Raw genomic sequence first — 50978 nt, forward strand, 5'->3', positions numbered from 1 at the left:
CTAACGTTTGACCACACGTTCTATTAAAAAAAATTATGCAAATATAAAAAACAAAAAGTTGTGTTTAAAGTACTTTGGATAATAAAGTAAGTCGCAAATAAAATAAATAATAATTCTAAATTTTTTTAATAAGACGAATGGTCAAACAGTACAAACAAAATGTCAAAATCCCTTATATCAGTGGACGGAGGGAGTAGTACTAACACTTGGACCGATAATACTTGTCATTTTAGAAAAAATGTGAGGTCAATGTTTAGAATATTTTTATAAATTATTTTAAAAATATTTATCTTTTTAAATATGGTGAGTACATATATAAATTAGTCTTAAAAAGTATTTTATTAAAATTATATATTCGTTAATATTTTTATACATATTGTAATGAAAAAATGGGTTGTTTTTAAGACCGTGTTCTTATCTAAAACGATAAGTATTATTAACCCATAGTAGTATGTACTTCTACCAAACGAGTCAAGCATCCTCGCAACGCATTCAAAAATTCAGCAACAGCGAACACTCGCGACAAGTTAGTTGGTAGGTGCCTTTGCTACTTATTTTCTGATGAACGGACGAATGGACGAAAGAATGGTTTCGGATAATAATTAGAGAGTATGAAGAAAGGACTAACTACTGTAAAGCATAAAAATGAGCTTAAAACAATATTCTAAAATCTTCATATGTACAAAGTAATTTTCGGGGATAGAAGTTCCGTTTTGGAGCTTGGAAAACATGCTCGTTAATCCATTCATCGGTGATGTTTGTTTATGATTAAGATAAAGATAAAGTCACCGTACACAAAATGATAAAGCCATTAAAATATAATTAATTATTACAAACTTAAATTTTTTATTTATGTAATATTCTAAAGCAATCTTATTGTAGAAAGTTTTTTTTACGAAACAAACTACTTATTAATTTGAAAAACCTGCTAATGGTAATAAAAAAAATGTATCTTATAATCGAAAAGAACAGGCTGGCGATATTCTTTTCTAATCGAGACACATATTTTTCCTCCATTTCTATTAGCACACATTTTAAACAACGATATATTTCGTGAAAAAAATATCTATATAGAAGTTGCTTTACAAATATCAAATAAACTTATTTTTTAATTTTGTAGTTATTAAAAATCAATTAATCATAAAAATCAATTAATCACTCACTAATAGTTTTTTTTTTCATATTATGTACACTAACGTCATTTTCATCGGTGTCAAACACCACCGTATATTATGTATATTATTCTGAATGGAACAACTTCATGTGAATTTAACGACAATCTTGTAAGAAATTGTACAAACCAAAAAAAAACCTGCATTCAAGGCATCGGTTGTTCCAAGACGCAGTGTGTATATGACAAGTGGGACCATATATTAATAGTATAGTAAGCAATTATTGTATGAATTAGCTATAGATGAATTGGAGCTACTAGTGGGCTAATAGTATAGCCCACTACTAGCTCCAAATCATCTATAGCTAATGTAATAGCCAATTCATACAATAGTTGCTTACCATACAATACCTGGTCTCACCTTTCATACACACATTACGTCTTGAAGTCCGTACTACAGTACTATAGTTAGCTATAAATCTGTAGCCCGCCTCTTGTCTCTCTTTATTTATCTTTTTAAAATATGTTTATAGCTGGCTCATAGCCTGTTATTGTACGTGCTCTATGAAATTGTACAAACAAAAAAAAAAAACGGCGTTCAAAGCATCGGTCGATCGTTCGCCTCGGAGACGACGACCTGCCGGCCGCCGGCGCCCGCACCACGCACACTCAGGACACATGAGAGACCGCGTCTCCGCCCCGCCCCGCACGCTCGTGGCGCGCGCCGTCCGTCACTGCAGCCGCCCGGCCGTCGCGCGCGCCCGCGCACGGCCTCCGAGCCGCGCGGCGCCCGCCACCCCGCGCGCCTGCAGGGCGCGTTTGACCGCGCGCGCGCGACGCCGAGACCACCGAGATCACGGCGACTGCGCGCGAGTACGTACGGTGGGAAAAAAGAAACAAGAAAAAAGGGCAAAAGCGCCACACGCCGTGGCATATGCCATGGCATGGCATGCCAGCCACCACCGCTACATACGGCTACTGCGGCTGCGCGTGTTAACAGTTGGAAGAGGACGCAGCCGTGAACACACGCGCGTGTCGCATCCTCTGCACGCTTTGCCGACGGCGAGCAGGCAGGGCAGCCACAGGCGGCCCGGCCGGCCGGCCGGAGGGAATCCGATGGCCGGTGCGTGCAGCGCCAGAGGCCCAGAGCAGAGCAGAGCATCATTAAGGTCTTAATTAAACTACATCGAGGAGGAGGACCAGTTTAGTAATAGTAGTAGTAGCATATTTAGCGTTAGATCGCTTAATCAGTGTTAGATCCGAGTGCTCTTAATTACACATTTACTATACTTAACAACAAAAAGAATCATGTCTTTTTTTACTGTAACCAGGGTGCGTGTTGCGTGGCTGCACCGCATCAGCCACACCTTTTCCTCGGTGCCGGCGAACGCACACATGACTCTGCATTTGCACCATACAGTTTAGTTGTAGTTATGGTGCTAGTAATGATTTGTTAGTGATGTACTGATACGTGAAACTCTTATGAGAATAAATCTAGAACTCCTCAATTTAATTTTAAGAGTTATGGGATCTGGAGTTAAGTTGTGGAGTATCCAAAACCTAACTCAATCTTCTTAGTTCATTTTGCAAGAGCACTTTCAGTCAGCTTCTTACTCATATTTTAGTGAATGTGAAACTGTTTTGGTTGGGCTCCATCTTAAGAATAGGTGTAGCTAGAGTTGAAACTTTGCAACAAATTCTTACTATCATCTGATTTTGAGAGGCTGGTATGTGAGACACCTCACAGCTCATAGGCTCATACATGGAATACATAGAGTATGCCAATTATCCAGAGGGCAATCCCTCATCTATTCTAAATATAACAGATTTTAGTTGGACGAGACATATTCTCTACTACTATAAATTTAAACAGAACCCTATTCATTTGTACTCCCTCCGTCCTTATAAAAAAAGACAATCTAGTATTAAGATGTGATATATCGTAGTACGAAGTTACGTTTTTTTAGGGCGGAGGAAGTAATATCGCATGTGTTCCAGCTAACTAAAATCTTGTGTATCTTTGAGAAAGAGGAAGCGTATGTTATTTTAGGCAGCTTTTTTCCATTAGTACGTACAGTGATGGTGCTTACTCTACTGGTAGTAGCAGCAGCTGTAAAGCAGTGGAGTGTGCACATGGCGGGAGGTCTCTTGAGCTGGAGGGCGGTCAAATCGGGCAGGGCGAGGCACAGCGCAGAGGCGGTGCCAATCTGGGCAACAATCCGGTGGTGACGCATCGGGCCATGTGTCCATTTGTCCATTTCACCGGCCATCCTCTCTCTCTATCTGCCTCTCGTGATGAAGCGAAGGAAAAGGAGTAGGCACGGCGTGATGCAATCCGGTGAGAGCGATGATGATCTGACCGAATACATCATATGTGTCCGATCTTGAGAGGACGTGGGTCGAGCAACTTTTGCATCACCACTGCCATGCCAACGATCTTCTTGTTTCTTTCTTACTTGCACTTTATGAAAATGTGCAGCAAGGTGCAACACATTTTCGGCTCCATGTTTGGCTTTATTTAAGAAATAAGCCAAACAATATATTTAAAAATATAAATAATTTTGAATAAAACTTTTATATATAAGTTTTAAGTGATTCAAAAACAAGGCTAAAAAATTAAAGTATGATGAAAAAAAATTCCCAAAATCAACTTTAAATTTAAGATTGAAAATTTAAATTTTGGCTTATAAGTATAAGTGAAAAGATAAGATTATTTTAGCAAATAGCTATTTCGGTTAGTAAGTATAATTATAGTAGAGTAGATTATAAAACTTGCATAATTAACCAAATTACTTGTTGTGTGTTTGGATCAAAACCAATATTGGAGTATGTGACTAATCAATATCGTTGAGAAATCTTACCCTACCAACAAACTGGTATAGCGTCAGAATTTTGCTAAGCTTTAGCACTATCGATATTTTGGTAGGGTACCAATTTCAAAATTAATGGCTCAAAATCTTTTCTTGGGAGGTCGTGTGAAGTGCATGATAAGTTATAGTAGTATGATTTATGTTGTTTTTTATATCATTTTGTTGGAGTTAAGAAAACATCATGCATAACTAATGAGTACTCATTGTGTTGCATGTATCCATCAGAGCAGGTTTAATAAGGTAGATTGAGCCGGCGATATGAGCTACACGTCAGATTGGATGATGACATGGATGAGAGAAGGGAGGAAAGAGGGTGCGAGCGAACGGTAAATTAGTCGCCAGCGCACACGAGCTCCTAGGCGCCTGTGCATTGCTTTTTGTCAGTGTTGCAGCGGAGTGAGAGAGGGAAGGGTAAAGAAGAAAGAGATTGAGGTGATTAAAAAATTAATAAAGATATTACTTGTTTAACGTGTCAACAGCTTACTATTGTACTCTCTAACTATAAGATGACATGTACACATTTATAGCCTGTAGCCGGCGATACTATTAAACCTGCTCTCAGTTTATCCAAATCAAGTGCAAAATGATGGCTAACGAGAGATATCGGTGCAGCCATGCCATGCTTATACACGATGAGTGTCACACATCGATTCCTTTATAATCAAGGATGACCCTTTTTGGCAACATGGGGCTATGACTTAGAATCTATAGCTATGGAGGTAATTAAGTACAATTTTATGCGTGGGATCATGAACTTGTACCAAAACAATTACAACATGTTGCAAATAAGTAACCAATCCAGATAGAGTCATGGGCAAGCACACTGCCCATGTAGCACATGGGAGAGTAAACTATATATTACTCCCAAGTCACAGCTAATTAACTTGATTTATCATGCTTTTATTTGTGGGGAACATCAATCATTGAACTAACTCAGTTAACAATAAACGGTTTCATCACCGTATGAGTTATGATTAATCAAACAGCCACTTGCTTGATCTAATATTATCATTATTAGACACTCTGCCATTTACCCATTCCTAGCTTTTCTTTATTGCTCCAATTTTACCAAACAACCATATAGGAGAAGATATTTTTTCCAAATGGCCAGATATGGAGCTTCATCTATCACTGCCATGGGGAGCTTCCTCCACAGAGCATCAACCAGCAACTGCCTGGCCAAAGTGAGAAAAACTACACTGTTCTTCAAGGCCAAAACGTCCAGATCACATGTCACTGCATGATAGTTTGCATGCATAGATGTGGCATGTAGTAGGGGCCATCTCAGCCTTCTTGGAGGGTAGCCACAAGAGGGCAGTGGTTCTTTGCAAATTGCAACCCAAGATCCATCAATTACTATAGAACTACCAAACTAGTAGTACTGTCCCCGTTCTTTTCTGATTAAGGTACAAAGTTTACCCGGTTTCTGTTAGCATGGTTCTTGCTAAATGGTGCATTTTGTGCGAAACATTTTATATAGAAGTTGCTTTAAAATATCAAATAAATCTATTTTTCAAGTTTTATAATAATTAAAACTCAATTAATGTTGGTTAATATTCTTTTCCTGTCCTAACTTCATCTCCATCATCCTTAGTACAAATGAATACCACCTAATTAAGGTGGCCGGAAATGTGAGGAGGGAAATTTGGAGGGAGAGAAAGGCGCATTTAATTGGTGACAAGATCTCGGCATCAAAGGGTTTAGGTCCCCATTTGGAGGTGTAGGGGCTGGAATAATGACCTCCTTTCTGTGAGCTTGACACTGTGTATACATGAACGGTCCCCGGTAATCAAACAGATGAACTCTTGAATGGTCATAGCAATGATAGTATAGAGAGGCATGCTATATTTGGTCTATGGATCAGGTCATCGCATTGGCTTGATCTCTCCACCTTATACCGAAAATGTTGAATAGTGGGTGGGGGTGGGGGGGGGGGGATTTATAGTTACGAATCTAGATAAATAGAATGGAGAGATTTAAGAAAAAGAGTTTGAATATGGTCACTCTAATCTCGTTTAAACCTCTCACGCAACATACTTTAGGTATTGTTCGGTTAATCTCTTTTACAAAGAGAGAGATTGAGAGGATTTATTTCGTATATGCTATTGATCGAGTTATTGTATTAATCCTCTTCAATCCCCTCTAGTCCCTCTCTCGTAAGGATTAACCGAGCAAGTGCTGAGCGGTTTAATTGTAGAGAACTGGGAATTAATATGTGTAATTGTATCCTACCACTGTCAGAGGATACTGTGGCATGCAGTGGGGCCAACTTGGCAGATGGATCAAGAATGCATGCATGCAAAGCAATGCAACTGCCGATCCACTGATCTAGCGCCAGTGGATTTCATCGCTTAAAACTTCCAAAAAAATTTCTTTTCTCTCTCTCTCTCTCTCTCAGATCAGAAGAAGCCAGAGTGGTCAAAGATTTGGTCAAGGCATAAATCAATCATTAAAAAACCTTAGCTGCATGCATGCGTGAATGGCAGGGTTGGTTGGTTTTGTTTGTTCAGACTTCAGAGCAATACACAGATCGAACCGGACAAGTGTATGTGAGTTGTGAGTGTGAGTAGCTTTGGGTCAGGTCAACTGATCCAGCTGCAGGGTCAGCGGCTCAGCGCTGAGGCAGAGTACTTAAAGACGCTTGTTGGCTCACTGAAGGCTGAGAGAGTGAATTCATTGTGGTTCGTGGTAGTAAGTGAAATCTTGTCACCGGGTGGTCATCAGAGAGAGAAAAAAATTGACATTGCCTTCCACTGTAGGAGTACTATAGCAGTAGGAGTATTTGTTAAGACAAGGCAAAACTATAGGTGCATTCTTGTGAAAGATAATACTCCCTCCAACTCCAATTCAGAACGGGGAAATATCGAGGGAAACCAGGGAAAACTTAGATCATTACTTTCTAAAAAAAAAACTTAATCTATAAGAAGATGTCCATATTCATTGTACTAGGAGTCATATCCCTTTTAAATTGAGTTTTTTTTTGTTACGGAGGGAGTAATCTTGGTTCTCCTATGTTCTTGCAATTGCGCTCCCTAGACCACTACCATTTAGTTAGGTAGGGACAATCAACCTATAGTTACGGGAATAACGGAACGCATGGGTGTAAAAAAAAGGAAAACAAAGATTTTCTATGAAATCCTTTCTTTTCGTAGATGAGGCAGTACAGTACTCTACGAGAGGAATGCAATGGATTCATGAAAAGGTTGATAGGGATAGATACAAGTATGAAATATTCATACCAAATATTAAGTCTGAACCTAACTTTGTTTGGGTTAGAAAAAATGAGAGGCAAATTTCAAGTTAATAGTGTCAATGGTACTATTCACTCAAAATTTATCTTTTTTTACTCCTAAATAAAGTTGAGTTTGAACTGGATATTTGATGATTTATTCATACAAATTTTTAGGTTTAGTTTTCACGGTTTATTTGATGGTTTTGCCCAGTTATATCATTATTCAAAACATAAGCAATTTTATGGATTTTAACAAAAGTTAAGTTTGAGTGGAAAAAACTAATATGCCTATGGTAAGATGATGGTTAGAGTAATATGGAAGAAAATTAAATGATGATTGGTTGATAGGACACATAATTCCATAGAGATACTTGTATTTTGATATATATTTTAAATATTAGAAGTGCTTATATTTTAAAACGGAAAAATAAAGTTTACTGCTACCACTATACAACAAAGAGATATAACTGAAGACACCATGTATGCAATCTCTGACTCTCTTATTGTCATGCTTCATGAAGAGACAAAGACCAAACACTACAAAGAAACAAAGTATTAGTGATAACACAGCAGCAGTACAGTATAACAATAATCTGATCCATTCCAGATGAGATGGATATAACTACAGAGACGCTGAGAACGAAAGCTTAGAAAACGGAGACAGGTGTCGCATGCTCATTGGAAAGAAAGAGAAGAAAAAGAGAGAGAGAGTGAGAGAGAGAGAGAGAGAGAGAGAGAGAGGGACAAGGCAGTGGCGTGCTCACGTGGAGGGTGGCCAGTGTCCACGTGACAACGTGCATGCCCATGCTTTGCTTCCAAAGCAGCCAGCACACGCAGCCGAGATCGATCCGGTCGTCGTCTCGTCAACTTTTCTTCTTGCTGACTTGCTGAGTAGTACTACATCTTGTTCCAAAATACAAAAAGCAAAATAATAATAATAATAAAAAAATATACTTACTTTATCAAATCCAAATACAACTATTTCGTCATTGTATCTATTCCCAATATAATTATTATCTACTTTCACAAACTCAATGCAACCATTACTCTAAAAATTAATTTATTTTAGGACATATGAAGAAAGCTAAAAATGAGCTTAATATGGGACAGAGGAGCTAGTTGCTATCGTCGGTCTCTTTCATTCTGATCTTACAGATTAGTAGTACTTTTTTAAAAAACAATTTGAAAAACTGGATAAGTTAGAACAAATCGACTAATAACATCAAAATTTCATTTTTTTTTTGGTAAATAACTTTGTTCGAATTCTATCGGTTTCTGTTGATAATCAATCGGTTAATTACCCATTCACAGTATTGCACGTATGTATTTTTCTCCACTAAATTGGTATAGGTACGTCTGTCAAGTAAATCGATGAAAAAGCCGATACAAATGTCTCGTGTATGATTATTGCTCTGGATGTAAAAAAACAAATTATATTAGAAATATAAAATATTTTTTTGCGAGGAAGAAATATACAATATATTCAAGGACGGGTTCAGTAATAATTTAAAAGGGAGGCTCATCATCGCTTCCCCTTTCTATAGGATCCAACGATGATGGTAGGGGAGCTTGAGCCTCCGGATATTCATATTTCATCTGTCCCTGAGTATATCATAGAGATACAAAACGGATGACATTAGACCATCTTGCAAATTGCAAGGGAAGAAGCAATAATCAATCAATCAATCACACGATATGCTGCACGCCTGCACCTACATGAGATTTGGACCAAAGTTGGTTTTTGGGAGAGAAAAAAACCGCGGGAACCCACACTGCCGGCCCCACCCGACCACTCATTCAAACGCAAGAACCAATCATGGCTGGACGCATGGACCCGGTGCTCCTATCCATTCAAACGGACCAAGATCCAGACTTTTCCCGCGCCCCGTCCATTGGCGCCATAACCGTGGGCGTGGTCCACACAGAGATCTGCATATGCTTTGGCGCCATCAGCAGTATCAATGGAGAGAGAGAGAGAGATAGTGATGCACTGTTCATCACAAATTGTTAGTAGTTCGATCTTTCTATCCATTCTGCAGGATGAACACGCCATGTTGCAAATGGGCGATGATCATCTCTGATCTCTGCAGCTAGCCAACATTCGTTTCAGTGATCCCCATTCCATCCCAAGCTGTTGGCAGCCTGCCCACCTAAGCAAACGGTATAGTGAATGTGTATACTGAAATAGTACTAAATATGATGGTGCTTTGATCTTCTTTCAATGGCAAAAAATATGTTCATTCATGAGTGATGGTGCATGCATGCTTTGACGGTTGGAGACACATTTAATTCATTTAAGGCATATATATACATAATCCTTGTGTCATACTAGTACATTAAGAAAGATGGAATCAAATTACTAACAATAATGGTATGGATAAAAGGTTGAGCCCTTATACAACCATACAAAAGCAAAATTAAGATAAAACATGAAGATAATTTTTTTTGGGTGAGCCAGCAATACATTTTAGATGCCTATACGTACGGACGTCTAAGACACCGCCACATGTGGATACCTGACAGGTGAATCATTTGATCACTGAACGTCATCGAGATAATGTTAAACCCCACTTGTCACATATAGGATCCAATAACCTTACTTTTATGTTAAGAATGGAGAAGAAAAAAAAAGATAAGAAAACGACTATACAGCTGCCACCCCACATTACCATGTCTCATCTGGTGATCACATAAGCTAGGTACCTCTCTCTCACCTCCCAAAGCTATGTCCAACTATATATCCAAGGGGTCCCCTAAAGGCTTTAGCTCAAGACAAGGAGGAGAGGAAACCGGGATAAGTTGGCATTTGCATATGCATGGACCCCAAACTAAACCCTACTTTAGCATGTGGTGATGTGAGCTCAAAAACCCTTTTTCCCCTGTGGCCCTCCCCATGCATGCATCAACGTTAGCTACATATATAGGCACTTTGTTGCCACCTTTTCCCTCGATCTTCCGTTGTTTGCTACTCCTACTTTGCAAGGGAGGGAATAATGGTGTCACAATCATCGATCCATGGAAAAGAACACCCTTGAATAAAGCTTTTGGTTTTGCATGCACATGCTTTTGATAGCCAAGTCTGGCTTGTTTTTGATCATATCAAGTCAACTATAAGGGTGTATATAATTTGCGGTTTAGTAGTGTGTGAGAACCTATGAGTATGCCCTGCAAATGTGTTTGAGTTTTCACGCACCACATTATTATATATTGAAGAAGAACATAAGGATTATATAATGCCGCTTTTTAAATAAGTCTTCGTAACTCGTAAGAAATGGCCAACCAAAAAAGGGTTATTTCATTCTTAATTATTATGATCGAGGATATATATGCTTTCAGCATAACACGTCTAGGGATTAGTCTAGAGTCGACAGCTACGTGAAGCATAATGATAAGATATATCTCATTTTAGAGGCATCTTGTGCCGATATTTTTCACAACCAATATATAATCGCGCGCATCAGAGTCAAGCCATGTCGTCTAACGCCCTAAGATGAGAGGTGGCTCCGCTGCTATTTTTCAAATAAATGAAATTTGCCGGAAATCATAACAATTACTAATAATATATGGGGGTAAGCCACATGAACTGAACAGTATACCACAGTGACGAGTACCATCATCATGATAGTGATGACCTCGGCAAACAACCTGTGCCCTGCCCCATCATCCATGAGTCCATGACCATCATCATCGATCCTGACATTGTGACATTTCTCCCTCTCACCTTTCAGTTATACACGCATCTATGATCCTTCTCTCTCGCATCATCAAATCCCAAATCGCACGAGAGAGAAGCAAAGAAAAAGAAAAGCCTGTGATCACGCAGTGTGCACGAGCCAAGCACAAAGCCAAAGCGAAACTATGCCCTGGCTTTTGTAAAGCCAACACCAATGGCCTTTTCCATGTACAGATCTCACCAATCAGCTCACCCTCTCAAACACATCACATGCAAGCACGCATGCTTTGCATCCACAGATATGCGTAAAGGTTTGGTTGGGTTGATCCTGGCCGTCCGATGGGCCATCAAGGGTGTGAGATGGGTTGTCTAGATTATTGCAATTTGCAAAAGTGTCTGTAACGTGTCTAGCAGCTGTTAACCTCTTCTTGGGTCACTAGCTAGAAGATGCCTGATGAGTGATGTGAATGTGAGTGACAGTCAGTTGAGAGTAAGTTTAATAGTATAGCCACTACTAGCTCTAAATCATCTATAGCCAATACAATAGCCAATTCATATAATAGTTGCTTACTATATTATTAATATCTGGTCCCACATGTCACACACATATTACGTCTTGGAGTCCATGTTGTAGCTGGCTATAGATCTGTAGCCCGCTGCTCTTCTTCTCTTCCTTTATCTCTTTAAAATATATTTATAGCTGGCTTATAGTCTGCTATTGTACCTTCTATAGAGAAAGAGAACGCATATGAAAAATGAGATCAAAGAAGTTGTTTGAGAGAGAGCACATTTCCCAATCACTCAGCTCTCATCTCAGTGTCATTCACTTTTTTCTCTGCCACATTCCTTAGTCTTTCCAGCCCCTCTCTCTCCTAAGACCAGCGTATACTACACTGATTAGGCCCTTATTTTATAATTTGGTAGTGTACCACCATGGTTACTGTTACTATTACTGTGATTTACTGGAGCATTAGGACTCACTATGTTCCTTTCTACTACTCCTCCTGTCCCTTAAGTTGTCTAGCAAAGATTAGGAATAATGGGACATATTTTCATTCGGTTATTTTAGTGGTCGAATTTTAATTTTTAAATTGCTTGAATTCCTCTTCTAAGTATCTAATTGGATGAACATTCTTAGATTTTCGTATGTAAGAATCAATGTCTTAAAAATACTTATATTGTATACTACAAAACTTAAATCCTACAAATGTTTATATTTTTAAACGGAGTGAGTAGTACCGCTAGATGACTGGATCTGTGCAATGAACTTAAACATTTCCATAAGATTTTTAATGTTGTTACTTTAAAGCTGAAAATATTCAAGTTCAGAACAACTGCTAGTACATCTGCAAACCCTGAAAAACCATCAAGCATCAAATTCAGGTTCATTGCATCTTCTCTAGTTTATGTATCCTAAAAAAAATGTATCCTAGGTCATCAAGGACATATACTGTGTTAGTACTCAATAGTCAGTGTAGTAGTGATACTGTGGATGCATTCGCCATAGATGCATGTACACACCATATGCATATATGTTGTGTGGACTACTCTCATATGCCCGGTGAACCATTGATTCCTTTGGCAGCAAAGAAAAAAGAAAGAAAAGGAAAATATTTAGGCACTTAGCAAGAAATGTTCAGTGTTACTCCAGGCATTAATTAGCTGGTGATTTGCCTGATTGGATGGCTCATGGATGTTTACTGTTTGAGCCAACGGAGAAGAATATACAAACAGTGAAGCAGTTTGAGCTGATCAGCTAATACATGCTTGTGATATACTGACAGTGCTTGCAGTCTAATCTTTTGCCAGAGCCCTTGACACCAACGGATCTTTTTAATTAATCCAATTATGTTATCACTTAACCACCGGCCCAAGAGGGCTCTGGCAATGTTCTCTGTCTGATAGTGTGGTTGTTCTCTGTGTGTGTGTAATCTGTAATTGGGAGATGTGCTTCAATCATGGTGAACATGGGAGTAAGTACTTGTTGATTCCTCCTATTATCAGTCAGATGCAGGGAATGGGAGGCTACTCACACAGTCACACCTTTGTTAATTACTAATAATACTAGCAGTAAACACAACTTCCAAAGACACCTAAGATAGTTTCTGCCTTTTTTCCCTATAGTTTCTTTCTCCTCTTCCATGTCTTTTGACACATTAGAGGATGCCGCTTTTCATGGTTCAGTAGGGCATTGTGATATTCAGGCTATAACAACCTTAGGACCAGGCCTACAAGAACACTAGAAAAAAAGTTCAGAGTAGGAATAGTAAACAGTGCATTTTTCTAGAGTAAAATGAAAAAAGTCTACAGTGAGGAGGCACTCTCACAGTGCATATTTTCCCCTTATTACATCAGGGATTTAACTGTTTAATGTTTAATTCTTTAGTTCAGGAATTTCTATTTCAGGGTGTTCAACAACTGATCTTTTCACATGCTCTATTTGGAGCATTTGGTCTCTTTTATATTCCTGCTAAAAGTAATTTTGCTTCAATAATTTTTACTATGTAAACAAGTCCTAGGTGCTACCTTTTAGTAGTAGTGACTAGGGCTAGTGAACATTGGTGATTGGTCTAGGTTGAACATTTGCTATTGGCACCAGTGAAATAAGCATGTGCCATGTTCTCTTGTGCTGAGTGGAGCATAATTGTTCAAGCTAGGTATGTGATGCCAATGGAGATCTCTAACTTGCAGTAGCCTAGTGATTTAGCAGCATTCTAGCTATAGTAGATGATAACAATATAAAGTATCTATCTTGTTACTGATTATTCCGTCTACTAGTACTAACAGCTAGATTGACATAACATCCCTTTCATTCCATCCTATACTAAATTCCTAACACTCAATGAAAACTCTGATGATCTTTCTAATTAAACAAGAAACAGTAGACCACACCTACCTCTGAAGCAACAAGCAGACAAAGGTACTATACAACAACAGATGCACCATAAAAATGCAGCCTGTTTCTGCATGGCTACATCCAACATGTGAATGAAAATGTCTGCTCACACATTAATGATGTGATCATCATCAAAATGGCCAGTATCTTAGTGGCTAGTAAGATGGAAACCTAAACATTCTTCATTAGGCTCTAAAGGATCATCAACCACTACTGATGAAAGAATTATAAACTGAAGAAAAGTTCCTCTGCAGTAGGCAGAAGTACTGTTCTAAAAGGTACTATTGCATAGCTACAACTTTTTTGACTATTTTCACAAGTTCCTTGAACCTATTTAGTTTGGGTCAAGAGCTACATCATAGTGCAATAGAATGCTATAAAATCTACTGCAACAGTTCAGTGCTCTAGCACTATGTTAAAACTATATATTGCACATATACTGAACCTTTTAGTGTGGAGTATCATTTATCATATCAGTTGGTCAGTTTGTATGTAACTATGGAGTAGTAAGACACTGTAAAAACAATGATGGTATGCACAAGAAGTGCAATTCATGGTGTGTTGGTTGCAAAGTTAATTTGCCTCTGATCACATACATATTCACCACAATCCAGGTAGGACCACATTGTCAGCTCTCTGCTTGTCCCTGTGATGTCCAATAGGAACCAGCCATAAGCTATGCACTAGTAGAGTGAGTATCATTCAGATTTCAGAGAGCTCTGCAAGCAGATGACATCACATATTTCTCACAAAAGGGCCCCACTTGCCCATTACTTATGCCATGGTCATGCCATGCCATGGCAGCTTGGCTCAGCACAAGTGATTGGTATCTTTTCTTGGTATCCCTCCCTGCAACAGAGGAATCCAGCAAGGGCATGTGGTTGCATCAGAGCAGCAATAGTTAGTTAATAAAAGCTGGAATCTTTTTTGCACAGTGGCATCATCTGTTGCTTCTGCTGTGGTCATGTAGTAGTAGTAGTATCATCAAGGATGAGTGAAATCCATGGTCCTTGCAAGCACCAAAGGAAAGGACTCATTTTGCAGCAGCCATAGCAGCAGCATCCATTGGACACTTGTTGAGATCCAGCAACAGTGAAGGGCAGCACAACAACAAGCGAGTGACACACTCACCAGCAGCCTGCAAGAGGCTCTGCTCCTGATTGAGCCCATTCAGTTGTTCTTGGCCTTGGCCATGGCCAGCCAACAGAATACAGGAGGAGACATTGCCATCAGATGATGTCCACCACATGTTCCTCCCCTTCCTCTGATGCTGATGCAAATGTTGATGCAATGCAACAGTAGCTGTAGAAGCTTCACTGTTGATGCAACTTGTGAAAAACCTTTGGCTAATCATATATGCAACCATGAACACAGGAAATTCTCTAGCTGGTATCTGTGTAACCCTCCATCTTAAGTACATATGAACATCTTGATTGCACAATGGTTTATGCAGTGAACAAAATTTCCTTTCAATGTTCATCTACATGACCATATATCTCCCTTACCTGTCTAACTGTCTTTGAGAGGGGAAGAAAAAAAGAACCAATCTTTATGTGGATCTGGCTGAGATTTTTAGCTGTTCTGATGTCATCCAGACAACAATGAAGCTTACTACTACACTGCATATGCAATTGCTAACAATGAGGTAGGGGCTCCCACATCACATGGGACTGCCTGCATGAATCTCTGAATGAATGCATATGCTTTGCTTTCTCTTCAGACAATATTGCTCACTGCCCATGATGATAAGTATGCAATAATGTCATGCCCTGCAGCAAGAAATGTGCATTTGGCCTCTTATTAGATCAGATGCAGTGCAGTGCAGCTGTTGGTGGTGGTCCATGCCAGGATTGGTCTACACATGGATTCTTCCTCATAGGAAGCAGCAAAGAGTTTGGTAAGTATATATGCATTTTAATACTCCTACTTGAGTGATTGCTACTAGTATATAGTATATATATAGTATAGTACCTTGGTAACTGCAACCATTGTGATTGTGATGTAAGCTTACCTCATGATGGGGTTTAACTATGGTTAAGGTGAGTATCTAGATGAGTATATTACTGTTGGAAGTTGAGATTAGATAAGGGTAATCGAGGATTGATTCCCTAGATTGACGAGGATAATGCATGTTTAAACCTGCCACTTTCTCTCTATAATATTTGTGCACACGAATTACAGTATGGTCTTGCTAGCAGATAACTAGCAGAATCAAGTCATGCAATCTATTTGTTCCTTCTCCTTTTGTTTTGTTGGCTGAAAGCCTGAAAAGAAAAATGAGAGCCAAAGTGCTAGAAAGGAAAACACAATGCCTGAATTTTCTTGCCATAACATGGGAATAGTGCTTGCATTTGCAATTGATTTAAGGGTACAACAAAAAAAAAAGAGAAGAAAAATTTGCACTACTATCTATCTTCTGTCCTGTGTCTCAACAAGGTGTTAGTACAGTCGGCAAACAATACCATGGCTGTACAATTCCATATGAAAAAAACTGGAACTAGAGCACATGAAGCACTGTAAGAAATCTTGGGTAAAATTTGAGACTTACTACCTCTAGGCAATCTATCTCCAAGCCCAAAGCACAAAGCCATGAGAGGACACAGACAAATAGGCACTGGAGCAACCTTGAAATCCTAATGCAGAGGTGGTCACACTGCAATGTTGGTCTGATCCAGCCTAGATTGCCTGTGAAAAAAAGTTACTGTATTCTGTGGCAGGCAACAGTTTTGAGGATATTGTCATCTTACCCCTACCTTACAAACTAGTATGCCACTATTTTCATATGTAGAGTTAGTACTACATATGTATGCATGTTAGTTATGGTTAACCATTCTACCAAGATCAGAGATGCACCATGCCATCAATGATCTTTTTATTTTTCATAATTTACTTATCCCTGGAAGGGATGTTTTGTCGATGTGGATCAGTAGTATTCTTGCATTTTTCACTTATACTGTAAGTCCGAGTTTAGTTCCAAACATTTTCTTCAAACTTCTAACTTTTCCATCACATCAAAACTTTCCTACACACACAAACTTCTAACTGTTCCGTCACATCGTTCCAATTTCAACCGAACTTCCAATTTTAACGTGAACTAAACACACCCTAATATAATTTCCTTAATTCAAGAAACCTTGTCAGAACCGATAACCCCGGTCAATATACACACAATTTACCAAAATCTGCTAACTTCAAGATTCAGAGTTTCAGTGAACCTGACAAGTTATTCTACATTTCTACTCCTCACAGCCCCAAGAATGCAGATTTCTGGGAGACCTACAAACTGAACAAGCTGTTACTAGAATTCAGCAACACCATAATCTGAAGAAAATCTGTAGTGGCTACATTGGAGGCCCAATGAAGAGACAGTACTACTTGTTTACTAGTAGGGGAGAGTACTGATGAGTGTGGTACCAATGTGCCTACAGTTCTGGGGTTGTGTGAGAGTGAGGTCATCATAGAGAACAGCTACTAGCAGCTGCATGCTAGTACTGCATAGTGCATATACTGCGTAGTGCATGTACATTGTACAATATACTAACATTGGGAGTAATCACACAGCTCAGCTGTCAGTGGACTATCTGTCGGCAATCTTCCCCAAGTCACCTCACTGTGTGTTGGTTCTTGACTGTAGATTCCATCTCCATATCTCTCCTCATTGTATTCTGTTTTGGCGCCACACAACCGCTCTCATTTTTGGCATGCACTTGTCAAGATCTGAATGGAGAATGGAAATTTCCCCTATTCGTCTTCTCCAGGTTTGTGGGGGATAAAACCGTTTTCCTATGAAATTCATGTGTTCCAAATGGGGTTTTTTTTTTTTGTGATTTGGACCATGATCATGGGGGCGCATTATATTTCTCAATGTGGTATCATCGGGACGAAAACCGTGTTGTTCCTTATAACGGAAAAACCTATATATAAATTAAAAAAAAGGAGAAAAACTTGACCCAAGGGAAGAAACATCTTGAAGGCATTGCATTTAAGGCTAAGAAAAAGTTCTGAAAGACGGCTCTTATCTCTACAAGAACTCCATTGCTATTTTATTTATTACGTAGTTTAGGATAACAAGCAACAAAGGGGTCTTTTTCAGAAAACCAGGGTACAAGCTCTAGTTGGTAGCCTCACAACCAAATTACTTACCACCTTGCTATAAGCACATTATCGATGATTTCAACTCTTAGCCTATAATAAATAAAGGAAGCGAAGCTAGCTGTTTAATATATCAACATAGGACACCAATTAAGGTAGTGAGGATTTTGGGATGTCCTAAATGAACCCCCCCAAAAAAAAAAGAAAGAAAGAAAGAAGAAGAAATAGAGGAGAGGTCTGTGGACAACTGCCAATGTTTCATTTGGGCCAGCATGACAATGACTAGAGCCTAGCCATGTCATGGCATTCAATCATTCAGTTATGAGGCTGAAACCATTTATCTGATGGTATTCAGCATGCACCACCATCAACCAACCTGGGGCAGCCTCACATGGACGGACTGCAACTGCTGTCATCTCTCTATTCCTCCTCTCTCTCATATTCATGCTCCTGAGTTGATACACTTTTCAGTTTTCACTATGTTCTTTTAGCCTTGCAGAGGGCTCTCATTGGTGAGAGGCCGAGGCGTCCAAACAAGGCGCATGTGAGGGCTTTGTGTCTCTCAGATGAGCCAACTAAGCGTCTGATTGGTTCTTTGTTGCTATTGTTAACTTTGTTATTGCCAAAATTTTGTTAAATATATTTGTTTGGATTACTGCCAAAATTTTGTTTTAAAAAACAATTTGGTAGCGGCAATTTCTTTTACAAACTAAATCTATAACTAATATAAATATTTGTATTTTTCCGGTCGTCACATCTAATTTTCGTCCGTTTTTCGTCCATACACAATCTGATTCGGTTAGCAATAGCCAAGAAAAAAAATTGCAAAAAAAAAAAGAATCGGCGGCCGCCGACGCCACCGCCGCCGCTGGAGGGAGAAGAGAGGCGGCGGAGGGAGCGCCGATGCCGGATCCGCCCGCGGTGGCCTCCACCGCCAACGGATCCACCCTCGGACGAAGCCGACGCCGTCGTCGCCGCCGTTGAGAAGGCGCTGTCGCCGTCGAGGCCGACGGGGAGAGGGAGAGGGATCCATCCGCGGCCGCCGCCGACGCCGCCACCACCCGCCGCCGGATCCATCGCTGCCGGATCTAGGTCGGGAGGGAGGCGAGAGGGGAGGAGGGAGCCGCCGCCACCGCCAACGGACCCACCCGCCGACGCCGCCGACACCGCCATCGCCGCCAGATCTGGGGCAGGAGGGAGGCGAGAGGGGAGAAGGGAGCCGCCGCCGCCGTATCCGCCAGCAGCCGCCGTATCCGCCAGCAGCCGCCGCCACCACGGCCAGATCCACCCGCGGCTACCGCCGCCGCCGCCGTCACCACCGGCGGATCTGCCGCGGGAGGGAGCCGCCGCCGACGCCGCCCCTACCCTCGGATCCGCCGTGGCCGCCACCAACCCGCCGCCGCCGACCCGAGAGGGATAGGAGGAGGGGGGGCGCCGCCGCCGTCGCTTTGAGAGAGGGGATTGGGGGTGCCGGTCGCTGCTCCGCGCCGCCGCAGTCGCTTGGGGGAAGGAGGGGGGCGCCGCCGCCGTCGTCGCTCGGGAGAGGGGGAGGGGCAGGGGGAGGGGGGAAATGAATCCTAGGGTTAGGGTTAGGGTTTGGGTGTATTTATTTAGGTTAGGATTAATCTGGACCGTCCATTCGATCGGACGGCTCCAGCTGCTCCCACGTCGGGCCGCCGGCCTATTGGGCCACGGAATGGAGGACGTAAAATGGACTTCAATGGAGAAGAAAACAGGCCAGACACATAGGATAAAAGGGAGGGAATATAAACTTTTCTATATTTGGCCCAATCATAGAAAGGAGGATTTTGATTTTTTTTCCCAATTAAATAATTGTTAAATGCTTTTTTATTATTAAAAATTAGCAATTAAGCTCTGATAATTCCAATAAAATTCCAAAGAGCGTAACTAATCATGGAAAATTTAATAAAATTAAATTTAACCATGTCATTTTATTTTTCACACTTGCTTTACTTGTAAATTGATTTAATTATACACCTACCTATTTAAAAATACCAAATATTTTAATTAATTACATAATGTAAAGTTTTCTTTAACTTTTTCTCAATTTTTTTCTGTACACTTCCTGTTGCAACGCACGGGCACCTTTGCTTATTTTAATTAATTACATAATGTAAATTTTTTTTAACTTTTTCTCAATTTTTTTGTTCTGTACACTTCCCGTTGCAACGCACGGGCACCTTTGCTAGTGGATGATAAATTCTTAAGGAATTATACAGTCCTTGAGAGGTACCAGGAGAGGCACAGTCGCACAGACATATTTATGCCCTATTGGGCACAACTCGAGATCGTAGATCCTCACTAGATTTGAAATTTGTAAGTTAAACTAAAGTGATTTTAAAAATATATGTTTATATCTAAAATTAAAATAAAATGTTTTATCCAAATGTTACAATGTAATCATGAATCCAGATACATAGATTTCTAGAGCTAGGAATATCTTAGCTCATAAAGTTGTGCCAAGTAGGGCTGTGATTCAAGGACTGTAAAACCACTATATATATATATAACATTTGGATAAAACATTTTATTTTAATTTTAGATATAAACATATATTTTTAAAATCACTTTGGAGGGGGGGGGGGGGGTGAGGTGGCGGGTAGGGGGGAGGGTGGGTGGGGTTTGTGAGGGGAGTAGTTTAATTATAACGCACCCTGGGTGCGGTTTAGCGCATCCACACACACACACACACACACACACACACACACACACATATATATATATATACATATATATACTAAACCGCACACAGAGTGCGCTATAACTAAACTACTCTCCTTACATCACCCCCTTCCCTCCCCCTAACCCCCAACCCCCCCCCCCCCACCTTCACCCCAATAGTTTCAAGCCCAACCGCACTTCCCACTCCCGCACCTTTTCAAAATAAACGTCAAGTAAAATGATTACTAAACCTTTATACGTGACATAATACACTGTAAGTAAACTAATTACTATGCATACGAATTGGATGGTGTACCCATCCTGCACCTTTTCAAAATACACGTTCAGCAAATTGATTACTAAGCCATTTTATGAGACATAGAACACTATAAGTAATAAAATTACTATTCGGGGAGGAGGGGTTAATATGCTCATCCCCGCACCTTTTCTAAATAAAGATCCAGTAAAATAATTACTAAGCCTTTATATGTGACAAAGTGCACAACAAGTAAAAAGATTACTCATAGGTTGTTTTCAACTCTTCTCAATTGTTTCCTACTCTTAGTAAATAGATTACTCTCATGTTGTTCTCCGCCCTTCTTTTAGTAAATATATTACTTAGCATATATAGTACTACTCCCAATTGGTTCTCGTAACTTCTCGCAGTAAATAAATTACTTTAATATTAATATATTGATATCGCCACAAGATTTCTCTTAGTAAATAAATTACTATTATCACGTTCTCGATATAACATACTAATCTTGCCAAAAAAAATTCTAATCATCGTAATATAATCATTAATCAACATCAAGGTGATATCATGACAAATTGTATATGATAACAAGAAAACAAATAAGAATTGAGTATGTTAGCTAGCTAGCTTAGACAAAAAGATTCAGCAGCTCGGGCTCCCTCTTGCCGCCGCCGCACATCGTGACAGATCCATCGGAGTTCATCGACGGCGTGCCGCCCCACCAGGGAGCCACAGGCCGAGGTCGAACGACAGTTCCGTGTGGAGCGCTGCCGGCGGCGCCATACACACCGGGGATCTTGGTCGTCATCAAACGCTTCGCCATCGAGAACGCGTGGAGCACCTGCCCACGGCGTGCCTCACCGTGGACGCAAACACGTCGCGGCCACCTGCGCCGGTGGCTTCGTCTCCCGCCGCGTAGCCGGCATCGGTCTGATCTTGCATGCATAGGTGCAGTGTTTGTTGGAGAAACTTGTATGCTTAAATTGACAAAACCAAAACAAACTTTTCTTGCACAAAAAGGGTTGGAAACGTATATGTCAGTGCTGTACCTAGCAAGAAACAATAACTAAACGTATATGTCAGTACTGTACCTAGCAAGAAACAATAACTGACTTGCTGCTCTCAACACATGACTAAATGAGTTGACTGGATTATATACATGATGAAAATGATGCAACAAAAGTTAAGATGTAATTAAGAAGGGTGTTGATCATATATATCTACAAAAATTGTGATTCATGAATGATCATCATCTTGATTAAGTTGAGATTGGGAGCAAGACTACAAGAATTAATGTCATGTATGTATATCAACAAATGCTTTATGACAAAGTCATGTATGTATATCAACAAATGCTTTATGACACATGGAAAAGAAATTTGACATAACTATTTTGAGATGTCTAAACTATATAGGTTTTGTCATATCACCCAGCTTAGCATTGCATTTCTTGCCTGAAAGGATGATCTCTGGAACGTTCTAAATCAAGAACACATGGAATTAAATATCAAAAAGGAAAAGAAAAACGCATTGAATTTAAGCATGGTAAATTAAGAAACTAATTTAATTAGGGGTGAGAGGATAAATGAGCTTAGCGGTCCCACTGCAGCTGCTCCATGGCATTACCGGCGGCCGCAGAACATCCCGCACGACTCGCCATTAGGTCCAGATCGAACGCCGGCGCCGTCGTACACCGCCGACGAGACGTCCACCATCTCCACGCTCGTCTTATTGGAGAATACTTTAGTAAGACGGTACACGAACCATAGAAAGTTTGGGTTCTTGAGATGTGCTCACCATGCGTACGCAACTATGATGCAGCAATCGGATGTGTCTCGATGTTGGATCCTGCAAATGCCATGAAGAAAGGGATAGGAGGAGACGATAGATGGATAGCCAGTAGTGGGGTAGAGCCTACATGGTCGGCTGAGCACTTTACTCCTCCTCCTCCCCCTTGCCGCGCCTGCATGCTGATGCCGCCGGCGTCTAGTCCCTGGTCGTCGCCCACAAGACGAGATTGGTGCCGTGCCGCTCCACCGACGAAGACTCTTCTTTCTCCCTGGCCACCGTGTGGGGCTGCGACGAGCCGACGACTGGGTAAGGGGGTGCTACAGCTGCTCGTCGCCGCGCTCCTTTCCGGCTGGGATCTTGAGTAGTTGAGAACGAGTTTACAGCAGATGGGAAAGCATCGCCACTTCTTGCCGTCGGAACGCTTGCAGCGCAGCTCCTCCGGCACGGTGGCCGCCTCCATCCCCGTCCCCCATCGATCGTAGCGTACGTCACACCCCGCCGTCGGTGCCGCCGCGACGGACGCGCGGAAGGAGAACGAGACGCGCCCCCGCCTCGGGGTGACGGCCGGGGCCACGGCAGTGGGGACGAGGAGGCTCTACATCGCGGCGACGGTGGCGGCGGCCGGAGGACGCGGAGGGCGCTGCCGCCTTGGACGACTGGGATACGCCGCCTCCTTCCTCTGTAGATCCAAAAAAAGGGGAAAATTGATCAGTGGTTAGTTACAATGTGGAACAACAATATATATGTATACGATGATTTGTACACTGCTATCAGTAAAACAATTACTTACGGTAGTATTTGATAGTGCCATTAGTAAAACAATTACTGGAATTGAGGGGGGCAGGGGTGTGTGCGTGGTGGGCGGGGGGGGGGGGGGGGGGGCGGGAAGGTGGGTGGGTTGTGCTATAGCTATACTACACCCTACGTGTAGTATAGTATCTCATTATATATATATATATATATATATATATATATATATATATATATATATATATATATATATATATATATATATATATATATATATATATATATATATATATATATATATATATATGGCAAGGACAATTATTTAGTATGGTTGAGTTTTGGTTACAATCCAAAGAAGCCTAAAAGTTTCTTGCTTTGGCTTGATGATGTATTGAAAAATCTGGAATGGCACGTGATGAATCAGAAAGCCTGGAGGCAAATGCATATGCTTGTCCCAGTGATAGATTCCTTGTCATGTTAGGATCGAATCCAACATTGGTGGCCCTAAAAAGCATGCAACAATGCATGCCTTCTTTCTCCAACATGCCTCGAGCAAATATGATCCAATCTTACCATTTGATTTTTCACTCATGATGTCGCCTGAAATCAACAAAAAACACCTGTCCATCTGCTTGCCAACAGTCTGCAAGAACATGAAAAGAGCTTCTAGCTTAGAGAGAATCCCTTATATGCCACTCTAAATTAACTGGCTCCCTTATATGCCACTTCAAATTGGCTTCTCCCTTTTGTGCTACCGTTTCAAGTTTCTCCTCCCTTTTATGTCATTGCCGTCAGTCCACCGTCAGTTGACCGTTAACTTTATTGTAAAAAGATGCATTTGCCCTTAATAATTAGTATACAACCAATAATAGGTATTTTAGTACTAATATGGCTACTAGATACAACATATGAAAATTGATTTTTTTCTGCATCACATGCAATTTTAGCTATTACCATCACAAATAAATTTTTAACGTAAGCATGAAACATGCAGTTTTCCAACAATATTTTTAATATAAAGAGTATTTTTCACTGGTTCTGACAAAACTTTGTTCACTCAAAAAGGATTTAAAATAAATTAGTTATGATTTTTTGAAGTTTACACATTTTTTAGTTGAGAGGGCATATTGGTCATTTACGAAAAAAACTATCCTTTGACTAACAGTCAAGTAACACTATAGTGGTGGGAGTGGCTTAAAAGGTAGAAAAACTTGAACTAGTGGCATATAAGGGAGAAGCCAATTTTGAGTGGCATATAAGGGAACTGGTCAAATTGTAGTGGCATATAAGGGATTCTCTCTCTAGGTTATGGCCTGGTTTGGTTTAGTTTCCAATTTTTTTCTTCAAACTTCTAACTTTTTCATCACATCAAAACTTTTCTACACACACAAACTTCCAACTTTTCCGTCACATCATTCCAATTTTAATCAAACTTTAAATTTTGGCACGAACTAAACACACCCTATAATATACTTTGCAAATTTATACGTAGTACAGACAACTTTGGCATGGCCCATGTAGCATTAGTTTGGGCCTTGGGCTTGCCACAAACACCAGAACACAGGCCGAATGTTTACACCAGAACCTTGGGCTTGGCCCATGTAGCATTAGTCCGATGCCATGTCACGAGATTAACAAGTACAGTCTGTTTGCATTTTACAAGCAACACATCTTTATAATAAAGTCATACCCTACTGTGTTCTAGTTCTCTAAAATATCTAGACAAAATCATAGTAAATCGATAATTTTGATAAAATATTTATACTTATACGAAATTCACTCTTAATAATAATACTATCCATTTAAGCATTTATTTCTATTTCAAAAGGAAGGATCGAAAGTGGTCAAAGTTTGCAGCGAATAGTACTCCAATAAAATTCGCTCCTATGAACATTTAAATTCAGAATCTCGAGGTGCTACTTAGGCCACTGTAATTTTATTTTAAACAGAGGTACTACTACAAAGTACAAACTAAACTAAACAAGAAGACCAAATAAAATGCTTTAAAAATCAATCAAATAGAACATCATGCATTACATCTACCATGTACAATACTCTTCAATTTTACTATTTACGGCTGAATTTTTCTTCTTACATAACAGTTTTTTTTTCTACTCCCTTCGTTTCACAATGTAAGTCATTCGTATTTCTTTTTCTCCTTTTGCACAAAGCAAAGGGAAATCAATGGACAAGAAAAATCAAGAACTGATCATGTTTTGTCCGTTGATCGAATGTGTGATCATCATCACGAGAAGTATCTCTCGCAGGCGGCGCCGACGGACTCCGGCAGCAGGTTGCCGCCGGAGTCGACGACGATGTGGCAGTCGACGTGCATCCTCCGGCGGCCGGACTGGAACCCGACGGCGCCGAAGCCGGTGGTGAGCCGGAACCGGATGGCCGTGGTGAGCCGCAGCCGCAGCGGCAGGCGCCCCGCGCGGAGGCCCGCGGCGAACGCCGGCCACGCCGCATCGGCGGCGGGCCTCGGGCCGACGACGTCCAGCACGCCGGCGATGAACGTCGTCGTCTTGTTCGGCTGGTACCAGCCGTCGGCGAACGCCGGGCCGGTGGCGACGAGCACGGCGGCGGCGCCGACGTCGTCGCCGCCGTAGAGCACGGCGGCGCGCGTCGCGTCGTAGTGGATGCCGATGTGGCGGTTCGGGTTGCGGTCGGAGACGTTGAAGGCGACCTTCTGGTGCCCGCCGCCGCCGGTGGCCGGCGGCGAGACGACGGTGAAGGAGACGACGGCGAAGCGCGGGCGGTGCGGGCGGAGGCTGAGCCAGACGACGAAGAGGACGACGCCGGCGACGAGGAGGAGGACGAGGAGGAGCGTGCAGAGCGTGTTCGCCACCACGGTGGTGCAGCTGGCGCGGGTGTGCTCCGCGACGCGCCACCTCGCGCGTCGGCCGCTCGCCGGCGGCGGCGGCGGCGCCGTCGTCGTTCGCTCCTCCGGCGGCATGATCACTCGCTCGCTAGCTCGAACGAATCGTTCGTGTTTTCTTTTTTTTTATCGGTTTGGTAATAATGGTGGTAATCGGATTGCTGACATTTGCAAGGTAGGAATTTAATCGAATGGAAGCAAAGATTAGCAGCTGTTGATAAGATGTTCTTGCCTTGCAGACTGAGGTAAGCTGAAAACTTTCCTGCAGTTCCCATGTCTCTGCAGCATGGTTAACTTCATTCCATGTCTGATGGCAGAGGCTAAAGAATGTCATAGACTCGCACCTTTGTATTTAAATATGCTAGTTATAGTGGCACGACCAACCCACCGTGCTCGTCCTTGGAATAAGTCTATTTTGCATCACTCATCTCTTTGGGTCGACCGCTGACGGGCTACGGCCTGCAGGAACAGGAGATGTCGGGCGGCGGTTGTGCTGATCATTGGTCCGTGCCGGCACGTTGTGCCGAGGAAGAGGCCCGGACACAGCCCAATGGTCGGGTTGGGCTAAACCAAATCTCCGTGTAGTGGGTCAAACTGTCGAGTTGCGGACCTTTTGACCAACTATAGTTATAGATCCATGTATTACACCGGTTTCTTTATTTATTTTAGTGAAATTTTTTTGGATAAAGTGGGTTGATTGGTTTTTTTTTAGAAATCGGTTTTTACGATGGAGAAGTGTATTTTAGAAGAAAGAAGGGGAGGCGAGGAATGAGGACGACACCCTTTTTCAGTTGTAGAGAAAAAGATAAAATTGTTGGTGTGCAATTTTAACCACTATTTTTATTAGAATATAATGATAATATATCTAAACAAATTACAATATTGTTTGATTTTTATGTTTTCAAACAAAAAATTTTAGAGCTATTGATAGCTAAAGTTTCAAAAAGTGACCGAGGCCTGGTTTAGTTCCCAACTTTTTCTTCAAACTTCCAACTTTTCCATCACATCAAAACTTTCCAACACACACAAACTTCCAACTTTTCCATCACATCGTTCCAATTTCAATCAAATTTTCAATTTTGGCGTGAACTAAACACACCCTGAATGAAGTCATCACTGTCATATATTTAAATACTGAGTGAGTAATTCATTTAAATTAAAAAAATTAACCTTAGTATTGCAGACTAATGGTAGTACTTACCTGCCATAATCAAACAATCAATACACGCATAAGGTTGTGTTTAGTTCAGCGTAAAGTTTGGATTTTGGTTGAAATTGGAGATGATGTGACTGAAAAATTGTATGTGTATGACAGGTTGATGTGATGGAAAAGGACTGAAGTTTGGATCCAAACTTTGGATCTAAACACAGCCTAAGTATAACGGTTTCCCATTTAAAAAAATGGTTGAATCCAGCTAAAAGCAACCATGAGTCGTTTCCCTTTGGCCTCCATTGATTCATCAATAAATAATGTTACATGTAATATTCTCCGTGTGTTATATGGTGGCTATAGTTTAGTGGTAGAATTCTTACCAGCCACAAATTAACGAATTTTGTACATTTTTCTCACAAATTAGGAGAAAAGCAGGAGTAAAACAGAGCCACGATCAAAACCAGGAGTAACCCGGAGCTCGTTGTTATGGCTTCTTTCCCTGGATCTGCCAAGAGAAGTAAAGAACAACGATTGGTAAACCAGTATACCTTAATACTTCATCAAGCATTGCAATGTGTGGTAATAAGCTGCAGTAAAGAGGAACTTGTAACTGGTAGTTACCTTTTTAAGGTATTTCCTGTGAAGTTTCAATGCAACAGCGCAAGCCTTTTTCGCATCCAAATTCCCATTAACATCATTCAAAATCTGAAATCAATGATTGTGAGTTTTCTTATATGGTACTCCAAGTTAGTTTAGAACGTATATTATATGTTATGTTCATCTGACAATGAAGCAATCTTATGGATTCTTTTTCTAAAGAAGATAATAGGAATGGATCGATCCAACTTACCCTAATAACATCATCAATCCCTCGAGCTTCCTGCAGGAGCTTCGCACTGTTCTCCTTCAGAACACTAGCAACCAGGAAAACAGAAATCGGAACAGGACCATCGTTGTCACTAGTAGCCCCATTCTTCATATTGTCTCTCTCGTACTTGCCAAATTGGCGAATTGATTTTACTTTTTGCCTATGTCCTGGAGTTACACCAGTTGCAGCATCAATATGTTCATATGTGGAGAAGATGTCAGGATCATATTCTAGAGCCCACATCATCTGCAAACAAGTTTCAGAAGAAAATATGATCATCAATTAATTATCTACTGTAGTAAAAAAATGTTTTTGATAATATGACCGACTGCATAAAACATCAATTGTGTTGGTTAATAGATCAAATCTCTTCAGATGAATGAATAGGATGTTTAAGATTTAGTACGACATGTCAGAATGACCAGCAGTGTTTACCTCCCAAAGGTATAGTGAGTCCCCAAATGATAATTCACGCCGAAACAATACCATGAACATGCGGAATGCAAAGAGATAATCACCCCCACCAAGTGTTTCTGCATTCAGGGATCAACAGGACCAATTGCAGAATGTAACATCAGCAAATGGACGTCCAGGGTTGACTGTTACAATCTTGAGAGTTTTCATTGTGTACCTAGGTGGTCATGTAATTTTGGGTCAAGCACTTGAATGATAGACGCAAGGTGCTGAAGCTGGTTCTCCACCCCAACAGATTGCTGTGTGCATCTGAAATTTCCTCGCTTTATAATAAAAGTTACTACTAAAATTATAAGAAAAAAACCCCACATTAAAGACTTTTTGAGAAGCAGTTGTACCAGTCTACGCATTAATCTCTCAAAGCACCAAAATGCATCTGCTTCGTCGTTGAGCAGCACTATCATCGGTGAGCATAAATCACTCATTCCTGTTTAAGATTGAATAAACACCTGTCAGATTATTTGGGAACTACATAAGCATTTTTTGTGCAAGACGACAGCATTGTGCACCCCACCTTGACAATAGCCAATTTCTTTGTCGATCCAAGCATATACAGCAAGAATATCCCATAACTTCGAAAGATTTTCTTTGTTCTCATAAAACACCATGGATCGATCAGTGCGCAGCACATCAAGGCCTGCGTAACGTACACGTGGACACAAAAGTTAGGAACATTTATAAGCGCAGGCACAATGGAACAATGGCAGGCAGGAGGAACAAAAAGATTGATGTATGGACCTTACCAATTTGATGTAGCAAAAGCTTCCATTCGATAATTTGTTTATCCACCACACAATTTTCGGACTTGTCCACCTCATTTTCGTTCCTGCTGCTGGATGAACTGCCTTGCATTGTGTGCTGGTCTGAAGTAGCTTCGAGCAAAACCAAAGGATCCTTAATAGGTTTTCCATCCTCAGTTATAATTGGGGCTGTGATAATTTTACCGCTACCAACATGGGAGTCCATATCTTTGCATTCTTGCTTCCATATGGCATATTGTATTCTACATAGATCGTCTGTTACAATGTTGAGGCTAAACAGACAAAAAGTTTGATGATTGCGTCCTAATTATCGCAATAAAAAAATAGTATGAAGAACCAGGGGGGAAGGAACTGCAATTCTTATCAGTCATAATAACCAATTTTCAGTTTGCAGTAGGCATGTCAAAGAGAGTTAGCACCAATCTTCCATTTCCAAGGTGATATCGTTGTGCAAGACTGCATGCTGCAACCCTTTGCTGCACTGTGTGATCTGCATTTCAGCACTTGTTTGTCTGGCTCTTCACCAAGGAGTAGTGACTAATGACTAATGCGAGCCACAGCTGGGTTCAGTGGCAAACCAAAGGGCATGAAAGACAAAACAAGATTGCAGAAGCACAAACTAGAGCAAGGGCAGATGCAAGTGGTGGCACAGGCCCGATTTGGTTGTGCCTCCAACATGATACTTTCTATCCGTGGCAAATCATGTGCATTCAAGTATTCGACTCTTTGTAAGGAAAACCAAATTACTGAACAAATTTATAGAAAGTCGCTTACCTTCTTTTCTCCCTAATCTGCTCGCGCTCATCAAAAGTGCTCCCAGGATCAAAACAGCCAAGTAAAAACTCCCAGACCTCTCCCCTGATTGTAGGATGGACACCCTAAGAGAAATAAACAGATCATTTTGAGATATTCGTCTATACCGGGAACTATCGAGATGTTTATTATGATGGATGGGTTGTTCCACCATGGGGCCATCCCATTATTTTGGTTAGGGATGGGCGCAGGTCACTCTGTGGACATATACCATTGAGTTGCTAACCGTTCCTTGTCAAATAGGGACTAACCCATGTTCAATCACTGAAGTACGATTGAGTGAGATGATCCACCCTAGTTCAACTAAACCAACTAAAATACATTTCTTTCTAGTTCATATTGTGTATGTAGTTTACTTGTTAAACTGGAGCGCGTCAACGTTTACCCACGGGGTAACCCTGCGCTCGCGCACACCTAACTTGGATGGAATGACTCAATTCCTTGTTCCTTCTATCAAGCATGTGCAATTTGAGGGACTAACCAATTCCTTTTCCTCTAACCTTACCAAGCTGACAGTATCACATTAGATAGCCTCCCTCCCAGGAAAACACATAAAAGGTTTCCATATCACAGAAAGGACAAAGTGGCAACAAGACAAAAGTTTTTTTTTTCTTTCAAAGAATGATTTAATTTACCCCTTTCTGTATCCGGTTCAGAACCGAAGCAATATCCAAACGGCCTTCACGCGTAAACGCAGCATGCCATTTCCGAACGCTCAACGTTTTCCCAACCTGAAAAATTAATTGCAGAGAGGGATAAATCAATCTACCGGCACACTCCCAGAAGGCTCAATTAATTGCTCATAATCCAACAATTAACCCTTTGAATTAGAGCGATTAACTCGCAGCGATGAAGGAAGATACATCAAAAAAGTAAATCAAAGCAGTAGTAGTAATTAATGAGGAGGAGAGATGAGGGGAATCAAGAAAAAAGGTGAGACCTTGATCTTGAACTTGGTCTCGGGGACCTTGTGGGTGCAATCCGAGCGAATCTGGTAGAACCCATCTGCAACCTCCCCTTTCCCCGCCCTTCTCAGCATCCTCCTCTTCCTCTTCCTCTTCCTCTAATTGCAGCTTGGATTGCTCGATCTTGTGCTCCCTTTCTGCCTCCAGCAGCAGCAGCGGCGACGAATCAAGAAGCAAGAAATCGAAGAACAATCGGTGGATCAAGAAGTCAGGACTCAGGAGAAGCAAGAAAGACTCTAGCTTTGGGTCAACTGGACGGATCAGAGATTGGGCGAAGAAGAGAAGAAGACGCGTTGAGGTTGGTTTGGGTTTCCGGGTGGTTCGGATTCCAGCTCCAACTTCGCTGGTGCTTCGCTGTGTGTACTGTTTAGTTTGTTACTAGTACTGGAGTACTACTATTCTCGGACTGTCAGATCCTGTTTGGTAACAAGGGGGAGAAAAATCCAGGGGGGTAATTTTCAGCCCCATGGTTTGGCATATCAGAGGAAAAAGCGAAACGGTATATTTTTTACAAATAAAAAATAATCTGTGAATAAAAGTTTTATATATGTATTTTTAACGATCTAAAAAGTAAAGTCTAAAAAATAAACTACAATGAAAAAACCTCTAAAATCAACTCTAAATTTATGGCTAAAAATTCAAAATTTTCGCTGATAAGTATAAGTATAAGCGAAAAAAATGAGGCTGTTTAAAGGTGAGCAAAAGGTCTCCTAAAAACCCAATGGAAAAGTTCCATTTCATTGTTTTGGGGAGAGAGGACGGTTGCCAAACATCCCAACAAAAATAATTATATGGTAGTAACAGTTTAGAACAAAACTAAAAAAACATAAGATATTAGAATAATGTCATTGTTATACAATAACTAGAGCTCAGAGTGTCGCCTTGCCATAGTTAAATCCATCCACGGTTGGTCGAGACCACTTGCAAATCTCCACGGCTATCGCTGTGTCTTCACAATGAAAAACTCTTCCTAATATATGACCCATTATTCGTCACTGTATTACTTGCTTAATTCCATTCATTGTTACTCATATTTGTGATGGATACCACAAAGGATGTGTTGAGTGAAAAAGAAAATCACTCGTTCTTCACGCGCACATCTCCTGAACTGCTAAACGATGTATTTTTTAAAAAAAAATTATATTGGAAAGTAGCTTTAAAATATCATATAAATCCACTTTTCAAGATTAAAATTAAAATAATTAATACTCAATTAATCATGTGCTAATAGCTCACATCGTTTTGCATATTTTCTCAATCTTCTCCTTTCCCCTCCTCTCAAATACACCCCGAGTTAGCATGGAAGCGGGGAGGTGAGTAAGCATGGTAGTTATTACCCTTATCCAAACCTTTGCCTTTCACTCCTTGGGTATAGGGTTTTGACCCAATAGATCGTCAAAAAATCAAGCACATATTCAAAATCCAACCTAAAAGGATTTTAATATGTGAATAAATAGCTAAATGGGCATAATTGCCGTCTCTATTAGTGCTAGGCAACCCAACCATCTTCTCTACCATGCACAACCAAACTGCCTCCTCTACAAATGTCCACCTCACCCTCATTTGTCATGGTCAGGACCTTGGTGTAAGGGGTGTCAATCACATGTTCCCACACCCAACCTCACCACTAAACTTACCAATCACCATGTTGCATTATCATCTCGATCTAGTTATGGCTCTTGTGATGTGCACTATATCACAAAAGGGAGCAGAACTGGATTTTATGATCATGGGTGAGGTCCGGCAAGGTTAGGACGCAAATGAGAGGGTTTTTTTTACACTTGTGGGCCAACTTTTACAATTCCTAGAGGTTTATACAATCTTAGGATGATCTATTGGTCTGCAAATGGAATAACAAATCACATCCATGGCTTAGAATAGCATTGGTGTGTATATAGATACATGAAGTGAATGTTTACAAACTAGAACAATCTACAAGCACTTCTAACTTAACTAAGTAATTGTGTAGTAGCCCTCTTTAGCTGCAAGTGGCAGTGGCGGCCAAAAATAATGTCACTCTATGCCATAACATACCATCTCTATCGTTTCTGGAAGTTGAAGTACTTGATGGCATAGCCAAAGATGAAGAAGAAAACGATGATGTAGCCAAAATGTGTGAGCACAACATATCCTAGGAAACTATGCCGCATCCCTAGGTTGTCCTCCAAGAATTGCTTCACTACCGTAGGGCTCCCACCGGGAACCGAAAGAACATCACCATTTTTACCAAACTGTGATGCCACAACACCATAGATGGTCCATGACACGGGGTTTGCCCAGTAGTACCACCTCCACCAAATCGGTATCAACTGCATCAACACACACCAAGTCGATAAGAGAACATAGCTAAGCTAGCTACTTATCAATGCATAACTGTGAGAAATTAAAACACTTTCTAGCTTACCGGCCTAACAACGAGGAACCCAGCAAAAAGATTCCAGAGAGGAAGTACAAAGGATATGAGGATGTTTGCAAGCATTGCAGATGGGGTGCATGCCACCAACATCATCCCAAACAATGTGAAGTAGTTGAAACTTGCTACAATAAAGAACATGAAATAGAAGAATTTGTCGGCTTTCCAGTCATATCCAATCATTGCATAGATGATAATAGTGTATAGAATCCCCTGTAAGATGTTGTAGATGACCTCCACGCATGCCTGCACGAATTGACTCTAAATTAAAAATCATGTTGTACCTTCCACACCCTCTTCATTTTTTTTGGTTGGTATGCAACCTTTACATTCTCAAACTCATTTAATATATTATTGCTTCATAAAATATTATGAGGTTCCCAGTAAAAAATATATTATGAGGTTTATATTGTAATTTTTTAATTTTATTTTCCCTTTTATTTTGATCTGAACCGCAATTATTTATAACTATCTTCGATTAAAAAATGAGGAGACATTTTGATGAGCTCTTAGTTTACAAATGACCAATATTATACTAGTTTATTGGCGATGCCATTATGCTCGTTATATCAATATCTATTGCTCATGTTCTCTCCAAACTCTTTCCGATGCTTCTTCAATAAGTCAAAGCATAGGAGTAGTAGATATCCCATTTATTTGGAGCATAGTTAGTGCAACCAAAACAATCACATTTCACTCAATGCAGCTAACAACAGTCAACATGTTAATTTCACACATTACCTGAGCAAATGCATAGGACAATGAAGAGTACATCCCTGCTGCCCTTTCACGGTAGAAGACTGTTCTTTCGATCGAAACAACAGGTTGAACTGTGATACAATTGGCAGCCCCAAGGAAGAAAGTTGCAGCATAAGTGGCTCCAAGCAAATTGAACAAATCTTGTTGCGATGATCTATTCATGTAAAACACAAATCAAACATATTTAAAAGCGTTAGTATGCCACCAAAGAGTTTAATATAGCATCACTACTAATTCCATCAGCATTGATGTCAAGTATAGGATCATACATCTTAGTTCCTTTTTGCCAAAATACCGTGCCAAAGACAAGGCCATTGAGCAATGTCATAAGATAGCGCATGGCATTGTATGGTGGATTCTTCCAATAAGAACGATATTGCTTCCAAAAGTTTGCAATGCATTGACTATAGAAATTTTGAGAATACTTTGTAGGAAATGAGAGATCTTGATATCCTGGTGGGGGAGTGCTCAATTCCTTGATTAGTTCTTGGTTTTTCCTGGGCATATTTATGAAAGTTGAGCTTAATGTCAGTAACAAAATCGACCATAGTTGCTAATTTTGTTTGTTTGTTTGGGATCCATACTAATTTCAATGTAAACAAGCATTGGTAGTTAAGAAAGTAACAAAAGGAGGGTTTCGATTGAGGCTACATACCTATAAAGCTCAGAATTAGCATAAATTTCAGCAAAATTTACATTAAGACGAGCCTCAGCTATAGGGGAGGTGACTTCTAGCATCCATGTTGCAGGATTATATCCTTCTGTGATCTTTGGAACACCTGGAACTGCCTGAAGGGTGAAAGATAATCTCATGTGATGCCACATATAGTTTGTTACACCTACAAATAATTATTATTTGCTAATCTTCCAAGATCATTGACCATATTTATGAGCAAGTCAGAACTTGGCAAATAAGTAACAAAAACATTTTTTTAAAATAATACGAGCATGGTTGTGTTGCCATAATTCTAGTTTAGTAGGGCATAAAAGAAATATTTGTTGTTCACAAACTAGAACATGTATATTGCATTGAAAACAAGACATTCACCTCAAAATATTCAACTAGTTTATGGGAGTGGCGGCCGAGTTCACCAGCATAAATAACTTGCCCTCCCCTTTTCAATAGCAAAAGCTGGAGAAGAAACAATCGTTATTTATTTACATGAATTTTTTTTTAGAATTTTAAAGAGAAATAGCAAAGAGAGGGACCTCATCAAAAGACTCAAAAATATCGATGCTGGGTTGATGAATTGTGCAAACCACAGTGCGTCCCGTGTTGACGGTATTTCTCACGGTTCGCATGACAATTGCTGCAGCTCTAGCATCAAGTCCAGAAGTTGGCTCATCCATGAATATTACTGAAGGGTTTGCTACCAACTCCACTGCAATTGTGAGCCTCTTTCTCTGTTCAGTTGATAAACCACTAACTCCAGGAAGACCCACCAAAGCATTACGTAACACATCAAGCTCTACAAGGGACATGACTTCATCCACGAACATCTACATGAGTGAAGAGTTCAGTTAAATTTGATTAAATTACTATTTGGATGTTCACATATATAGAGCTCAGCAATACAACATCATGAGTGTGGAACATAGTTTAGTATTACCTTCCTCGTATTGGTGTCAACATCCGACGAAAGACGTAGCCAAGCAGAGTAGAGAATGGATTCATAGACAGTAACATTTGGTGAATGAATATCAGTCTGTTCACAGTAGCCACTAATGCGTGCAAAAGTTTCTTGTTTCTTTGGATAACCAGAGAGGGTGATGTCTCCTTCAATTACTCCACTTGTTTTCCTTCCTGCTAGGACATCCATTAGGGTGGTCTTGCCAGCTCCACTTACACCAACTAATGCTGTCAAAACACCTGGTCTGAAAACTCCACTGATATCAGATAGTAACTGGAGACGGCTTTCTGTGAATCCTTGCTCTTTCATTTCCTAGAATAATTAACAATGAAAAACATGTTAGCCTCAGTTTGATTTTTAGCTGACATACGCAAATGTTAAAGTTGTCAAAGTGAGAATTCATATTTTACTATTTTAGCATGATTTTTCTGAGGGGGGAAGGTTAGCTTACTGCTGGCATATCCACATAGTAGTTTACATGGTTGAAACAAAGTGAAAGGGGTTGGAAAGGCAAGACAATTTGTGATCTACTTTGCTGATTTGTTGATCTGCTTCCACCTGTTGAATAAAATGTGTAAATTTTTACCATGATGTAAAATTACTTAGTAAGACATCAGTAGTCATAATATAGATAATAGACTTGAGCTTGATAATATTATAAAGGCTACAATCATATAAAATGGATAAATAAGGTCTCACTCATGGGGATCGACGATGTTGCAGATGTATTACTAGCTCCATTGTTGTGTACAATTTGGGACATTTGTTGTTCATTTCTTGTTTTCATGTCTGTCTTATCTTCACTATCTTCATCTGAAACTATTGTGTTTGAGCTACCACCAGCTGGGAGGAATAATTTAAATGAATTATAAGTATTGTGAATAAATATGACATCAAAGTAACAGCGTAACGAGGAAAGCAATGGTGCTTACGACTCAAGTATGTAAGGGCCAAAATGTATAAGATATTGAACACAACAAGGAATCCTATAAGGGCTCCAATGGAAATCCAAAACCCCCCATCACTAGTAATCAAGCCTTTGGATTTGAGAATAGCCTTGCCAACAGTTGGCTCATCAATTGTTGCATCAGTATTTGGCTGCAGCAAGAAAAAATGTTCTTCGTTTGTTAAAATGGCACAACATTAACAAGAATGAGATGTCTTAGTTTCCTATAAATTAATTTAGAGAGAGAGGAGAGAAACATCAAACATAATATAAGTTTCGGTAAGAAACTTACAATAGCCCATCTACTAGCAAGGAACTCATTGATTGATATTGCTTGTTGACTATACATCATAGGAGATGCCCAGTAACCCCAAATCCACCATGGCTTGATGTCATCTGTACGTGCCAAATCAAGGACATTAGTATCATCCATAAATACTAAATGGCCAATATTGATTCTTCATTGCTTATTCCTAGGAAATATAAATATATTTACATGGGAACATACTTACTTCTAGATATGAGAAATCCTCCAAAAATGAAGACAATAAGCAGCACAAACATCCCAAAAGTATTGGCCACAACCATTGTTTTCAAAATAGCACCAAGAAATCGGAACATAGCCATTGCCATTTGGTGAGTAACAAAGAAAGCTATAAATTGACGAAAGAACCTACAATCAATATATAAAAGAACTTGAAGCTTTGTATGCAAATTTTAGCACTAAAACTAGAGAATGAACCATACAAATTTACCTTCCTGCAGAGGGTGCAAACCCCATCACATAGTATGTGAGCACAACCCATACCGCCGCCTCCACAAGAGAAACAGGAACTTTCAAGAGGATATTTGCTACTCCAAAGGTCCATGCAGGGAAGAACAAGAAATCCCTATGTTTGTAGAACACAGGAAGCTTCTTTATGGTCAGTTGTAGCTCAGCAAAGCCATTGAACAAGATGGTGATCAAACTAAAGGTGAGAGCCCCAAGGAATTTAGTGCCATCAGAGATTGTCCCACTAGGCATCTTTGTTCTGAGGAACACAGTCATGGACATGAAAGCAAGGATGATCAACTGGGTGACCTTGAAAATGTAGATGAAGGAGTTGCGCTTCATCAATAACCACTCTCTTGACATCACTGCCCTGAGTGACTCCCAACTGGATAGCCCATACTTGGTAGTTGTCAATGCAGCAGGATGTGTGCTGGACTTGTCATAAGGAATTTGCATCTCCTTCTGCATTTTCTGACCTACATGGAATGACTTGAAACGTTGTGCAAACTCTGGAACTGACACATACCGATACCGTTCTTGGTCATGGTACCAGTACTGCTGCTGGTCTTTCTTGGAAGTGACCTCTTGAAGGAAATCAGCGATTCCTTTCCTTTCAGGGCATCGGAAACCAGCATTTTCGAAGAATTCCAAGATGTTCTCACGTGGTCCGTGATAGACTATATATCCTTCTGATAGTAGAATTATGTCATCAAAAAGATTGTAGGTCTCCGGTGGTGGCTGCAGGAGGGATATCATCACAGTCTCATTCATCACATGGACCAAATGCCCAATATACTTGACAATCTCAAATGTGCTAGAGCTATCTAGACCGGTGGATATTTCATCCATGAACAATGCCCGTGCTGGTCCCGTTAACATCTCCCCTGTCACCAAGCAAGTAAAAAAAATGATTCTAGACAATTAATTTGAAATTAGAGCAAACAAATGGTCTAAAATTTAAACAATTGATTTTAATCATTGCAACTTATTCTACTGAAGTTATCATGGTTTGAATATTTTGAATGCATACCTGTTGTCACACGCTTCTTTTGTCCACCTGAAATTCCTCTAATCATCTCATCCCCAATAATAATATCAGCACAAATGTCCAACCCAAGTGCCTACACATCAAGGTAAATGAAAAAAAAGTGCATTTTCTTTTCTTTTATTTAATTTGCCTCTTGGACAAATATATATAGGCAATAGATAGATCAGAATCTCACCTTGAGAGTAACATCTGTAGTGATGTTAGATTTATGCCCTTGCACTGCAGTAGCTTTCATGAAAGCATCGATCTCAGGATCTGGCTTAATGCCTGCATTGCGCTCCCTTCTCGCGAGTTCCGCGAGCATGTCATATCTTGCACCAATGCCTAAGCACCGCCCAGAGAAATCCAATGTCTCTCTCACAGTCATCTCTGCATTATGAAGATCATACTGACTGACATATGCACTGGTCCTCTCAGGGTAGAACTCAGAAAATGTGTGTCCACAGTATGTGATGTCGCCGGACACCTGGGTTGGTCGCAATAGGATGAATGAGCATGTGGCAGGAATGAGTTAACATGTACTCCCTCCGGACTGATAATACGGAGAGCTGATAATATTAGTCGTTTTGAATAAGGGTAAAGTCAAACTTTAAAATCTTTGACTACAAATAATTTTTAAAATATTTATCTTAAAAATATGAAAATCATATGTGTAGATTAGTCTTAAAAAGTACTTCAATAAAATCAAAATCATATATTTGTTGATATTTCTATATATATATATATATATATATATATTATAATAGAATATAGTTGTCAAAGTTATTTTTTTGGAGACCGTGCTCTTGTCCGAAACGACAAGTATTATCAACCCGGAGAGAGTAAATAATTTACCAGATGAGTGGATTTGAGTTTAATTACCTTGAGGTTTTTATCAAGCTTCCCTGTAAGTGCTCGCATTAGTGTGCTCTTTCCCGAGGATGGAGGCCCAAGAAGAAGTGTCATCCTGAAATAAGAAAAAAGAACTATAGTTCAGTACTTCTTTTGAAAATACGAACATTTGGAAACTAGTACATTGGTAGTGTATGTTTCTACCTGGATGGCTTGATGATGCCACTAACATCTTGCAGTATGTTAATGGTCCTCTTATTTGAAGAACCAAATCGTCCAATGAGACCCTGTCCAGTAAACATCATCACATTTTCTATCCATCAAGCACACACAAAAATTGATTTGTTTTTGGACCGAAGCCCAAAAGATGATAGCCCACCACCATAACATATAGCTATGAAAAAAAACATATTAGTAGGAAGTTTGGCACAAAGATAGGTCAATTTCTAACTTGGGCCTCAGGGAGATGTTCTGGCCTTCTTTTTTGAGCTTTTGTTTTGCCTGATGGCCCTCTGAAGAAGAAGTTCCATCTTTCACTGTTCTTGTTTAAAAATTTCTTTAAACGTCCTTTTCTCCTCTTCTTTTTGTTATAGTAAAACATATACACACCCACCACATTACAAACATATCGTCTAACACATGCTTAAATAGACGGAGCTCCATGCCCTTTCTGGTCGAGAATTGTTTGAAAAAATGAAGGAAAATTGATCAAACTCTTTGAGCAAATTAGTGACACACTGACACTTGCCCTCTAGTTTTCTTAAGCAAAACAACAAAGATGATTGATTGATTGAACTCTTCGATCGAGCCAGTGACACGGACTACGAGTCATATATGCGATAGAATATGCATATGAACCCTAGCTGTGCTTTGCTGGAGATTTTGCTTGAGATTTTGCAAGGCCATCTCCCATGTGCAGTGCATGCTTAAACCTAAGGGATTGTAGAAGATTTTTCTCCCTTTTTTTTTATGGAGGGATTCTAGAAGGTTTGACACATCTAAGCTGCCCATCTTTGCTTGCATGTGCAGGTGACGACTATCCTCGAATAAAAAAGGCACAAATAATCAATCTTGTTAGCTACTAGACATCTGTTTAAGTTAGATGCCACTGGACAAAACAAATAATAATAATCTAATCTTACTTTGTCTAAGAGTCCCATTATTAAATTACGCCCATATAATTTATAATTTATCAGAGGACAATTCAACCACTATTTCATCATTTCCGGTAAGAAAGAAGATCTAGAAGGAATCTGAGATAGATGTACTTAGTGATGTAGATATATGTGTTTTCAAGAAACTCTATTATATATATATACCACCAGTGATTAAACATATATTCTGCGTACGATAATATGTCATTGACAAATTTAAATTTTATGATGTGACGACTGCTATTAACTAATTCTCTCCTTTACATCAAGTTCTGTTACTCAATGGTTTGTCAGCCTCTGTTACGTGAGTTTACTTTTTCTTAATTATTAATATACCAGAAATTCCCTTTGTTTCTACAAATTAAATATCACATGATTTTTTTTTCAAAAATTTAAAAGGAATCGCTAACTGGTACGTATAGTATTATTTTAAAGCTATTTTATATGATAAATTGTACAGGGAAGACTTTTAATCATATCTAACGGACGCTGTTGACTAATTAATTACTATGGCATACGTGCAAGAGAACCTCTCAAGTCTTTGTACTCCCTCCATTCCGAAGTATAACATCCGTAGGATTTGAATTTATACAAAAAAAAAAAGCATTTGCGGAACACTGGTTCCAATACGCGAGAATCTATGCACTTCAAGCCAATCAGGTTCTTACATGGATAATTCAAAATTTAAAACGTGACCAAACCAGATAACCGAAAGGGAACCTTTTCTTCAAACACTTACTCTGGGCTTAACAACTTAGGCTATGCTCATCATATAAGGTAGAAAACTAATCTCACTCGTTAGCGCATAACTAATTACGTATTAGCTTAGAAAAAACTTATAATAGATTAATATGGTTTCTTTAAAGAAACTTCCCCATAAAACTTTAAAAAGAAAGAAAAAAGGTAACAAAAACGTAACGTTTATCAGTTTGTAGCGGAAAACGAGGGACTGCAAGTCGAGAAAGGGGAGTGTCGTTTGGCATTTGCCGAACGGTTGTTTACTAGAAATGTTTATATTTAGGAACGGAAGGAAGGAGTATGTACCTGGAGGACGTTGGTGGCGGCGTTGGTGAGCGTGGGCAGCGCACGGCTGCCGACGAACACCTCCGCCTGGATCGACAGCTGCTCGTACCTCACCTCGATCGTCGGCAGCTCGATCCCCACCCTGCAACCAACCACCCATCGATTTCAATGAAGCTTTGCACGAAATCCATGGCGATGGCGATGATCGATCGGAACGCGCGTGTAGATACTACGTACATGTCGATGCGGTCCCGGAGGCGGCGGAGGAATCGCTCGCTGTCGTCCTGGAACACGCGGTCGAGGAGCGCGCGGCCGAGGTTGCCGGCGGCGAGCTTCTGGATGTCGACGAGCTCCATCCTGCCGCCGTCGCCCTTCGCCGGCGCCGCGCCGCCGGCGCCGCCGCCGCCGCCGTCGTGCTGGAGGAGCGCGGTGCGGATGACGCCGCGGCGCATGCGGTCGTAGGTGGGGAGCTTCTCGAGCGCCGCCCACCGGAGGTTCTCCTCGTCGTCGTCGTGCCCCTGCTGCGACGCCGCGCGACCGAACGGGTCGTCCGCCTCCGCCTGCCGGAACGACTGCGAGATCGACGACCCCCAGCTCATGCTCCGCCGCCCGCTCGCCGACGGCGCCGCCATCGCCGCCATCGCCGCCTCCGCCGTCGCCGCCGCCGACGCCATCCTAGATAGCTTACTTAGCTCGATCTCTCGAGCTCAGCTAAATTAGCTAGCTAGATTGCTAGAGCTAAGGCAGCATTGGAAGCTAGCTAGAGAAATATTCTCATGTGGTTTATATAGAGATAAGTAGAGAGACACTGCCACATGCAGGATAAGCTGGCTAGCTGGTCAAGCCATCAGCAGGTGAGCTAAGAGCAGACCTCACTAGCAGCCCCCTTTGAAATGTCCACATTTTTCACCATAATATTATACTCCCTCCATTATGTTAACACTGTTAATTATCTTGATATTTGACCATTCAGTTTAGTCGAAAGTATTGTACAAATATTTTAGAAGTCATATTTGAAGTAGTGTTTAAAATTTCTGTAATTTCGTTCCCCACCAACAAGCACAAATCTCCCCGAACTTTTTGGTTTTTTTTATCAAATATTTAAAAATTTGGTCAAATTCAGTCAAAATATATTAAAAATTCAAAAATATTTAGCTAAAAAATACCAAGATTTCTAAAATTTTGGTGATTTCGGCACCCACCGGCAAAACCAGGGTTTGGAAATTGCAAACCCTTACTTGAAGTAGTATTAATGATGAAATGAGTGCAACAAAATAAATGATTTTTTTAATAAAATGGGTGGTTGAAGACGTATGTCCAAAATCAATAATGTCATATTTAAAACTAGTGGTAATAATATAAATTTTTTGAAAGGAATTAGTACTGTAGGGGAAACCCCATAGTTCGAGCTTTATTAAAAACAAGAAAAGTCTTATTTTTTGTTCTAAAAATAATAAGTATATCCAAGCAGTAAGATCTGATCTCTCATCTAAATTTACACGATGTACAGTAGATAAAGATCACTCTTAAAGAGTGACTTCCAGGATCTTACAGAAGGGCTTTCGTTTTCGTAAATTTCGTTTTCATAATTTTCAAGTTGCATATAAAACTTTTTGAATGAAGTGAGAAGATATAGATATATATATATATATATATATATATATATATATATATATATATATATATATATATATATATATATATATATATATATATATATATATATATATATATATATATAAAAGACCTCCTCGCTTGTTGTAGCAGTCCAACAATCAGAGCTACGGGCCGGTACATAAATTAAAAAACAAATGCATGTAAGTCTCTTTTTCCTTACAAGAGCACAATTGGCATGTCAAATCACTTCCGAAAGATGCACAATGTTTTCCGTCAAACCTATCCCTTGTATTCCACCGATCATTAGAAACAGCCAACAAAAGCTCTGACTTTCATTGTGCACTTACTCTAATAGATCCAATTTAAATAAATTGGTAGCTGAATGTATGGAACTGATGGTAATAGTTCTTACTCAAATTAGTTTATTTATAATAAAAACTAATAAAATTTCCTCATTGTAGAAGGATACCTCAATTATTAGTATTTTTGTTTTTTTAAAACGATTCCAAGAAAACGGGCATTGTATATATGAAAAGAAAGGGTAAGAAAGAGAGAGAAAGAGGAGAGAGACAGACAGAGAGTATATACTCTTTTCATTTCAAAATATAAGACACAACCACTCTTAACCCAAAGACCAAGAAATAATTATTATCATCTTGTAGTTTGAATCATCCTAATAAATTAATGCATGCATCCAATAGGATTAGATAACATGAGAGTGGAGGATTTTAAAAAGTAATAATTTAATAGAGAAGATTCCATAGTTAATTGTATGTTTGTCTGCATGTCTTATATTATGGAACATCTAAGAAAAAAGGTTGTGCCTTATATTATAGAATGGAGGGAGTATTTACTATTCCCTCGTCTCAAAATTAATGTAGTTCTGTATTCGGTCTGATGCCAAATGCCTAAACATAGGAAACAGGTTAAGGGGATAAACCTTTGAAAGCGGCAGTGGTCATAAAAAAGCCAAGTCAAGCAAAAGCTTCAGCCTTTCTGCTCTAGTTGTTACACAACACCTTATCTATTCAGTGATTCTGGATGAACTTCCCCATGCATGCATGCATGGTAGATTTTACCTGTGCAAAGACTCTTCTATTTTTTTTTCTCACACCACACCTTTTCATTTTACCAATGCGAAGCAGGGCTACAATCTCGAAAATGTGATTTTTGCCTTTCGGTATTTTTTGCCGATTTTTTTTTAAATTTGACGAATTTGAATAAATTTTGACCAAATTCAAAAAAATTGAAAAAAAACCCCCAAAATTTTCGGAATATGTGCTTGCCGGTGGGAAGGGGCGAAATTTTAATCGCTGATACAAAGTATGACTTGAAACTTTTTTCTGCCCAGCCAGGATGTAATATAATGACCCAGTTAAATTAGAGAGGATTAATTAAGAATTACCCGTGGACTGACAACAAAAATTCTCCCACAAGCGTGGCGTTGGCGTATAACAGGGAAGTCCTTAATTAGGTTTTTTTTTTCTTTTACCTCCGCTGCTAGCTAATGGTTTGAATTATCGGTGGTTCCCTACTCCATTTTTATATGGTGCTGCGTTGATCCTTTATATAAGTTTGACCATTAATTTGTCTTATTTCAAAAGTTATGTGAACATATTTGTTTTGATTTGATTAATTTTATTATTAATGGTACTTTAAACAAATCTTATATTTTTTATATTTGTGTAAATTTTTAAACAAATAATTGATCAAACATATATGTTTAAAAATAAAAACATCATATAGTTATATATTAAAACGAATAATATTTTATATCTCTCTCACACACACACATATATATATAAACCCAATACTATATGTACAAAGCTGTACTCCTACAGTTTCATATTATTAGTTGTTTGACTTTTTTTTTAATTTTGATCAAATTTATAGAAAAATATACTATAACATTTTCAATACAAAACAAACATATTATCAAAAACTATTCCATGTTAAATTTAATGAAACTAATTTGGTGTTATAGATGTTGCTAATTTTTTCTATAAAATTGATCGAACCTAAAAACTTATAATACATATCATATATGTATCATTTCTTGATGTTGCTATATATATATATATATATATATATATATATATATATATATATATATATATATATATATATATATATATATATATATATATATATATATATATATATATAGCAACATCAAGAAATAGCTAGCCGCCACACCTACTGCAGTCGTTTGGTCATATATATCACTTAGTCCCATGATACAGATATGATCATGAATGATATGCATGCATGTGCGTCTGTGTGTGTTTGTTGGATCGTGAAAAAAAAAAAAGAAGAGACAAAACTAGGCGATCAGCAAAATTGGAGAATCGGAGATGGCTGGATGCACGCACTTGCGTCACCATTAACAATAAAATTGTACTCTACTTATAATATATATGATCAGCTTAAAATATATGGATTTCAGCAGTGGCTATGGTAATAGCACCTGGCACCGTGCGGCGCTCTTCATATTGTTGCGTACCGAAGTATGTATGATTGGCTTGGACTAGTCGTCCTGGCGGCTTAATTAGCCAGTCAAACAAGCTACAATGCACGTATGTTGGAAAAGTATTTTTACAATATTTGGAAAACGAATTTTAAAATATATTAGAAAGAGATTGTGCTGGTTTTGTTGCGTGGTGCCCAAGTAGATTTAGAAAGTTAAGAAAAAAAAGAGAAAATATATTACAGTGTCATTTACTCGATCTGTTACAAAATATAAGGATTAAAGATTTTATATCATAATATAAGTATTTCTACGCTGATTTCTATAATTCCCATCGTTTCAATAATTTTGAAGTTAGTCAGATGCTTGAAAAGGGAATCTAAGCAATTCAAATTAAAAAAAAATGAAGTGATATATAAAGAAATCTTTAAACCTAACCATAGTAATTGCTAAATAATCTAAAAATCCTTATATTTTAGAACAGAGAGAGTATTAGTTATTAATGTGTAAACATGTCCTTTAAAGACGTATTTCTTTCACATGCACATACGTCAAGTATGTTGGATGCTTGGAATTAAAAGTGGCCTAGTAGGTGATGTACCCGTTGACAGCGAGGCGCCTGTGGTGACTTCGTCAATCTCTCCAGGATTTACCGGTCCAGTCTTCCAAGATGCTTATAGGGGTAGGGTTTGCGTGCGTGTATTCATAGGGTTGAGTGCGCGTGCGTTGTGAGTGTCTACGTTGTACTTTGTAATTCTAAAAAAAAGCACCAGTGGTGTGGTCATAGAGTCATGGGCATATAAACTTATATAGCAGGGTTTAAATTCTAAGCCTACCAATATACACACACATGTGTGCTTTCAATAGCATGTTAGTGACACTAGGGAGTTATCATTTATGTCACCTGTAGGATTTTATATGAAAATCGCTTTTCCGTGTGGTCGAAAAAGGATTTTTACAGGTGAGTGAATGGAATGCCTCTAACAGATGGCCTATGAAAGTCTCATCAGTATTCACAACCGGTTCTACACCCACATGTGTGAAGATACCCGCTTAGGAAAACGTTCATTTCTGAAATAAAATGAAATGAACATCATTGATTCATAGGGATGCAAGCGGACCAACCCACAAATTTACTTATATGTTAAATAAAAGGTAATCCACGGGTTTTCACGTCATGGCTCAGCTTGCCGCGTTGTAGAGATACAAGTGGATCAATCTATAAACCCATTTAATTATAAGTTAAATTAGTAGGTAACTCGCGAGTCAACCCGCGGGTTATTCACTAATTTTGTCTATAAGCGGGTTCGCACGTGGGTTGGCCCACTTGCATATCCCTTTTGATTCATATATATCCACATCCATCATCCACATTTAGAGAGTAGTCGTCCAACATGGCCAAAATGCAAACATCAACAAACAGTACAGTAGAACATTTACACGAGCAACACAATACACACAAGCATCGATCAACGACAGCAGCAAACCGTCGTCGTCATCGCAGTCCTCATCGATCGTGTCGTTTGTAGCCGGACGCTCGCACCGCTCCGATCCGTTGTTAGTTGATCGTCGTCGCAGTCGTTGTAGCCGGTCGACACTCGCTCCACTCCGCTGCTGGTCGTCATCGCAGCCACCTTCTCACGGTCCTCGTCGCTATCATCACGCCGGCGGCGGCGCCGCCGCCGTAGCCGGATCGGCGCTATGAATTAAGCTCCGGCTACACGCTGCCAACCGCCGCCGGCCGGCAGCTTCGTCCACGGCCTCGTCGGCCTTCTCGGTCTCACCATGGAAACTTAATTTTACCTGCTGTAGCTGCATCACAACGGCGATGGATGCCGGAGTAGTGATTTGGATCATCGCTCCTGAGCATCGCTACCGCCTCCGCCTCTGATCCTTAGCACTGTAGCTATCGATCTACCTGCTTCCTAGTACCGTCGGTCTTTTTAGGTAACACTACTTTTACAAGCAGTACACCTAATACCATCGACAACCGTGAAAAGTGATTTTTATAGGTGGTTCGTGACTAAGGATCCTCGGTGTATTTTCATGTGTTGCTTTTCTTTTAGACCATATGTAAAAATAGCGGAGAGTAGGGAGGAGGTTACTGAGGGTGTGTTTCGGAACCCCTGGTTCCCAACACTAAGTGCCCGCACAGAAAACGGAGCAGCGATTAGCGGGTGATTAATTAAGTATTTGCTATTTTTTAAAAAAATGGATTAATTTGATTTTTTTAAGCAACTTTCATATAGAAACTTTTTGCAAAAAAACGCACCGTTTAGCAGTTTGAAAAGCGTGCGCGTGGAAAACGAGAGAGATTGGTTAGGAAGAGGGGCTGCCGAACACAGCCTGAAAATAGTTTATTAGTAGCGTGCTAAGGAGTTGCCATTTGGTCTATTTGAGTATGTTTTAGGGATGTTTTCGCCGGTGTGTACAAGTACAGTGTGTGCATATATACTTCTTTTATGTAATAAAAAAGAATATGTTGAACTCTTGGGAACAGTTTAATTAGCTATATAATCAATTGCCTGAGCTTTTTTTTGGGGCAGAATTCTGAATCACATGTTTCAACTGTTGGATGAAAGATCCATGCATCCAACTAGCTATAGAGGTCGGCATCCTTTTGTGCCCAAGTCAAAATCATGTGATTAGACTTTTCCCTGTGTGTGAGGAGCCAGAGCTCTCTCAGCCAGGAATCATCACATATAAAACAATAGGAAACAACCAATGAGCACCACTGTGTGGTAGTTAATGAAAATTGAACTGTTACATAGTGGAGTGATTGACCATATCTGTGAAAATGAGCAGGCATTGAGATAGCTAGCTATGTACTGTCACTGGTCAAAAATAGTTGACCATAATTTGGAGTATTACTAGATCAAACCGTACATATATATGCGTGTGTAAATTAATTATTACAAACGTATCCAGATAAGATTTCTCTTCAAGTAAAAGAAACATACAAAGACTTGTATGCACAGAAATCCCTGGTGATTTTATATACAGTTCTATATGTTAGTGAGAATTATTTATATATACTAGCTAGTAGATCAAATGCAATGGCAGTACATTTTGTTTTGCATGGGAAGTCAAACCTTCTAGATGCCATGTGTGTTCATGTCGGAATCAACATTATTCCTTATTATATGGAGTAACTTAATTTCTTTGCTACGAATTCATCAGCTGCCTGTCAGATTAATTGTTAATTGTTGAGGACTTGTGATTGGCGTGTAGTCCTTCTGTGGCTTAAGAACGAGATGTGTACTGGCTCATCGATTGACTCTGAGAATGAGATACTGATGTTTTTCTGGATAATGGATTGAACCGATCTGATCTACATTCAAACGGATGTAAACAGTCAAATGAGATACTGATGATGGAGATAGCTTAGCCTTAATCGAGCTAACCATTGAATTCAAAGCACAAGCTATTCTGCTCTTTTTTTCCTCACATGGAGCTATTTCGATACACGTACTTGTGTAGATACGTTGCAATCATCTAATTAAACATATGTACACGTCATTTTCGCCAAACTTTGACAAATAATTGTCGTTAGAATATATTCACAAAATGTGATAGTTATTATTATTATTATTACTACTACTATTATTATATTACGGAGTGCTTTTTAGTTAAGAGCTATGAATCTCTACATGTGCTGCAATTTTTCATGTATCTGATCTAAGTGTTAGGAAGGTTAATGCTTTAAGTTTGAAAATTTTGACTCGAGATGTTTATAGAAAGATTGGTGTTTTACTTTTCATGACCGAATGAAATACTACTACATACGTACAAATCTACAATTCCCTGGATGGTCGTGATCTGCTTTGCTATGTGATGATGCAACTAATTAAACATTACGGGTTTGAAGTTTAAACCCCAAGACAATGCTATACTTTTCATGAATTTCCTTCAGTTTGTCCACTCCTAGGATATTGCCAAATGATGGACCAGAGACCGGGGCCAGTCTCCCTTGTGGTGACATAAGAAATTACTAATTAATATAACATGGCAACTTAATTTATATTTTAACTTAAAGCAACACGAGACAAATTGGATCAATCATCTTATGTAACAAATAAAATGTTAGATTGCAACAAAATAAAATAAAAGATGCAACACCTTTGTAAACAAAGTTGCAACAACAAAAAAATTAACATTCTGTAACAAATTAAAATAGAATTTGCAAACAAACTGAGAACACGTTTGCAATGATGTGTACTATATAAGTTGCAACGACAAGGCACATAAATCTAGTAGGTCGAGATTGGGCCATCTCAACCACATGATTGGCAATTCTTTTTCTTAATTATCACCGCCAGAAGAATAAACTAATTAATTTAGTTATAAAAGTAATTATAGTAGAGTATATGTCTCAAATTAAGAAGATATCAATGCCCTAGAGAGTACTAAGGAGAACGATGGGAATTAAATTAATGTTTATAGTGACCACACTGGAGTTTTCCTCTGTGGAAAACTGTAGAGTGACACATGCGTAAATTGACAAATACTCCGTATTAATTTTGCTTAATTTCAAGCCATCCATAAAGGCCGAGTCAACAATTAAGCTGAATTTGTACTGAACTCGAAGTCAAAATCAGATTATGGCCTTGTTTAGTTCGCGAAAAAAAAAATTTGGGTATCACATTGGACGTTTGACCGGATATCGGAAGGGGTTTTCGGACAAGAATGAATAAACTAATTTCATAACTCGCTTGGAAACCACGAGACGAATTTATTAAGCCTAATTAATCCGTCATTAGCACATGTGGGTTACTGTAGCACTTATGGTTAATCATGGACTAATTAGCTCAAAAGATTCGTCTCGTGATTTCCATGCAAACTATGCAATTAATTTTTTTATTTTATCTATATTTAATGCTAAATGTATGTATCCAAAGATTTGATATGATGTTTTGGGAAAAAAATTTAGGAACTAAATAAGACCTATATTGAATGGGAAACAGAACAGGAACGTGATAGGAGGATTGGCCAGTCACATCAGGTTAATTAATAGAGGAAGAATAATAATAATAAGAGAGCTAGTAATACAAC

General features: G+C 39.7%; 3 protein-coding genes and 1 long non-coding RNA gene across 5 annotated transcripts; all 4 read right to left on the reverse strand.

Moving 5' to 3' along the window:
* Window positions 1-21440: 21440 nt before the first annotated feature.
* LOC127755617 (uncharacterized) lies at window positions 21441-23311 on the reverse strand. The gene is made up of 3 exons (XR_008013051.1): window positions 22610-23311; window positions 22439-22539; window positions 21441-21742 (listed from the first exon to the last, which is right to left on the reverse strand). It is a non-coding gene; the product is annotated as an uncharacterized LOC127755617 (long non-coding RNA).
* A 2287-nt stretch (window positions 23312-25598) lies between these two features.
* On the reverse strand, window positions 25599-27528 carry LOC127755798 (NDR1/HIN1-like protein 26). The gene has a single exon (XM_052281441.1). The coding sequence runs from the start codon at window positions 26307-26309 to the stop codon at window positions 25599-25601; it is 711 nt and encodes a 236-aa protein (XP_052137401.1). The 5' UTR covers window positions 26310-27528.
* Window positions 27529-27651: 123 nt separating this feature from the next.
* Window positions 27652-31616, reverse strand: LOC127755612 (rab GTPase-activating protein 22-like). 2 transcript variants are annotated; one of them, XM_052281303.1, is made up of 11 exons: window positions 31241-31616; window positions 30936-31031; window positions 30262-30365; window positions 29470-29729; window positions 29241-29363; window positions 29065-29153; window positions 28884-28989; window positions 28688-28785; window positions 28235-28498; window positions 28006-28089; window positions 27652-27889 (listed from the first exon to the last, which is right to left on the reverse strand). In XM_052281303.1, the coding sequence occupies exons 1-11, from the start codon at window positions 31337-31339 to the stop codon at window positions 27869-27871; spliced, it is 1344 nt and encodes a 447-aa protein (XP_052137263.1). In that variant the 5' UTR covers window positions 31340-31616; the 3' UTR covers window positions 27652-27868. The 2 variants fall into 2 exon arrangements, with proteins under 2 accessions (XP_052137263.1, XP_052137264.1); XM_052281304.1 differs by lacking the exon at window positions 31241-31616 and having other exon boundaries at window positions 29470-29742.
* Window positions 31617-33112: 1496 nt separating this feature from the next.
* On the reverse strand, window positions 33113-42579 carry LOC127755607 (ABC transporter G family member 48). The gene is made up of 20 exons (XM_052281292.1): window positions 42080-42579; window positions 41864-41984; window positions 39870-39952; window positions 39696-39780; window positions 39010-39300; window positions 38817-38907; window positions 37770-38670; window positions 37527-37687; window positions 37307-37410; window positions 37001-37166; window positions 36768-36911; window positions 36520-36626; window positions 36048-36380; window positions 35647-35937; window positions 35486-35569; window positions 35093-35226; window positions 34707-34934; window positions 34420-34591; window positions 33670-33924; window positions 33113-33574 (listed from the first exon to the last, which is right to left on the reverse strand). Exons 1-20 carry the CDS (start codon window positions 42514-42516, stop codon window positions 33305-33307), a joined length of 4458 nt encoding a protein of 1485 aa, XP_052137252.1. The 5' UTR covers window positions 42517-42579; the 3' UTR covers window positions 33113-33304.
* Window positions 42580-50978: the final 8399 nt, after the last annotated feature.

The sequence above is a fragment of the Oryza glaberrima genome, chromosome 11 (assembly GCF_000147395.1).
Source record: "Oryza glaberrima chromosome 11, OglaRS2, whole genome shotgun sequence".
NCBI lineage: Eukaryota > Viridiplantae > Streptophyta > Magnoliopsida > Poales > Poaceae > Oryza > Oryza glaberrima.

Bases quoted from the DNA above. Each gene is read 5' to 3' on its own strand.
- LOC127755798 (XM_052281441.1), bottom strand. From the start codon at position 26,309: ATGCCGCCGGAGGAGCGAACGACGACGGCGCCGCCGCCGCCGCCGGCG.
- LOC127755612 (XM_052281303.1), bottom strand. From the start codon at position 31,339: ATGCTGAGAAGGGCGGGGAAAGGGGAGGTTGCAGATGGGTTCTACCAG. The intron at 29,364-29,469 runs GTAAGGTCCATA...TACGTTACGCAG, and splicing joins GCTTTTGCTACATCAAATTG to GCCTTGATGTGCTGCGCACT. The intron at 29,154-29,240 runs GTGGGGTGCACA...AATCTTAAACAG, and splicing joins AGAAATTGGCTATTGTCAAG to GAATGAGTGATTTATGCTCA.
- LOC127755607 (XM_052281292.1), bottom strand. From the start codon at position 42,516: ATGGCGTCGGCGGCGGCGACGGCGGAGGCGGCGATGGCGGCGATGGCG. The intron at 39,953-41,863 runs GTACATACTCCT...TTTACTGGACAG, and splicing joins CCGCCACCAACGTCCTCCAG to GGTCTCATTGGACGATTTGG. The intron at 39,301-39,695 runs GTAATTAAACTC...CGACCAACCCAG, and splicing joins AGCTTGATAAAAACCTCAAG to GTGTCCGGCGACATCACATA.